At 40.3% G+C, this 72089-nt stretch overlaps 1 pseudogene; it reads right to left on the reverse strand.

Annotated features, from left to right (window-relative positions):
* Window positions 1–16551: 16551 nt before the first annotated feature.
* Window positions 16552–50968, reverse strand: LOC131422902 (cytochrome P450 3A12-like; annotated as a pseudogene).
* Between the last annotated feature and the right edge of the window lie 21121 nt (window positions 50969–72089).

The following is a 72089-nucleotide window of genomic DNA, read 5'->3' on the forward strand; positions in this document are numbered from 1 at the left end:
CTGAGACATGGCTAAACTTTTAAATATCTCTATATGTGTCTATCTGTATGTATATGTTTATGTCAGCCTCTCTCTACATATATATACCTATATTTCTCTGCCTACGGATGGTAAAATTTCTAAAGGAGCTCTATTTAATTGGCTTGAAGTAAGTGCTTATATAAATTATTTCTAAATGTAATAGAAACTAGCCAAGATGTCTTTCAAATTCACGTGATATAAAAATGATCTTTGGTAAATAAAAGCTTATTTAAGTTTGCTGGTTTAATTTTAAAAAGCATGTCTTCAGAGTTATCAATATTGAATATAATGCAACATACAACTTTTTCTACCTGAGTTTATTGGTCAGATGGGCTCCTGCTGTTTCTATTGTGAAATCTGTCAGCAGGGAAAATAACTTGGGATGATGGTTAACTATTTAATGTCTAATCCAAACATAATTGTTAACAACAAGTGTTTAAATAAATCCAAATAAGATAAAAGCTTATACTAAGTTGAACTAAATAATGGATATTCATTAAATATCTAAATCATTTCTGGATAGGATGGTATACTGAGACTGATTGCTAAACATAATTTTGCCTAGTTTTGGCTTTCTAATATTGTTTTACAAACCATATTTCAGTCTATCAATATACATGTTTTGTGCCACATTGAAGTTTTCTGTGAAGAGAAATATGCTTCTAGAAATTATGAAATGTGTTTGTGGCTTTGCTAACCTACTACATGATGCTAATATATGATAGAGAGGTCATAATTGCCTGCTTCCTAGTTTTCACTGGAAAGCAAAGATTACAAATAATTTTTTTTAAAGTTGGAACAAGAGCTGAAAATGCAAAAGGGATCAAAGAGAAAATGTCAGAACACTTAGAGTAATAAATGTAAATTAACTCTATGCAAACTGGATGCATTGATGCTGAGAGAGTGTAGACAAAGCGGCACCAGCCCCTTTGAAAGATAAGAAACAGTGAAACTCTCATGAGAGCTTTCTCCTACTATGGAAGGATTTACTGTAACTTCTCAGTTTTTAAACTATGGTCGCACACCATTGATAAGGTATGAGTTACATTTATGTCAATAGAAAATGTACTTGGCAGCTACATTTATCAATATAGATAAATGGATAATATATATCTTCTATTTTATCTACAATACTTAGATAAATTTATTATAAAATTTATGTTTAAATAAAAGAAAATAATTTCATGAAATGCAAAATAAAACACATGTATGACATATACTGAAAATAGGAAATATATGTCAGTTTATTAAATTTTTATTTCAATTACTTACATGATTTTACATAGATAGGTATATGCTGGACCATAATTTACACTATATTTCTTGCTATGGAGTAATCCATCATGTTGGAAAGCCACTGCTCTGATACCACAGTAAACTGAACAACAGAGGGGTCTCTGTGGCCAGATGGGAAGACTAACAAAGGACGACCACCGTTTCTGTCCTGCACACGCAATGACGGCTCGTCAAGGCCAGGCTGTAATCACTCTCTCACAGGCTCAAACTCTGTTGCCTTGTCTTTTCAGATTTACAGCCAAGAAACAATCTTTGTTTAAGAGAACTTCCCCCATTTCTTATATCTACTTGCAGAGCTAAACTTGCTGGTGGTGGCTTCCCAGATATTTATAGCTCTGCCTTCAGTTTAGAAGTTGTTGTTCCATCTTTCAAATCTTTATTCTGCTTACTCAACTCAGAGCAACCTTCTTTAACAATAATGTGGGGATGTAGTTGCCTCTGCATGTTCTAGCATTCCTGGTTTCACAGAGAAATGTTAGGATGAACCTACAGACACAAGTGAATCTCACACTGTAATTTCCAAAAAGCATATAATTTATTTTAACTATGTCAGGTAGAAGGAGTTTATATTCATTTAATGTAATGCAAAGGCACTTATGCTATCCTCCGAGTAAAATCTGTAGTTATTCTGTAACTGTCTTACATCCTTTCTTTTCTAGACAAACTTTGTACGTGTTAAAATTGAGAAAGTGTCTGTATATGAAAAGTAGACAATAGTATATGTGTTTTCAGTAAGAAGGTATGAAGAATAAAAATATTTTTCTTTGTTTTATTAAGAAAGATAAATTTGTCCTCGAGCATTAGAAAAAGAAAAGAAAAGAAGGCTGGGACAAATTCAGAGTGTGAAAAACAGGTGAAAAAAAAGGGTTGTGGAAATAAAACCCTGAGGAAAGAGTTTTGTGCATGGTCAAGCTGGCTAAGATTAAAATGAATTTATTTAAAAATAAATTTTAATAGCAAAAGAACACGGGTACAAAATTAAAATTTGGTTTTTCTCTCCATTAAAGGACAAAGTCTTCTCAGATTATTGGTCTGCTCTTAGTAAGAAATTGTAAAGAAAGTTTCTTTACCTTTAATGTAATCTGCCTAGGAAACAAAGATTCTGTGTTTTGTCTTTATCAAGTCTTGGATGACTTAAAAAAGCTAACTTTTGCTCTGAACTATGTAACTTACTGTGTTTCCCTTTAAAATTTCCTTGTCACTTTGGTTAAGTGCATAATTAAGTATTGTTTCATAAAACCCTGTAATGCTTTTTGATCAAATGAATTAAAACCATTTTGATAATTTAACAAACTACTCCCTGTGTTTAAATCCTGGGTAAAATCTTTCTTTTGACTTAAAAACAAATTTTGAGAGTTTCTAATGGGCCCTGGGACTTCTCAAAGAATTTGTTCTCTCTATAAAGAGAGAGAGATTAAACTAATTAAACTTATTTGGTATGTTAAATTACGTTATGTTATGTCTTTATATGTTATAAAGGTTCTAGAAATTATGTAAAATTCCTAAAAATCTAATATGTTCCAGTATAAAATGTTGTCCGTCATCAAAATTGAGGCTCACACTGAATGTCAGGAAATTGCCCTTAGCTCACTTTCATGCAAAGGCAACAACAAAAAAATCTATAAAGGAAATGACACATGTGGATGAGGTCCATTCTACTTTACTTGCAAAAAAAAAAATAAATAAACTGACCCCTCATTGCCAGACTTTGCCATCCTGATGTCCTTGTAACACAGCAACAGTCTGCTCCTGAATCAGAGAAATTAATATGGGTGAACAGTGGCTGTAAATTAAACAAACAGTTGGGGCTGTGGGAACTTAATCAAACAGTCAGGGCTATGGAAAACCCAAGACAGCTGCTTGGTTATTCCCGGCTCCCTGGTAAACCCCATTTTTTGTTTTTACATTGTTTCAGCCACCATGGTACTTTAAGAAAAACTCTTTCTGTCCCCAGAGGCCTCAGAACTCCTCCCTCTGGGTCCTTTGAACACCTAAAGCTGGATGTTATGCAAATGCTACTTAGTATGGGTTTTCATTATGTTCCTGTAATTGTATGTATGTTTTCCAGATGGGTTAAAGCCCTCCCTTGTCACAAAGCCGATATAATCTCACAATGTCAAACAAATTATTAGAAAACATATTTCCCACTTGAAGTATACCTTCCACAGTCTCCAGTGATTGAGGCACCCACACCACTGGGCAAATCATATGAACCTTAATGAAAACCTTTTAAACTTCTGCTACTTCTAAACTTCTTGGTTCCTATCATCCACAATCATCAGGCAAAGTTAAGAAAACTAATGGAAAAAATGGATTCAAGCAAAAAAATATTAAATTACATGGGATTACATGAACTGAGGAGGATGCTCTAATGTTTTGTTTTTCCAGATTTACAGAAATCTTTTCTCTTCAGCCAACTATGACTTATAGCAATTTGTAAGCAAAACTGTGGCATTTATCTTTTTCTCCCTACCTGATCTCTCCAAAATTTGGAAACTCTTGATAAGTGAGTAGTCTTATTTTCATGGCCATATAGGTGTTTGCATAAGTTCAATAAAAATCTGTTCTCTTTTAGCAGGACACAGTTGGAAACACTGATTACATTACCAAGGCTTTGACTAGAATGTCATATGTGAGAAAAACATACACAGACTCACATATGACCCAACAGCTTTCAGGAACAAGTATTGACTTTATGAAGTAAATAAAACCATTTAAAAATATTGGCCTGGTATCTTTCTTACAGGGTTCCCCCAACAAGCCTACCAGATGAGTAAAGAAGATTACCTCCCCAGCGGTTGCAAGAACCTCAGGATATTGTTGGAACCTCAAAAAGAGAGGAATTCACCCAAATCTGTAGGTATTGCAGGCAGAGTCTGATGACAAGTCCTTGGCTTGGCTTTCCTGGCCTTGAGAGGCTCTTGAAGGCCAATCTAAGATTTCTTACAAAAAGTTCCAGCAAGCATATTTAAAAGAGCCCATATAATCAATTGCTATTCTTGTACAGCTATCAATTGCTGATAAGTACAGCTATCAATTGCTGTACTTATGTAAATAAGTGGACCAAGTTTATTAAAACTAGACTTATTTTACAAACCAATGAGTCTTAATTTGACTATCTTTGGTAAAAATGAGGGTGATTTTAGAGAAAAAAATTATGTTTCACTAAAAACTATAATATACATTTGTGGATATAAGATTCTAGTTCTGTTAATTGTCTTTGAGGTTTTATTTCCCATCTGTAAACTGGACTTGATCCTGAATTCTTCTAGTCTCCTCAAATATCTGGTACAGATATCTGATATCTGGTGTCTCTAAACTAATGTTTCCAATTTTTTCCAACCTTTTCATTTCATTTCATTCATTCAGGCAATCTTCATGCCTGTTGCTGTATAAGCCATTCAAAAAGTTTACCTGAATACCCAATGACATTATCAAAGACATTTTGAACTACAAAAGATGCTTCAATCTTGACATCTAGAAATCTTCTTGATTGTCCATTACCTGGGCTCAAAAATTAATTTATAATTTGCTTCAAACCATTAACATTGCTTTTCTTTTTATTTCATCAGATTTCACTTGAGGCTCCTACCCCTAACATTGATTGTTTTACAGGTCTCTTCTCCTGGAATCCCCAGGGATAGAGGTCCGTTATGGCAGGGATTCTAAAATTTGGGCTGTCTATTTTGCTAACATATGTGGTCATCTATGTAATTATGAAATATGGACTTAAGTGTTGTTCCAAAGTCACTGATCAGGGTACCAAAATATTAGTCATACAAAGCATTCCTCACTCTCCCCACCTGGTACCCAAAACATTTTAAAATAAAGGTAGAACAATTTCATTCCTCTCACCCTGATCTTCACCCTTTCACAGCAGGAAGTAGCTAGAGCAGTCTTCGTCCCCATTCTCCAAGATTGAGAAATGATCATAAGACAACAGGATTTAAACCAATAATGAAGCAATTAAAATTTTCCCTGGATTAGGGTAAAACTGTGCCTCATACTCAGAAGGTTGACATGCGAAACAAAGTAACCAAAGTTTCTGAACTTGTTTTGCAAAACAATGAGAAGACCGCTGATAAGAGAGCAGCTTGCTGACAGTGCCTGCCGCCCTGACTAAACAGTGCGCAGCATTGTCTCAACGCCACCCCAACCCACGTGAAGCTGGGTCAAGCCTCCACGTATGTTCAGCCCAAGCTGTCCTCTGATGCCTCCTGTGTGGGGCTGGATGGAATCCCAACAGCCGAGGAGGCACTTGGGCATCGAGAGACCTAAATACTCCCCAAACTAATCAAAGGTTTCAACCTGCTGAACCTACAATCAAGAGGGGGAAACAATAAAAGAAAGAGATAAGAATGAGGCCAGAGTCGACGTCACGGTTACTATGACCACCTCAAGGGAGAACTATGGGCAGAAATAGAAAATTACATTTAACCTTGGCTATCACGCAATGGCCAGAGAACAATGCAGTAGTTTCTCCCTGCAGTTAGGACATTTAGAAAGCCCCAGAGACAAGAAATAGTGTAGCTGAGAAGGGGAACCAATCAGAACTGGACTCAGCCTGATCCTTGAAAACCCTCCACTTTTTACCGTTGAAAACTAGCCACCCAAAGACTGAGGGGGGTTCACCTACCTAATTGTGGGTTGAGGTGTACTGCGCCTGCTTGCAAAAATTTTAATAAAGCTTCTCCTTTCTTTTAAATTTATCTTTGCCCTGTAAAGCTGCTCCTCTTAGTTAACAGGCCATATCACAATTTCTATACCCATTCGTCCAATGATTTGCGTTGTTTCCACCTTTTGACTATTGCAATCTGTGTTGCCATGAACATGAAGATACATGTATTTGTTTGTGAAACTGTTTTCACTTCTCTTAGGTATATTCTCAGGAGTGGAACTGCTGGGTCATATGGTAATTCTGTGATTAACTTTTTGGGGAACTGCCAATGATTTTCCACCGTGGATGTCCCATTTTACATTGCTACAAGCAATCTCTAAGCGTTCCAATTTCTCCACATTCTCACCAACACTTGCTATTTTCTTCTTCTTCTCCTTTTTAATAACCATCTTAGTGGTTGTGGATTAGTATAATGTCTGAGATTTTGACTTTGTGCAACCACAATGGGTAAGAATCTGTAAGAACATGCCAGAGATAGAGAGAGACAAGGAAAGGGTGTGGCTGGGAACCTGGCCCAGGGGACCCCTGAGCTCTCTATGGACTCCAGGGACATCTGTGCTCTCTGTTGTATAGACAGCAGGCAGGTACAGATCCATAGAATGTGACTAATACGCAGGCCCTGTGTGAGTTTTATAAACAGTCTCAGCCTCAGTTGCTTAATCCATAAAATGAACATTATAAATTACGTCTTTCCTTGTCAAAGGAGCCTAGGTCAGACCAGACCCTGCAACATGATCTTCAGAGGCTTGGGGCCTAGAGCTCCAAGTCTGGCTCCTGGTGGCTTTGACTGAAGAGAACATGTGATGTTGCGCAGCCAGATAACTGACCCTCAGTAGGCCCTCCAAAAATGTTCGCCCAATATGAACTCATGAACTGTTCAACTAGTGGCTGAGAGAGGACAAGAGTCATAGAGTAACCACAAATTGTGTAATGTTTTTTTAGCAAGAAGAGGAGATGTGAGTTTAAGATTTAGTTGACTAAATAACTAAAAGGCTGGGACTTTGCTGTGTGGACTGTTTACCTTTCTCTTTCTTACTGATTGTGTTTAAATGGCTCTTTTTACCACCTACTTTGTAGGAGCCACTGAGGTCACAAATATTTAGAGACTTAATTTCCTGGATTCTAATTGGGGCTGGTGGCACATGTTCACCTGCGTGAGCACGAGGCCCAGAGTAAGACCACCATGCCCTCCTTTACCCACCCCTGTAGGATCTCAAAAGACCCCCTTGGTTGAAATCCCTCTTACTCTCCTCCTCTTAGACAGGGGCAGAATCTGTTTCTACACAGTTCCCAAAGTCGAGTGAGTGCAGGCAGAGAAAAGGCAGATGTCAAAGAAACCATAAAAAGGAATAGAGAGAACTCAGTCCCACCTTACACAACAGTGTGTTTATAAAATTTGGCCAGAACTTCCAGACAGGGCCAGGACTAGAGCAATGAGAGTGAGACTTTCCACTTGAGTGTGAAATTGCCAAAAATCTCAGTAATCATGATAAATTATACTGTAACCAATAGTTTTAAAAATCAATATTAATGCAAAACAATCAGGAGGAACAACATATCAAAATTTTAAATAAACACAGGATCAGTAGGTTATTTTCACTTACACACTAGGATTCACCCAGCTAATGACACACATGCTGCAATGTTTAGGAGCAAAGTGTTATCATTCTGCAACATACACCAAACTCCGTCAAAAGTAAAATGGGTCAATGGATGGATAGATGGGTGCATAGATAGGTGATAAAGCATAAAGCAAAATACTAATTGTCCAATGTAGGTGGTGGGTACACGGTTGTAACTAAACAATTTCTTCCACCATTTTGTTCAAATTTTCAGTATTCAAAAAATTGTCATTATAAAAAATTTTGGAAGCAATAACTAGCAATATCTTTTAAGAGCTTAAACATCTTTCAAACTTTCCCCTTCTCTTCACTCTCCCTTCACCCTGCCCTAGTCAGACCCTCATCATCTCTGACCTCGACAATAACCACAGCCTCCTGGCTGATCTCCTTTCCGAGGGCCACCTTTGCACATCTGATCAGGGTGCTCCATAATTTGAACCCTCCCTCAGTCCCATACTGTCTGTGACTCCTACAGGAGAGAGGCGACCACACCCAGCAGGGTTCCCAGCGTCCCTCTTCAACCTCATACTGCATCAGACTGGAGTCCATGCAGGGCCCTGCACACCCTGTGCTCTGCACCTTTGCTCAGACTGCTCTGCTTGTCTTAATCTCCCCTGAACCCCTACTCAACTTTAAGATCCCTTCAGAAACCTAAACATGGTGGATTCAACACATGCATTTACCTCTGAAGCCACCAGAAGACACAGTAAAATACACTAAAAGGCTTTCTTTAAACTCCTAAATCCACCGGGACAAAACCAACCAGAGAGGAGACAAGAGCAACCAAATGCTTAAACCTAGGAAGTAGATGGAGCCAAGAGTCATCACAAGGTCTTCATGACAGACTTCTGTCTAGGCATTTTCCTTAGTCCTCAGAATAACTGTATGCAGTAGGTGCTCTTATTATCACCCCATTTTACAAATGAGCAAACTGAGGCAGAGAGAGGTTAAGTCACTTAGACAAGTCCACATGGTCACAGAGCCAGGATGTCAATGCAGACTTTGGCACAAAGTCTATGCCACCGATCACTTTATCTCTGCCATGAAAGCTCACTCACTTGGCAGAGCAGAGAGAACTGAAGCTGAAGCCTGCAGCACTGCAGAGACCAGAAGCCAGCAGAACCAGGTGGCAAAGGCCCAGAAAGACTCAGGAACTTAACCAACCACATACGTCTGAAATCAGAAGGTGTAAGTGAGGCTGAAAAGAGAGGATTGTTCAAAGCCTGGATAAGAAAGAGTTAGACTTGCAGATTCTCTCCTGCACTGCATTGAATAGTGTTCCCTCCAAAATTCAAGTCCACCAGCAATCTCAGAATGTGGTCCTATTTGGAAATAGGGACTTTGCAGATGTAATTTGTTAAGACGTGGTCACACTGGAGTGTGGGCCCTAATTCAATAACTGGTGTCCTTATAAGAAGAGACACAGAGACACACAGAGGGAAGGCAGCTGTGTAAAGATAGAGGCAGAGACTGGACTGATGCTGCCATAAGCCAAGGAACACCAAGGATTGCTGGTAACCACCAGAAGCTTGGAAGAGGCATGGAGCAGATTCTCCCCAGAAACTCCAATAGGAACCAACTCTGCCAACACCTTCATCTCTGTCTTCTGGCCTCCAGAACAGTGAGGCAATAAATTTCTGTGGTTTTAAGACACTCGGTCTGTGGTACTTTATTATGTTATGGCCACATCAGCTACCCAGCAGAAGGCTGGGGGACAATTCTCTGCACTTGTGGAACTGGACATACTCTGGACTTGAGGACCCCTGGGAGAGAGGAGGACTGGATGTTGGACTGAAAGCAGAAGAAACCATGAGATGTCCATCAACCTCTACCTTCTGGGCAGAAAACCAGAGAATTCCTCCTTGGGAAGCTGAGTAGTCCAAATGATTTGCAGATCATGATATTTAGGGGGACTCCAGCCAGGTGGTTCTATGCTGAAGCCCACCATTGACAAATCCAACACACTCTCAAGTATAAGCAGAATGCAAGGACTAGCCTGCATTCAAGGGAAAGATCAAAACAAACAGAGATAGGAGGTCAAAGGAACAGTAGCAATGTGGGAGGAGGAAGGGAGCTTCAAAAACAGTCACAGCAGCCTGAGAGCTGTGCTCACGTGAAAGCAAAGCAGAGAGCAGAAAGGAACTCTCAGAAATAAAATATATATATATATATATCACAGAAGATGTAATATCCTGTAAAAAGGTAGGAAGATGATGTTAAGTAATTCATGCCAAAAGAAAAATTAAGAAACCGAAAATGGGAAAGGAAAAATAAGAAAATTAGACAATCATTCCAGGAGTTCCACCATCTGACCAATAGGGATTTCAGAACAGAGAACAGAAGACAATGACAGAAGTAATTCAAGAAAATTTCCGACAACCAAACGTCAATACACTGCATCGTCCAATATGGCAGTACCCTAGCTACATGGTACTAGTTAAATTTAAATATAAATTAATTAAAATTAGATAACATCAGAAATGCAATTCTTTAGCCAAATCAGCCACATTTCTGAAAGCTACAAGAAGATGCCCTCTCCCAAAACCAGGAGAAAACCAAAAAGGAAAAACCCACAGGATTCAGAAAATGTAATTCAGTGATGCAGGGAAGCAAGAGGAATGCCAGGGAGGAAAGACCTGCAGATGCCACCAGAGCGAGCGGCCTGGACTGAAGCAAAGAGAGAGCCGGGGAGGGCTTGAACTTCCAGAGAGCAGTCACCCTTCTGGTGGAAAATGGATGATGGGGAATAGAAAACTCATTAAATTACAAAGTGGATTACAGACTCCAAAAGAAATGAGAAGTTGTCAACAACAAAAGCAGAAGTGTACAAGCGTGCCTGGCTCAACTGTGAATAATAAGTACTTAAGTCATGTTGATGCAGACGTTGACTAGGAATCTAATTCCTATCCCTGTTTTGTGAAGGCGGGAAGTGGTTGTGAGGCAAGGAGGAGAATCAGAAACATAAACTGTCCTCTCCCAGAGCAATCAAGAAACAATAGTATAAGCATGTCATTAATGACACATCAATGAACACCAGAAGAAACTACTAAGCAGGTTGAAAGTGGACTCTGGAGGAAAAAATCAGAGTGGGAATCAGGTCAGGCAAGGCGCTCCTAATTTTGTTATTAACCTTCTAAGACTACTCGATGTTATAAAGCACATACATCTATAAATTTCATTTTTTTTAAATAAGTTTTTTAAAACCCCAGACAGGTTCAGCTCCTCCCAACCCAATTTGGGGACAAGTGCTCCGTCTCTGTGCTCCCACAGCACTGGGGCTGACCTCCTGCCATACTGAATCGGTCTATTCATGGGTCTGACTTTTCCCCAGAAAACTGGATGTCTCATGCCTGACCCAGACTGGGGTCCAGGAAATGTCTTTGGATTAAAATGGAATACCAGACAAGAACCTTCATGCTGACCTCCCAGGGGTACTTCGGGTTTGGAGGAACCTCGTGATAGCAGGTATAGGGAAATCCCCACATGACAGAAAGACGAGTGGTTCCAGTGGGAGTCCACATGGTGTTTCCAATACAGGTTTCACAAACCTCCATGAGATATTTGTACTGAAGGCCTACTATGTGCTCAGCAGCATGTCCCTTTGGGCCTTAACCACCTATCACTTCCTGTCTGTCCCTCAGTGAGCCAAGCACATGCCAGTGGGCACAGAGCATCCCCAGTCCCTGAAGCACAGGAAGCCTTCGGCATGGAAACTCTGCAGGCATATGTGAGGGCACCAAAGTATCTACTCCAATACATGCAAAACTGAATGTTAGTTTTCCTTCCCCTTTCTCCTTTCGGCCTGAAACATATATCCCCAAAGCTCTCAGAAGAATGAAATTCATAGATAAGAGGCTGAAAAACTTGATACAAGTAAAATTGTTTTCATTTCTCCACCAGCACATGCCTGCCAAGAGAGCTTAGGAAGACTTGCTTGTCCAACTGAATGACAGTGTGGGTCTTCTTATTCTCAGCCTTCCCACTTGGCCTGCCAACTTCTGATGCTGTTCTCACCTCCTGTTCCAGAGCCTTCTACAAGCCACTGCCGAGGGCCTGCAGCTCTCTCCACTAAGCCCAGCACAGTCCTGTAAGGCAAAGTCCATGCAGGGAGATGACACACAGAATTGCTGGGTTGGAACAGAGGACATGTCTAGAGGGATGAAAGATGGAACAAGTAGGAACGGTGCAGCAGCTGGAGTGAGCAGTTCAAGGTCAGCCAGAAGGTCAAGTCAGACCTTCTGGATCAGCTCTTTTCAAGCAGGAACCACCTCTGGAGGTGGAAATAGATGTCAGAAGATGATGCTACCAAGTGGACGAGCCCAGGACTCCCACCAGCTTCACCCAGAACAGCTTTGTAAATTAAGGCTAAGCATTGCTTCTATGAATATGGTCAAGGGGCACAGAGGGTCTCTGAGTCACAGAGTGACCTATGGACGGGGGCATTGGAGAAGGCAGGGAGTGGAAAGCAGGAAACAGCCAGATCAGACCAGACATGCGATTATGGAGGAAATGAAGGAACAACTGGAACAGTCTTGTTGGGAGGATGTCATCCTGGGAGTTTTAACCCCAGTGTCCTGCTCCAATCTGTCATTCACTCACTTGACCATGGGCAAGACCCTTCCACTCTCAACTCTCCGTCTGTCACAGGGGAGGTTGTACTCTAGTGCCCAGATACTAGGATTCCATGAGCTAAGTTCAAAACGTCCAAAGTTGCAGAAATAGAGAGAGGAGAAGGCAGAGGTGGTGTCTGAGATCAGCAGCCAGATGGAATATGTTGCAACTCAAATCAAGTCACCAACAATGACACATATCTCATGTTTTCCTGCAGTGCTGCCTCGCTGGCATAATCCTTGTTGAATATTAAACAATGGCCTCAACTAGGCACATGAACTTTAGGAAGTTCACCTATAATCAGACTAGTTCAGGCAGGTTGAGAATATGAACTCAGCTCACCCCAGGAACACACTAGTATGGAACAACTCTAGTGCCTGCCACTAAAAGTCAAGATTTCTTTGACAGTTTCAATACTCACAGAATGTAGCCATTGAAGTAGAACTGAAAAGGCAGTTACTTGCCTGCCCAGACATTATGACCACCAAAGAAAAGGCTGTAGGTAAGCTGACTGAAACATAACAGGTTCATACCCATTAAATTATCTGAGGCAATTTGTCAATAAAATCCAATGCTGGGAAAATTACTTTAGCAATGACAGAAGCCAGAATATTTCAAATACCTCTCAGAAAGGAGGCAAGGACTGTGTACCATTCCCTTGGGGCTCTGATAGGCTCGTTGAAATGGATTATCCTTTTATTCTTTTTTTGTTTATGCTACTGAATAACTCAAAACCACATAAAAATATTTAGTTCTCTGGAAAGGTAAATATATAGACAAATATAAAAACCTGTATTATCATAATTTTAGTTTGTAACTCCACTTTTTATTCTGTTATAGGTTTTAAAAGAGAAAAGCATAGGGGCCAGCCGGGTGGTGCAAGAGGTTAAGTGCGCATGCTCCTCCGCTGCGGCAGCCCGGGGTTCGCCGGTTCGAATCCCGGCACGCACCAACGCACCACTTGTCAAGCCATGCTGTGGCGACGTCCCATATAAAGTGGGGGAAGATGGGCATGGATGTTAGCCCTGGGCCAGTCTTCCTCAGCAAAAAGAGGAGGATTGGCAGATGTTAGCTCAGGGCTGATCTTCCTCACCAAAAAAATAAAATAAAATAAAATACAAAAGCATAAAAACAACTATAAATCTCTATTAGTGGGTACACACTATATGAAGATGTTATTTATGACATCAATAACATAAAGTGGGGGGTGTGGAGCTGTAAAAAACTAGAGTTCTTTTATGCAACAAAAGTTAGCTTGAACTAGATTGTTATAACTTTAGGACGTTTGATGCAATTGCCATGGTAACCACAAAGAGAATCTCTATAGAGTATGGACAATGGTAAGTGGGAAGGGAATCAAAACATGTCACTACAAAACACCCACAAAAGACAAAGGTAGGCAATAAGGGAGGAACTGAGGGGCAAACCACTGTAAGACATAGAGAAGACATAAAAATGGTAATAGCAAGTCCTTCTTTACCTCTAACTACTTTAAATATAAACATAAATGGATTAAATGACCCAATCAAAAGACATAGATTGTGAGATTGGGTAAAACAAATAGAATGCAACTATGTTGTGTCTACGGGAGATTTGTTTCAGATCTAATGACACGCTGGTTGAAAGTGAAAGGATGGAAAAAGTTACCCATGCAAATGAAAACCAATAGGGAGCAGGGGTAGCAAAACTAATATCAGACAAAATAGACTTTAGTTCACTCCCCACTGCCACTGCCCTAGTCAGACCCTCACCATCTCTGACCTAGGCAGTAACCACAGCCTTTTTGCTAATCACCTATCAGAAGGCCACCTTTGCACATCTAATCAGCAGCCTCCTAGGTGAGACCCCTCCCATGGTCAGGCTCTGCCTGTGCCTTATCCTGGGAGAGGTGACCACCCCAGCTGAGTTCCCAGCCTCCATCCTCAACCTCATGCTGCCTCAGACTGGACTCTTTACGGGTCCCTGCACACACTGTTCTAGCTCACACCTCCACACCTTTGCCCAGGGTGCTCTGCCTGCCTTATTCTCTCCTGGATGCCCCCTCCACTTTAACATTCCTTCAGAGACTTAAACAAGGTGAGTGAACATGCGCATTTGCTTTGAAAGCCTCCTGAACTCCCAGTAAGAATGCACTAAAGGGCTTTCTTAAAAGGCCTTTTAAAAAATCCCCAAGGACAAAGACAACCAGAGAAGGGACAAGAGCCACCAAACGTTTGAACCCAGCAAGTAGATGTAGCCAAGAGTCACCACAAGCTCTTCATGCCAGACACCTTTCTAAGCACTGTCCTTAGTCCTCGGAATAACTGTATGCAGGAAGTTCTCTTATCATCACCCTCTTTTTACAGGAACAGGGAGGTTAAGTCACATGGACAAGGTCACACGGCCACAGAGCCGGGAGGTAAACCCAGACTCTGGCCCCAGAGTCTATACCTGTGACCACTGCATTTCTGCCATGAAAGGGCACTCACCTGGAAAAACAGAGCAAACTGAAGCTGAAGCCTGAGCACTGAGGAGACCAGAAACAACCAGAACCAGGCTGCTAAAGGCCAATGAGACTCAGGAACTGAACTGACCATGTTCATTTGAAATCGGAAGTTGTAAGTGAGGCTGAAAACAGAATATTGTTTAAAGTCTGTATAAGAAAGAGTTAGACTTCCAGATTCCCTCCTGTGCTGGGTTTAATAGTGTTTCTTCCAAAATTTATCTGCACCAGTGACCTCCAAACTCTATTTGGAAATAGAGTTTTTGAAGATGTAATTTGTTAAGATGAAGTCATACTGGAGTCGAGGACCCCTAAATCAATGGCTGGTGTCCTTATAGGAAGAGACACAGAGACACACAGAGGGAAGGGAGCTGGCTGAAGATGGAGGCAGAGATTGAAGTGACACTGCCACAAGCCAAGGGACACCAAGGATTGCTGGTAACCACCAGAAGCTTGGGAGAGGCATGGAGAACATTCTCCTCAGAAACCCTAGTAGGAGACCACCCTGCTGACAACAATCATCTTCGACTTCTGGCCTCCAGAACAATGAGAGAATAAATTTCTGTTGTTTTAAGCCACCCAGTTTGTGGTACCGTGTTATAAATACTTCTCCAACCCTGCAGAAAACTGGGGGACTATTTTATGCACGTGTTGAACTGGACAGACTTGTGCTTGGGGAGCCCTGGCAGAGAGGAGGACAAGATGCTGGACTGAAAGCAGGAAAAATGATGAGATTTCCACCACCCTCTGCCACCTGGTCAGCAGGCCAGACTTTCACTTCCTGGGCAGAAAACCAGAGAATTCCTCCTTGGGAAGCTGCTCAGTCCAAAGGATCTACAATCCTACTATTTAAGAGATCTGTGGCCTGAAGATGGTTCTGCACTGAAGCCCACCATTGACAAATGCCACACACTCTCAGATACAAGCAGATGGGCAAGGACCAGCTGGCACTCAAAGGAAAGACCAAACAGACTAAGGAGCTCAGAGAAAGAGAAGGAATGTGGGAGGAGAAAGGGAGCTTTGAAAACATCATAACAGCCTGAGAGCTGTGTTCACGTGAATTCAGAGCAGAGAGCAACAACGAACTCTTGGGAGTAAAATAATATAACAGAAGGTATAACATTCTGTAGAAAGGTAGGAAGGTGATGTTAAGTAATTCACTCCAAAAGAAAAATAAGAGATGGAAAATGGGAAAGAAATAATAACAGAATTAGAGAATCATTCCAGGAGTTCCATCATCTGACCAAGAGGGGTTTCAGAACAGAGAACAGAAAAATGACAGAAATAATTCAGGATAATTTCCCAGAACCAAAGGCCAATGCACTGCATTGTCCAATATGGTAGCCCCTAGACAAAAGTTGCTAGTTAAATTTGTGTATAAATTTATTAAATCAGATAAAATAAGAACTGCAATGTCCCGGTCACACCAGCCATGATTCAAGTGCTCAACAGCCTCATGTGGTGGTGGCCACCATACTGGACAACGCAGACATAGAGCATTTGCATCCTCGAAGAAAGGTTGATTGGACAACTCTGACCTAGAATAATGGATGAACGCAGATCAACCAAGACACATGGTCATGAAATTTCAGAACACAAGGGACAAAAGAAGACCCCAAAAGCTTCCAGAAAGGTTGGGGGGAGCAAGAAACAGATCACATACAAAGGATTAAAATCAGAAGGGCATTAAACTTCTGAAGAATACTAAAATCAAGAGTCTATGTCTTCAAATTCAGAAAAAAAACTCTATCCCACCTAGAATTCTACGTCCAAACTATCAATCAAGTCTAGGATAGAACAGAGAATTATTCAGACATGTAAGTTGTTAAAAAAAAAAAAATTTACTCCTGCACATCAATCCTCAGAAAGGTACCACAAGATTCCCTCTACGAAAATGAGAGAGAAAACTAAGAGACAGCTACAGGATTGGGGAACAGGCAATTCAGTGCAGCAGAGAGGCAAGGGGAATGCCAGAATCTATGGCTCTGCAGAAGCCACAGGAGCAAGCAGCTTGGCCTGAAGCAAGGAGAGAGCCTCACAAGGGCTTCAACTTGGAGAGTAGAGTTACCTTTCTTCCAGAAAATGGATGCTAGGGACAGAGAAAACTCATCAAATCATAAAAAGGAACTATTGATTCCAATAAAAATGAAAACTGTCAAGAACAGAAATGAAAACATAAAAGTGGGTGTGGCTCACCTGTGAATAATAGGCACTTAAGTCATAATGAAGCAGACACCAAATAGGAGTCCCATTCTCATCCCTGTTTTGGGAAGGCAGGAAATGAGTGTAAGCCAAGGGGCATATCAGGAACCTAAACTCTCAACTTCCAGAGTAATCAAGAAACAGTAGTGAATAACGCTGCAATGAACACAGGGGTGCGTGTATCTTTACGCATTGGTGTTTTCAAGTTCTTTGGATAAATACCCAGCAGTGGAATAGCTGAATCATATGGTAGTTCTATCATTAATTTTTTTAAGAATCTTCATACTGTTTTCCATAGTGGCTGCACCAGTTTGCACTCCCCCCAGCAGTGTGTGAGAGTTCCCTTCTCTCCACATCCTCTCCAACACAATAGCCAAGACTTGGAAGCAACCTAAGTGCCCATCAAGGGACGAATGGATAAAGAAGATGTGGTATATATACACGATGGAATACTACTAAGCCATAAGAAACGATGAAATCCAGCCATTTGTGACAACATGGATGGACATTGAGGGTATCATGCAAAGTGAAATAAGTCAGAGGGAGAAGGTCAAATACCGTATGATTTCCCTCATTAAGTAGTAGATAATAACAACAATAAACAAACACATAGAGACAGAGATTGGATTGGTGGTTACCAGAGGGGAAGGGGGGAGGGAGGAGGGCGAAAGGGATAATTCGGCACAAGTGTGTGGTGATGGGTTGTAGTTAGTATTTGGGTGGTGAACATGATGTAATCTATGCAGAAATAGAAGTATAATGATGTACACCTGAAATTTTTACCATGTTATAAACTAATGTTACTGCAATAAACAAAAAATTTAAAAAATAAATAAATAAACAACAACAAAAAAAGAAACAGTAGTATAGAGGCCGGCCCAGTGGCGCAAGTGGTTAAGTGCGCGCCCTCCGCTGCAGCGGCCCGGGGTTTGCAGGTTCGGATCCCAGGTGCGGATCCCAGGTGCGCACCGACACACCACTTGTCAAGCTATGCTGTGGCGGCGTCCCGTATAAAGTAGAGGAAGATGGGCATGGATGTTAGCTCAGGGCCAGTGTTCCTCAGAAAACATTTACAACTTTGCTTAAGTTCAAAGGACTCTTTATATTCATGTCATCCTGATTCAGTTGACTCTAGATGATCTTTATAATTGGGTCTATATAAGGCCACAGACTTAACAGTACAGAGCTGAAGGGCCCTAAGGTCAACAGATGGCTCCAAATAGGTTCTTTGTAAATTATTATTTGTAAATTATTCTTTGAATAGAACACATTCTTTCATATATAGAGAGAGAGACCCCCCCAGTTAAAAAAGCTCCCAATAAGACATTATTTATGCAGAACATTAACTGTCTGACCTGTGTTTCTTTACAAGGTTTGAAGGAGAAGTTCTGCACCATTCTGATGACAGCAAGTTTCATGTTCACGATAGTGAACCTCATGCCAATGCAGTTGCGAGGTCCAGTTCCAAAGGGCAGGTATAGATAAGGATTTATGCTGTCCTTGTTCTTCTCACTGAACCTGGTTCCACAATAGTAAATGAAAATGAGTTAATGAAACATAAAAACCACAAGAGCTAGGAGAGTGACGTCAGCATCATGGTGGAGTGAGCTGTTCCCTTTATCTCTCCCCTCAAAGTTACAACCAATCAGACATCCATTGATGAACAGAGGACTCCCTACAAAGCACAACAGGGTGCATAAGAGGTCCACACATTTGTACATCTGAAGGTGGCAGACTGGAACCCCCAGAGGCATTGGAACTAGGGGAGCAGCCCCCTGCACCTCCCCCGGCAGCAGCAATCCAGGATGTGGATTCACACACAGGTGCACACAACTGCAGTCACTGCGAGTGGAGAAGAAACAGCAAGTGTCGTGGTTGCATGACTGCGAGCAGAGCAGAAACAGCAGGCATAGTGGGAGCAGAGGAAGTGAGCACCGTGCCTGATACCACTGCAAGCAGATGTGACAGGAGCAAAACTAATAAGCATCCCTTCCTCTCTCCCAGGGGATCCAGCATGCATGTCCCCATAACTCTTCTGGCAGTGGCCAGGTCTTTCCAACATTAGGCATAGTATACAAAACTCAGATTTTCCTGGCTGGAGTGGGGTACCTTGACCTGAGTTTTCAAAACACACCAGCTAGCACCAGAGAACAGAGGCTGCATGAATGAACAGCCAAAACAACCTCTCCTGGCTTAGCCCCTGATCCCCACACATGGTGGCAGGGCGGATCTGTGACCAGAAGTATCAGGAACCACAGCAGAACCAGTGAAACAGCCCCCACTGGTGGCACCCCCAACACCAGCTCCACCAGCTGCAGGAGCTGCATACAAGTCCCCTGGACACCAGACCCGCAGCAGCAACAGCAATACCTGTGAACCCGACACCCCTGGCACCGATGCCACCAGCACCACCAGACAACCCAGGAGCAGCAATGCAAGTGGCACACAGGACAGCAGCATCCGAGCATATAGAGAACCCATGGAGAGCCAGTGAAGGAACACAGGATCCAGGTGACCCTGGAAGCAACAGAAGTGCTTGGAGCCTGGTGACATGGGTGGTGACACCTAAGACAGCAGTGACATCCTAAGCAGCAAGGCACCAGCAACCTCAGAGGCAGAAGCGGCACAAGCAGGGCACTGACAACACCTCTAGCAGAGGCAGTGGAAGGAGGAAAGTGCAGGTTTTCAAATACAACCAGAAGCAGCTCAGAACCATAGTAACGAAAGCTGTATCCAAATAAGAAATGATATTACTACCACAAATGCACTGGCAGATGATCAATTCATCAAACACCATGAAGAACTACAGTAATATGGCACATCAGAAAGAGAATGACAACTCTCCAGAAACCAATCTTGAAGTCACAGAAGATTACCATATAGCTGACAGAGAATTCAAAAGAGCTGTCCTAAAGAAACTGAGTTACAAGAAAACTCAGAAAAACAGGTCAACAAGTTCAGAAATAAAATTAACCAACAGAAGGAGTACTTCACCAAAGAGATGGAAACTAAAAAAACAAACAGAACTTCCGGAGATAAAACACACAACTAATGAAATGCAAAGTAAAGCAGAAATCACTAAAAATAGAGAAGACGATATGGAGGAGTGAATTAGTGAGCTCAAACATAGAAATCAGGAAATGATTTGGGTGGAAAAGGAGAGAGAACAAAGATTAATTTTTGGTGAGGAAGATCAGCCCTGAGCTAACATTTGTCGCCAATCCTCTTCTTGCTTGCAGGAAGACTGGCCCTGGGCTAACATCTGTGCCCATCTTCCTCCACTTAAATGGGATGCCAGCACAGTGTGGCTTGACAAGCAGTGCATCAATGTATGCTCGGGATCCAATCCCCGGGCCACCACAGCAGAGCGCACACACTTAACTGCTATGCCACCAGGCCAGCACCCTGAAGATTTTTTTAAAAAATGAATAAATTCTTCAAGAAATATCTGACTCACTTAGGAACAGTAACATAAGGATAATAGGCACCACAAAGGAGAGGGAGAAAGGAGAAGAGAGCTTATTCAAAGAAATAATAACAGAAATTCCCAAACCTGGGAAAGGAATTGGACATGCAAGTACATAAACTAATAGAATTCTTAATTACATCAATCCAAAAAGACCTTCTCCAAGGCATATAATACTAAAACTGTCAAAAGACAATGACAAAAAAAATATATTAAGAACAGCAAGAGAGAAGAAAATAACCCACAAAGGAACTCCCATTAGATTTTCAGTGCATTTCTCAGCAGAAACCCTACAAGCTAAGAGAGAGTGGAATGATATATTCAACATACTGACAGACAAAATCTATCATCCAAGAATACTATATGCAGTGAAATTATCCTTCAGATATGATGAAGAAATAAAAGTTTTCACAGACAAACAAAAGCTGAGGGAGTATATCTCCACTAGACCTGTCTTACAAGAAATGTTGAAAAGAGCCCTCCTACCTGAAACAAAAAAGCAAAAGGTTACAAAGCTTTGAGCAAGGTGATAAATAGACAGAATCAGAAAATTGCAACTCTACATCAGAATACATTAGATAAACACTTAATTATAACATAAGGATAAAGGGAAAGAAAGCATCAAAAATAATTATAACCACTTCAATTTGGTCACAAACTCACAACACAAAAGAGAATAATTTGTGACAACAATAACCTAGACGGGAAAGAGGAAAAGGACAGAACCGGCATGGGCTAATGGAGATAAGATGCTATCAGAAAAAAGACTACCCGATCTATGAGATCTTTTATACAAACCTCATGATAAACACAAAACAAAAAATCAGAGCACAGTGACAAATCATATGAAGAAAAAACTGAGAAAAACATCACAGAAAACCACCAAACTGAAATGGCAGACAGAAATAAAAAGAAACAATGGAAATATAGAACAAGCAGAAAACAAAAGATAAAATGGCAATATGAAGCCCTCATACATCAATAATCACTCTAAATGTAAATGGATTGAATTCACCAATCAAAAGACACAGAGTGGCTGGATAGATTAACAACCAAGACCCAACAATATGCTTCTTCCAGGAAACACATCTCAGCTCTAAAGACAAACATAGGCTCAGAGTGAAGGGATGGAATATGATACTCCAAGAAAATGACCATCAAAAAAAGTGGGTGTAGCCATACTTACATCAGACAAAATAGACTTTAAGCCAAAAAAGATAACAAGAGACAAAGATGGGCATTATATAATGATAAATGGAACAAACCATCAAAAAGATATAACATTTCTTAAAATATATACACCTAAGATAGGAACACCGAAGTATATAAAGCAATTTTTAACAGACCTAATGGGAGAAATTGACAGCAACACAATATTAGTAGGGAAATTTGATACCCCACTTACATCAATGGATAGTTCATCCAAAGTCAAGAAGCAAATAGTGGCCTAAAATGAAACACTAGACCAGATGGACTTAATAGATATATAAAGAACATTCCATCCAAAAACAGTGGAAGACATGTTCTTCTCATGCACACATGGAACATTCTCAAATTTAGACCATATGTGGGAAACAAAGCAAGCCTTAATAATTTAAGAAGACTAAAATCATATCCTGCATCTTTACCAACCACACTGCTATGAAACTGGAAATCAACTGTAAGAAAAAAGCTGAGGGGCTGGCCTGGTTGCGTAGCAGTTAACTGCATGCGCTCCGCTACAGCGGCCCGGGGTTCGGATCCCGAGCCCGCACCAATGCACCACTTGTCAAGCCATGCTGTGGTGGCATCCCATATAAAGTGCAGGAAGATGGGCATGGATGTTAGCCCAGGGCCAGTCTTCCTCAGTAAAAAGAGGAGGATTGGTGACAGATGTTAGCTCAGGGCTGATCTTCCTCACAAAAAAAGAAAAAGAAAAAAGCTGGGAAAGCCACAAGCATATGGAGAATAAACAACATGCTACTGAACAACTATTGGATCTATGAAGAAATCAAAGGAGAAATCAAGAAATCCCTAGAGACAAATGAAAATGAAAACACAACATACCAAAAATTATAGGATGCAGTAAAAGCAGTACAAAGAGGAAAGTTCATAGCAATACAGTCCTACCGGAAGAAACAAGAAAATTCTCAAATAAACAAGATTACACTATACCTAAAAGAACTAGAAAAAGAACAAACAAAACCAAAAGTCAGTAGAAGGAAGGACATAATAAAAATCAGAGCAGAAATAAATTAAATAGAGATTAAAAGCAACAGGAAAGTTCAATGAAACTAAGAACTGGTTCTTTGAAAAGATAAACAAAATTGACAAAACCTTAGCCAGACTCACTAAGAAAAAAAGAGAGAAGAGGCAAATAAATAAAATCAGAAGTGAAAAAGAAGAAATTACAACAAGGTCGGCCCCTTGGCATAGCGGTTAAGTGCACACACTCCACTGCTGGCGGCCCTGGTTCAGATCCTGGGCGCACACCGACATACCACTTGTCAGGCCATGCTGTGGCAGCATCCCACATAAATTGGAGGAAGATAGGCACAGATGTTAGCTCAGGGCCAGTCATCCTCAGCAAAAAGAGAAGGATTGGCATAGATGTTAGCTCAGGGCTGATCTTCTTCACAAAAAAAAAAAAATTCACCAAAAAAAAAAAAGAAATTACAATGGACACCACAGAAATACAAAGGATTATAGAGGACACTATGAAAAGCTATACGCCTGTAAATCGGATAACCTAGAAGAAATGGATAAATTCTTAGCATCACACAACCTTCCAAAACTGAATCAAGAATAAATAGAGAATCTGAATAGACCAATCACAAGTAAAGAGCTTGACACAGTAATCAAAAACCTCCCAAAAAACAAAACTCCAGGACAAGACGGCTTCTCTGGAGAATTCTACCAACATTCAAGGAACATTTAATACCTATCCTCTCAAACTCTTCCAAAAAAATTGAAGAGGACAGGATGCTTCCTAACTCATTTCACAAGGCCCCTGATATCAAAACCAGAAAAGGACAACACAAAAAACAAAAATTACAGGCCAATATCACTGATGAACATAGATGCAAGGATCCTCAACAAAATATTAGCAAATTGAATACAATACATTAAAAGGATCATGAACCATGATCAAATGGGATTTGTCCAAGGATGCAGGGATAGTTCAACATCCACAAATCAATCGATGTGATACACCACATTAACAAAATGGAGAATAAAAGTCACATGATCATCTCAATAGATGCAGAGAAAGCATTTGACAAGGTCCAACATCCATTTATGGTTAAAAAAAAAAACTCTCAATAAAATGGGTATAGAAGGAAAATACCTCAACATAATAAAGACCATACATGACAAACCTACAGCCAACTTCGTACTCAATGGTGAAAACCTGAAGGCTATTCCTCAGAGAATAGGAACAAGACAAGGATACCTGCTCTCATCACACTTATTCAACATAGTACTGGATGTTTTAGCCAGACCAATTAGGCAAGAAAAATAAATAAAAGGGATCCAAATAAGAAAGGAAGAAGTAAAACTCTCACTATTTGCAGATCACATGATTCTACATATAGAAAACCCTAAAGAATCCACCCAAAGCTAATAGGAATAATCAATGAATACAGAAAAGTTGCAGAGTACAAAATCAACATACAAAAATCAGTTGTGTTTCTACACATTAATAACAAACTAGCAGAAAGAGAAATCAAGAACACATTCCCATATATAATTGCACAAAAAGAATAAAATGTCTAGGAATAAAATTAACCAAGGAGGTGAAATACTTATACACTGAAAACTATAAGACATTATTGAGAAAGGCCTCCCATTATTTAAATTGTTATTTTCCCTTCTCTTCCCTTCCTCTCCCCACCCTTCTCTCTCCCTCTCTGCCTCCTTCCCTCTCTCCCTCTCCCAATCCTTCTCCCTCTCCCTCTCCCTCTCTTCCTACCCTCCCCGACACACATAAAATAGCTTACATCAGATGATTCACAAGAGCATATGATGCTACTCTACTATAGTATAATCACTGATTTCCTTCTCTTTATGTTCCATCAGCTATAAATCCTTGAAGGTTAGAGCTATGCTTTATTTCATTTTATTCCTCAATATGTGATTACATGAAGAAAAATTGTGGATTTGGGGAAAGCGATAATGGCATTGTGGCTATGTACTTTTAAAGAGTCCTTATATTTTGGAGAATATTCTGGAATAATTTATACATGATATGCCATAAAATAATATGGGAATCAGGAGAAGGGTAGCAGAGGTGTGAGGATGATGCAGCTGACATGGGCTGATGGTTATTGGACAGGTGGTGGACCCATATAGATACATTAAAACTATTCCATAGACTTGTGTCTACAGGATATGCTTGTATATATGTCAAAACACATATACTTGTGAATATATCAAAAATTCTTCATAAGAGGCATTTTTTTAACATTTGGATTTCTAATTGCCTGGCCCAGTCCCTGACACACAGTAGGCACTTACTCTCTGTTTGATAACTGAATAAATCAAAGAAAAGTACAGTGAGCGCTCTCTGGTTTTATGCTTGTGAAACTACAGGAGGGGAACTGCTGAGCTTGGAGGAACCACAGAGGTCCTCTGGTCCAGAAAACAGAGCACTCGGTCCATCTAACTTATTCTTTCAACAAGTACTATGTGTAGACACTATGCCAGCATTAATGATGCTATGCCAACAAGACAAGTTCCTTGCCATCAGGGAGCTTACAGTCAGGAGCTAATAAAAGTCTAGATCTCAGCTAGTGCCCTAGAAAGTTCATTCCAAATTGTGCTCACCAATACAATAAATGCAAAAGCATCAACTCTTTACAGAGTTCAAGCTGTGCCCAAAGTCAGACCTTGGCTCTGAGTTCCCAGAAGAGCATGCTCAAGATCCCTCCCAGGAGGATGTCTCAGAGTCTAGACAGCAGAGGAATTCCCTTTGGAAGGGTCACCCAATACTGAGAGTGGAAGGGAGCTGGCACAGGACTGCAGCCACAGACAGCACTGGGGACCTGTACTCAGGTCTGTCCTCAATGAGGCTGCTCAAACCATCAGGATGAGAACCTCTCAGGTCATCACCTCACTCTCACAGTAACGCTAGAGGAAACAGCAGAAATGTTTTAAAACATGGAATTTGGGAATGTTGGTGGTAATTTAAAGATCTGAAGAGAATAGCATAGAAAAACATAAAGGAAAAATGAGCCTATATTCCCAAAATCAGATAGTGGTTCAGTAAATTATGACAAATACATGCAATTACACGCAAATATATATATTATTTACATATACATATAACACACACATGTATATATATAACATACATATATACATAGTAACATAGGATGTTGTTTATAGTTTACTGGTGAGAAAAGTAAGCACTTCAAAACCAAATAAAATATAATACCATTCTAATTATTTTTGTTGTTTGTTTGCTGAGGAAGATTAGCCCTGAGCTATCATCTGTGCCAGTCTTCCTCCACTGTATACGTGGGTCGCCACCACAGCATGGCTGGTGAGCAGTGTAGGTTCACACCCAGGATGTGAACCTGCAAACCCAGGCCACTGAAGCACAGCACACTGAATTTAACCACTACACCATGGGGCCGGCCCACCATTCTAACTTTTTAAAATCTAAATATGCATAGAAAAATCTGCATAAAGATATGTATCACATTGTTAATGAGGCCTATCTTAAGGTATTCGCAATGTGGACAGCTATAATTTTCTTTTTTCTAGTCTACAGTTTGTAAAATTTTGACAACAACAATGACCACTCCTGTAATAAGAAAAAAAACTGCTGAAAATCAAAAGATGTATAAATAAATGATTGTATAATCACACATTTGTCATCTATACTGAGACGTCAAAATCTGCTCTAACCTGCCCTTATCAGGTTGGGTCTCCTTTCCCAGGGGCCCTGTACCTTTCAGGATGGAACTCCTCAGGCTCTGGCCAGAACTCTGAGGCTCGGTGAAGAGTAAATGTTGGCACGATCACCGCTGTTCCTTTGGGAATAAACACCCCATTGATTTCCACATCTTTCTTACAGACTCTCCAAAGTCTAGTAGCAATAGGGAATAATCTGAGAGATTCATTCAACACCATGTCAAGATACTCCATCTGTACCAGAGCGTCGTAGGTGGGAAGTGCCTGGGAAGAAAGAAACAGGTTTTGATAAACTACGATTTGGGATCAACTTTTCACTCAGTCTCTGCAGTACTATTGAAATGTTAGCAGTATGAAAGAATAATTCATATTAATAAAGGACCTTAGCATTTATAGACATTTTAATATCTACCATGTTCTTTGACCTGCTCAATGGCCCATTGAGATGCACGGAGTAGCATGGACTCCCAGGACTATAGGAGACTGTTCGGACAATCCCCTAAATAGGGTCTGAAATCCCTCACACTACCATGTAGTGGATTTTCTTTCTCATGTGAACAAATATGACTAATTGACTATGACTCTTATTCTTAAGTGAAATATGCCAAAGTCACTGCTTCCTCTCAAAAGAGAGGCCACACACCAGTAAAAAGGAAAGAGAATGTAGAAAAGAACAAATCCCCTACTCAAAATAAAGTTTTTTAGTTGAAAAATCCTACTTGATAACTCTTTAGTTTATATATGTGTAATTTGGAGGGTAACCGAGTATTATAAAAAAAAATCTCTATAGATAACTTGGGGATAAACTGGATATTTTCTAAACCAAATATGACAAAAGAAAGGTAAGATTAGATGCTGCCTCAGCACTGTCAATTTCATTTCTAGGGAGAGTTATAAAGAGGATACAAACCCCACTCTCAGCCCCACTCTCTTTTGCTGGAGGTCTCCTAGTTGCTGCTGCAGCATTTGACTGTAATCTCTAAAGATCTAAACAAGCCACTCCAGCCATAGAGGCCTGGTCACTTCTCATCACAAAGAAATCCTGTTTTGCGAGAGATCCGAAAACTGTGTGGACAATACGTGGCTATCACCTGGCATTATATTAAAGAGGCAATACTGTAGAGGTTAAGAGTTTGGCTCTGGAGCCAGACACCCTGGATCATAGCTTGGCTTCTTCACCACTAGTTACATGACTAGTGTATGAAAGTATTTTCTCTCTCTGTAGCTCAGTTTTCTGATATGTTCCATGGACATAATTAGAGTTGACACTTCGTAAGTCTGTTTGACAGAGACAGTCACTGCTTACCCAACACCCGTGAAGTCTCACACATTTCCCAGCCCAATGAACTTAGGGGAAATCAGCTTTGGCAATGATCTGTGAGCTGAAGTGATGTATGTCACTTCAAGGACAAAACATTTGAAAAGCCAGTGAGCAACACTCTAGTTCTTTACTCCCCAGCCCACAGGAAGGCCCTTGTTCCAGATAATAAGCTACAAAAAGGTGGAGCCTCATAGCCTGTATCCCTAGTAACTATGTGGAGCAGAGACTCCCACTCTCATCCTCCACTACCTCTACTTGGACATGTAAATGTCAGTTAGAAGTAAACTTTTGCTAGGAAAGCCACTGAAATTTGAGGGATAATTTGTTACTGAAGGTAAACCTAGTCTATCCTGACTAATATACAATTTTATGAAGATTAATTCATTTATAAATAGAAAGCATTTAGAAGAGACACATTTAGTAATAAGCAAATGTTAGCTACTCATGTTGCTATTGTCCTTGTAATTATTATTATAAAAAAGGGAGAACACAATGTTTAGCTAGTCTCTGTCTCTAAGTGACCTTTCATTACATTGCAAACAAAAGAATCCCAATAGGAGCTTTACCAGAGAAAAAAGATAATCTCTAATGTGTGTAGGCCTTAAAATGTTTTCTTGCCTTATATCTGAAGGACCTAAGACTCAGAAAGGTCATAAGACTTGCCCAAATCACAGTCAAGACTCAGAGTCATGTCTTCCATTTCCTGTCCTATGCTCTTCCCTGTACACCAGCCTCTCCCAGTCTGCCAAGTTTACCGTGGGTAATAGACTGCACTAGTGGTCCCAATTCCTCACCCCTTCCAATGTCCTTTCCCTTTGCCATCTAACTTTGTAGGGTCCTTCCATTCTACTCTGGGTTTGGCCATGTGGCTTGCTTTGGCCCAATGGAATGTTGGGTAAGTGTGATGTAAGTACAGTTTTGAAAGGCACCAGTATAACCGGGCTTCTCGCTCTTGCCCTCTGCCGTTGCCCTGAGAAGGGCACACCTAGGATGGTTTTCTGGAGCATGAGAGACGTGTGGAGCTGAGTCAGCGCAGCCAGCTTAGCCAAGGCCAGCCTAGATCAGTGAATAGCCAGACCAAAGCAAGTCCAGGCAATATCAACAGGGATAACTACCCGGACACTTGAGCAATGAAGGCTTATTGCTAGATGCCACTGAGGTTTTGTGATTTTTACCAGGCAATACTTGATAAAAAATAACAAATACGTCAGGGCCAGCACTTTTTTCCAAGATCTCATATTTACGGGAATAGCATACATTGCCTAGGTTTCTCCCTTTGTTTTTGTCTCCTTCCATTCATCTTAAATACAGTAGGCAAAAGAATTGATGTTTATGCATTTTGAAAAATCCTGCTAGGAAGTGATTAGGAGACATTCTTGCTCAGACTTCACGTGCTCCCTCTCACTCCAGGTATCATCCACTCACCTTATTTGGGAAAGTCGCATCAATCTCCTCCTGCAGCTTCTGCTGCACATCAGGGTGAGTGGCCAAAAGATACATAAGGAAGGAAAGAGAAGTGCTTGTGGTATCATAGCCAGCAAAAATAAAGATAGTAGATTGGGCCACAAGCTCCAGATCAGACAAAGCTAAGAGAAAAGGAAAGACATTTTAGGTAAAGCATGTCAATATAAAACATCACAGTTTAGATGATGAGAAACCTAAATAATGAAACTCCAAAATCCCTAGGGAAAAAATAGAGAAGCAGTTCACAGTCAAACTGAGAGTGGTTTGCCCTCTGATGTCTATTTGAGAGAAGAGAAAAAGGCAAAAATTGTCTTAATTCAGTTTTTCCCGAGGTCTATACTATTCTTGGACATCTCCTCCTGGTTATGCCACCGACCTCACCAAGAGAGCTGGGTAATTTAAGAGATAGAATTTCTGTCTAACATGTACAGTGTTCAATATGTCCCATGGAGAATCGCAAAATTACTTTAGCTACAAGTAATGTGGAATAGCATACTGCCAGGAAAATCTTAAATTACTCTAGCTAAAATATAGATTGAAAATTTTTGAAAGTGTACAATACTAAGGCTTAATTGTAGAGAAACTTAAAGGATCTTTCCCCTAATATCTTTAAGAGAATTTAAGAGAATAATATTCGGCTACAGATAAACTCTCGCTACTCAAAATGTGGTCCATGGACCAGCAGCATCAGCAGCATCTAGGACTTCATTTGAAACGCAAATCTCAACCCCCACCCTAGAACTATCAAATCAGAATATGAACTTGCACAAGATGTAGTGGTTGGTGTACATGACCAAGCTTCAGAAGCCTGGATTGTGCCTTGAGTGGCATTAGATAATGGAAGACCTGAGGCACAAGTCTTCAAATGGAAGATCCCAGATATGTAAGGAAACTACAGAGACAGACAAAATGCTTACAAGAGTGGTGATTGACCCTAGTCTAATCAGTGGCATTAAATAGCAGAAGAAAGAAAGGCACTGGCCAGCATCAAATGTAGAAAAATAGGGTCCAGTGAGAGTAACAGCAATGCTTATTCAATCGTGGCCTGAATGTCATCTTCCTTAGCATATGTGACCTTTCTTTGTCCTGCTTTAAGGCCAGCAAATAGCCGTTGTGTTTCTAAGTTGGCCTCCATTTTTAATTTCTCCTGGAAGAAACTAAGCATAGTCACACTCTAATCTATTTGCTTGGGACTAGATGGGGACCTTTAGATATTTACAGCACTGAAATAACCGTGGTTGGTACCTGCCCCAACCATGTAATTCACAACTAAAACACTACAAAACGAGTGTAAGAAAGGTCTACAGAGTTCCCACTTCCCAATGATGACATCTGTGATGCTGTTGTGGGTGAATTCAACTATCAAATGCTCCCCCCCAGTTAGCATGAATCTCATGATACTCAAAGTTTAGAGCTGCGATGTACAATATGGTAGACACATGAGGCTATTTAAGTTTAAATTTATATTACTTAAATTTAAATCCAATATAAGATTCAGGTTTTCAGTGGCACTGCCCACATGTCAAGTATTCAATAGCCACATGTGTCTAGTGCTTACTGTATTGAACAGGGCAGATAGAGAATATTTCCTTCATCACAGAGAGTTGTACTGGACCATACAGTTAGATAGATTAGATAGATAGACAGACAGATAGATAGATAGATAGATAGATAGATAGATAGATAGATAGATACATAGATACATAGATACATAGATAGATACATAGATAGATACATAGATAGATAATAGATACATAGATGATAGTTGGATAGATAGAAGTAGCCATAGATATAGATATAATTACAGTGGTGTGCTACATTCAGATCATCTCTACTCTCTAGGACCAATTGTCAAATATTTGGGAATTCTGTGAGATGGTTGTCAAACTATTGGTAGCTTGAAATTAACCATATGGAAGTATTCATGTCATGGAATTAAACTATGTATCAGAGCCTTTTTTAGAGAGAGATACAGAGCATGTTTACAACACTGGCTATGGGTATATATAGAAATATTTATGTTTATCAGTTCTGTGTAAATATGTTTGATGTTCTTAGCTTTGTCCTCTGAGAGGATCTAGAAGCAAAGAAACGCTACTAGCAATGAGCACTCCTACATCCCAGTGTTGGGTTTCTAAATACCATTTCTCACTAAAAGGAACCAGAGCTCCTTGGAGAAATGGTGGACTCCAGGGCTCGTGGAGGGAAATAGAATAGAAACCTGGAATGTCTTCCATCAGAAAGCAAGGAAGTGCTCAGAAAATAATATGTGAACAGATACAGTGCAATCTGCATACTACAATGGTGGATATATATCATTATACATTTGTCAAAACCCATGGAAAATAGAACAGCAGGATTGAACACTAAAGTAAACTATGGACTTTGGGTGATAATGTGTCAAGGTAGGCTCACTGTTTGTGACAAATGTACCACTCTGGTAGGGATTTCTATAGTGGGAGAGTCTGTGTATAGTTGGGGGAAATGAGTATACAGGAAATCTCTGCACCTTGCACTCAATATTGCTGTGAATCTAAAACTGCTCTAAATAAGTGTCAGGACAAAATAAAATTTAAAAAGGAAGAAGAGGGCTGGCCCCGTGGCTTCTCGGTTAAGTGTGTGCGCTCTGCTACTGGCGGCCCGGGTTCGGATCCCAGGCACGCACCAACGCACCGCTTCTCCGGCCATGCTGAGGCCACATCCCACATACAGCAACTAGAAGGATGTGCAGCTATGACACACAACTATCTACTGGGGCTTTGGGGGAAAAAAATAAATAAATAAAGTTATTAAAAAAAAAAAGGAAGAAGAAAAATCAAAGGAGACAGGAGTCCATTTGAAAGGGCTTCCAGTGGACAAGCGTGAGAGAATTTGAGCATCAAAATAAAGAATGATATAAGAGAGGAAATTAGTAATATATGAGATCATACTGATATAAATATGTAAACAAATAGATAAATGAAAGAGAATGGAAAGCTCTCCTTACAATGGAACATCAACTCATAAATGTAGAAGAAATGACAGAATTGGAAAGTCATCATTTTGCAACTATCATAGGAATAATGGCTTCAATCTAAAATCACCAACGGATGATAAAACTAGTAGATGAAATTTGAAGAGGTACAGAATGTTTACCCAGTCTCGAAGGCTTTCCTCAGAAGTTACATATTAACACAAATGGAAAAAGAAAACTTGACACTAGATTAAGCTAGTAAACACAACTTTAAACAATTCTACAAGTTAAGGTCACAACACTGGGGCAATGTGCCTTCTGTGATGAAGCCTTGATGCAAATATCCAGGTGAAGGTTCTAATTCACTGGGTCTGGATGAGGCCTGAGAATTGACATGGAAACAAGCTCCCCAGAGGTTCTGATGTAGGTGACCCACAGACCACTGACTGACTTTGGGGCATGAAATACTCATTCGTGGTTGTTCTTCAAGATTTGGGAAAAAAAAAAATGTGCCTGTACCTTTCTAGAAAGTGCCTCTGGCTACCATTTACATGTATCTTTCTTCAATTTGGCTTCAATTCCCATCTATCTGGAAAAACTTTTTGCAGGTTTTCAGAAGCATCCTCTTCCTCTGAGCGTCCCCACACTGGCCCTCTGACACACTCTTGGGTTACTTTTATGGGTGTCCAGTTCTTTGGAATTCTGGGAGTTAATCATCAGCTGAAGAAAATCCACTCGGTGCTGGAAGGAGATAGACACATTTCAATTAGACACTTACTTGTGAAGTCAGAAATAAACCAGGAGCACAGTACTTAACCTCTTTCCTGAGAATATGGCCCCTTTAAGTCCAGAAGTCTGACTACTGTTGCCTGAGTCATCAGTGAACAGAAACATCCAGCTACAAATCTTGAAGAGCAAACTATTTCTCTAAGAGAAATCTAGCCATCATGTCCAACTGTTTTTTGGTCCACATTCTCTCTGATCTTTGGCTTCTCTAGCTTTTGAACACAGTTTCTAGATCAAAGAGCTGCCTGTTCCCTCTCCTGTCATGCCTGCTTGCTCAGGAAGAAGTCCCTGACTTCAATCTCTTTTTTTCTTCAGCCTTAATTGTTAATGAATGGTCACATAAATTAATCCTCTGATGTTTGCAGAGTTCATCAGCAGCTTTTCTCTGAACATCTTCAAATGCCCCACACTCCCAGAACTCTACACAATCTTCAGTAACCTACTGGTAGTACCCAGGCCTGTCTCCCTGACTGCAGACATCCTTGTGCTGGTGTCCAGACCTCATGAAGGCAAATCTTGGTTAGCTAGCTGCAGCCTCAATGCCAGAGAGGACTCCTGTCAACTACAGACTATGAGAGGGCACCAATTTAACACAAACTATACTCTACAGGTAGCCTAATGGGGGCTTCCATTGGGGAATGTGTAAAATAAGAGGCTTGGAATTGAAATGTTTCTTTGCCAATCTAAGATCTGGGGAAATTATAATGCCAGTAAAATAATTTTTAAATAGAACTGTTTATCCTTTGACAATTGATTGAATGGAAGTAGTAAAGTTTTGGCTCAACAATATTCATGCAGTGACATAGTAATTGTCACCCCTATTATTAAAATTTAAATATGGCCCTCTGACTCATTCTTATCTCCCTCCCCAACTTCTACCTTCTTCATTTCCCCAAAATGATAGAAGTCTCCTGCTCTAAATCCTAGTGATCTCTGTCACTCGAAAAAAATTACAATGAAGTGCACATATCATATGTATACAGCTCCATAAATTATGAAAGGTGAACACCCACATGTAACCACCACCAGATTTTACCTTTTCCTTATCTTTGAGGCGATTTTCTTTCATCCTTTTTACAGATTTTGTAAAAAAAATCAGTAACACTTTTTGGAAATAGAGAGATATTTAATAGTTCAAAAACTGGGTGAAGAAATGGAAAGAGTGCTGTAGGGGAAGAAAAAAAAAAGAAAGCACAACAAAAATGTATAATTTACCTGGAGCAATTATAATTTCCTTTACCAATCAGAAGAATAAAAGACAACAGCCTTCTCAGCCAGGAGCCATTCCCTCTATCACCTTTGCTCAGACTTCCAAGCCAATGGTTAAGCAACAGTAAGTCCCCACATAGGGGCCATCACTACAGCCGTGAGGTCAATGGCCCTCTGCATCTTTGGAGTGACCAAAAGAAAGGATTGCATTTCTTGACCTCTTAGCCTTTTACCCATTGGACCTGAGTCCCTTTGGATAAACCAGACCATAGTCTGCTGCTTAAATTAATTGTGCAGTTCAAGAAATACAACTCCAGATAGAAATAATACATGATGTCTTTTAACCCCAAGGAAATGAAATCAGAAATCAATAACAGAAAGAAAATTGGGAAATTCACAAATATGTGGCAATGAAACAACACACTCCTAAACAACCAATAGGTCAAAGAAGACATTAAAGGTGCAATAGATATTACTTGGACATAAATGAAAATGAAGACACGATATACCAAATCTTATGGGATGTAGCAAAAGCAGTGCTGAGAGAAATTTATGGCTACAAATTTCCACATTTAAAAAGAACAAAGATCTCAAACCAATAACCTAACTTTCCACCTTAACATACTGAAAAAAGAAGAGCAAATAAAACCTAGAGCAAGCAGAAGGAAATAATAAAGACAAGAGCAGAAACTAATGAAATAGAGAATAAAAAACAATAGAGAAAATCAATGAAACCAAAAGCTGATTCTTTGAAAAGACCTTTAGCTAAACTGACCAACAAAAAAAGAGAGAAGATTCAACTTACGAGCATCAGAAATAAAATAGAGGACATAACTACTGACATTAAAAAAATAAAAAGACGGGGCTCTCCCCATGGCATGGTGGTTAAGTCCAACATGATCTGCTTCAGTGGCCTGGGTTCGTGGGTTCAGATCCCGGGGGGAAAACCTGCACCACTCATCAGCCACACTGTGTTGTCAAATAACATATAAAGTCGAGGAAGATTAGCACAGATGTTAGCTCAGGACTAATCTTCCTCAGCAAAAATGGACTTTTGGTGGTGAGAACAATGCAGTCTATACAGAAGTTGAAATATAAGGATTTACACCTGAAATTTAAATAATGTTATAAACCAATGTGACCTCAAGTAAAGAAAAGACAATCTGAATAAACCTATAACAAGTAAAAAGGTTGAGTTAGTAATCAAGATCCTACCCACAAAGAAAAGCTCAGATCCAAATGGTTAATGGGAAATTCTACCAAATCTTTAAAAAAGAATTAACACCAATTTTTCACAAACTCTTCCATAAAATAGAAGGGAGGGAACACTTCCAAACTCATTCTACAAGGACAGTATCTCCCTGATACTAAACCCAGACAAAGACATCACAGGAAAAAAAAAATTACAGACCAACATGTTTTATGAACATGATTACATAAATGCTCAAAAAATACTAGCAAACTGAATCCAGCAACATATAAAAAGAAGTAAACACCATAAACAATGGAGTTTATTCCAGGAATGCAAGGTTACATAATACACCATATCAATAGAATAAACAACAAAAACCACATGATCATCTCAATAGAGGGAGAAAAATCATTTCACAAAACCCAACATCCTTTTGTGTTAAAAACTTTCAGCCAACTAAGAGTAGAAGGGAATTTCCTCAACCTGATATAGGGCATCTAAAATAAACCATAGCTAACATCACACTTAATAGTGAAAGACTGGATGCTCTCCTCTACTATTAAGAGCGAGACAAGGATGCCTCTCTCACCACTTCTATTCAGTACTAGAAGTTCTAGCCAGGGGAATTAGGCAAGAAAAAGAAATAAAAGGCATCCATATAGGAAATGAAGAAGTAAAACTATCTCTATTACCAGATAACATGATCTTGTATATAGAAAATCCTGAAGAACTATTCAACCATAAAAAGAAATGAAGCACTGATACACGCTACAACATGGATGAACCTTGAAAATATTACACCAAATAAAGAAAGCCAGCCACAAAAGACCACATATTGTATGATTCCATCTCTATGAAGTGTCCAAGCTAGGTAAATCTATAGAGACAAAAAGTAAATTAGTGGTTCCTTAGGACTAAGGGGAGGGGCAGGGTTGGTTAAAAGGTACAGGGTATCTGTGTTGACAAAAATGTTCTAACAATTGACTGTAGTGATCATTGAACATATATTTGAATGTAATAAAAATCTTTTTTTTTTCAGTTTAAGTGAATTATAATTGACATACAGTACTGTACAAGTTTAAGAAGTACAGGATAATGACTTGATGTGCAGCACAAGTTTCATTAACATCCATCACCTCTTATAGTCACAAAAAAAAAAAATTCCCTTGTGATGGAACTATTAGGATCCACTCTCTAGTGACTTACAAATATACCGTACAGCAGTGTTAGCTACAGACAATATGTTGTACATTACATTCTCAGTACTTATTTATCTTATAATCAAAAATTTCTACCTTTTAACCACCTTCCTCCAATTCCCCCACTCCAACCCATGCCTCTGGTAACTATAAATCTGATTTATTTTCTCTAAGAGTATGGTTCTTTGAATTTTTTTTTTAGTCCACATATAAGTGAGATCATCCAGTATTTGTCTTTCTCCGTCTAACTTATTTCACTTAGCATAATGCCCTCAAGGTCCATGCATATTGAGGCAATGGCAGGATTTCCATCATTTTTATGGGTGAATAGTATTCCATTGTACACTTATAACACATTTTCTTTCTCCATTCATCTGTAGATGGATACTTAGGATGTAAAAACCATTGACTTGTACATTGTAAATGGGTTAAATGTATGGTATTGGAATTATAAATCAATAAAGTTGTTACAGAAAGAAAGAAGGAAGGAAGAAAAAAAGAGGAAAGGAGGGTGGGAGAAGGAAAGAAGGAAGGAAGGAAGGAAAAGAAAAACAGTAGTCCACGTACTTATTGAGAGAATGAATGGATTGAGGAAATCAAATCTAAAGAGCTTCTTGGCATTTTCCACAAAGGGATCTTGTGGGTTGTTGAGGGAATCGATGTTCACTCCAAATGATGTGCTGGTAATCACATCCATGCTGTAGGCCCCAAAGATGCTGAGTAGGAAAAAAAAAGACATAGAAAATTAAAATCAGCACCTCTTTACTCTCCTTATCCAACACATGCAACAAGAAGTGCATGTAATTCATATGCCCAGGCAACACATGTAAAGAGCCAACACCATCAGAACCTTCTGCTGGATCATCTGAAGAGTCTATGCTACCATCACACTCACTCATGAGGTGTTCATCAGGTTCCAATGATGCACTTGGCCTTGCATTAGAGGTGATGGGGACACTAAGGCATGTTAGACCCTCTTCTGACCTGAAGGAGCTGAGTCATAGAGGGATAGAGACCCATAATCAGAAAAATGACAATAGTGTGCTTTGAGTATGGGCAAAAGTACCTATACGAGCACTGTGTTTCAGCAGGACAGAGGGTGGAATAACTAAATCACTCTAGTGGAGTCAATAAAGGTGACATTGATCTGGGTCTTGCCTCACCACAGTATCTATGCTCAGAGCTGATTCCTCTTTAGCACATTACAGAACAGCAGCACCCCGTTCTGAGTTGCCAGGAATGTCATCCCTCCTTCTCTATACCCCTGCTAAGGCTCCTGAAAGACCCACTCTTCCTCAACTTCAGTGATCTCAGGTTGCCCTGAGGGCTGACTCATTTCTGTAAATATAAAAACTAAGAATGTTCCTAGTTAGAAAATAATAATAGAGCACTCCAACACTGATTTAGGTGATCCCATAGCTAAGTGATCATATGTACCCAGCGTTCCCAGGACAATCCAAGTTTACACTTGTTGTTCCTGCATAATTAAAAATATCCCACTTTAGACAACAGATGATATAGTTACCCTACCCATAGCCTGTACAGGGCCTTCTCTCTTAGAGACTGAAAGAAGGAGAAGTGGTGGTAAGATTTAATATTTAGCATTTTGTTGATACCCTCAGCAAAATCATGAAGGGGTTTAAGTTGTTCCAAGTTCCACAGTGTAACTTTCCTGCCCCACCCGCTGCCTACCAATACGTACCAATGCCTTCCCCTCTACACGGAAAACTTTAGTACGATCATGTTTCTTCTTTCTAAACTATGTATTCTTGAGTTCCACAATATCCAAGGGGAAAATTATGCAGATAAATGAATCTTGGCTCATGTACACAGGTGAAAAGACCCTTTCTCTCCTGACTGCCCTGCCTTTTTGGGTAAGCCACCTCTTCTTGGGTGGGCCATTGGAGTTGTAACACCACATGCCTACTTCTGTTTGGTCACTGGAGTAACTCAATAGTGGAAATTTTGGCTCCATGTCAGGCAGCTGGTGGGTCTCGTGGCAGAGCTCAGAATCCCAGCAGGCGCAGCCCTACATACTCTTTCAAGGTGATGGGCTTGCCTTTCTCTGCTGCCTTCCTCAGGTTACTCACCAACACGTCTGCATACTGGCCAATAATGGGGAACATCTAGACCCAAAACACACCACCACCCACAGTGAAATGTAGAGACCCGAGTCTTAGAAGGACCTGGCTTTAGCAAGCACGGAACAGTACGTGACATTTTATAATGAATCTTATAATGTCTCTTCTAGGACATAAAGAGAAAACATCATTTTCAAGAAGCTCAAATTCAGCAAACTACTCCTTGAAAAGAGACTAGGATCTTATTTTCTACCTGGCCCCAGGTGCTATCCTTACATTTCTAATTAAAAGTCCTGTTAATTTCTTACCTCCTTGAGCTTTCCACTCGTGAAGGTTGGAGACAGCAACGTTCGTATTCTCTTCCATTTTTCATCCTCAGACAGAGAGACAGCAGTTTTCATAAATGCCAGTGGACCAAAAAGCTAGACCCAAAGAAAAAGACATTCTGCCCTACATGAATTCTGGGAGTTTCAACAATTGTGGAAAATTCGTTAAATTGGCATCAAATATTCAACAAATATTTAAGGACTGTCTACTTAGTAGCAGACCTTATGATAGATGCTCAATAAACATTTAATCCAAATGCCTGGGTTCCTTTGAGGATGGAGGAGACATCCAGCCAACTGATGTGGTTTCCAGCCTTTATATTCCAATCACAGTTTAAATGCAAATGACCCATGTGTTAGAGAAACTGTTCTTCCAGGGGAATAGACAGGAATAAGACCTAGTACATCCTCCAGGGCTGTGCAGAGTAGAAAGGGATTGGTGACAGACAGCCAGATAGCCTTGGAAAATTGTATGTTGCCTCAGGCCAACTCTGTCTACGTGTATCTACGGCAAAAGCAACTTGAAAAAGGGATGTCCTGATATGGTGACTTTTAAATAAATAGTAGTTAATACTTAAAAGACTAGTAATCTATTTGTTATTCTGAAGAAATTATACAATCACATGGGAATCCTTTTGCATTACATTTTTCCTCCAGGGATAGAAAGGAAAGAAAGAGATAATTCTATTTCTCAGCTTGAGACTGGCCTACCAATCCAACCTCCTTGAGACTTTCTTTCATCTTTAAAAACTATATTTTGTTTTAAAATGGATATCTCCAACACCATTTCATGATAAAAACTCAAAAACTAGGAAGAGAGGGAAACTTCCTCAACTTTGTAGGGAGCATCTACAAGAAAACCTACAGCCAACATCCCAGTAATGATGAAAGACGGGAGTGACTTCACTAAGCTGGCTGAGTAGGACTCCAGCCTCCATCACTCCTCAAGGAACATCAATTAGACAGCTATCCACAAGTGAAAAGAGGTATAGGAGAGCTCAGGAGTCTACTTAAGATGCTTCAGCAACACAGTGGAGGAAAAAATCTGAGAATAACTGCAAAATGGGTAGGGAGAATAGTTTCATTTTGCCTGCATCATCCCATCCTCCACGCCAGCACTGCTCAACAGCTAGAGGGAACTCTCAACCTGAGAGACTGGGCTGGGACTAGGACAGCAGGGCAAGTGACCAGTTTCCCCAGCCTTTCAGGGCACTGCACTAATGAACTGCTTTGGTTTCACCCCATCCAGAGACTGGCATAGGTGACATATCTTAAGACAACTAGGAACAAAGAAGGGCAGGGACTGCCAGTAACAGCTGTGTGGTGGGAGTGTCCATGGTTCTCTGTGGCCTGCTCTGCAGAAGATTCCAGAAACTTCCACTGCTGAGGAAACCAACAGCCAGCATAGATGTTGCAGACACTCTGCAGATTTTGCAGCTGATAGCCCCACAGGTTTTTATAATCACAGACCCAACTTCCTCAGTCCTGCCCTGTCCCACTCCTCCCCTGCCACAGCTGCCCTAGCCAGTGCTATCAACAACTCCAGGAGTCCGTGGATCCGTGTCAGCAGCCAGCCCGGACTCTGTGCCTGGTTAGGTGCATAACAACAGCCCAGAGCCCTGCAGCTGCTCAGGTGCTTGGAGCCAGCCCTGACTCCTGTCACTGGACTTCACTGCATGTGCCCAGAGCTAACCCCTGCAGCCGCCCACCTGCACACTGCCAGCCTCAACTCCAGTCACCAGCCCCCACTGCAGTGCATGTGCCTGCACTCAGCCCCCAGGGATGAGCATGTGCAAACCACCAACTGTGGCCACCACTGACGCCTGCCTCAGTACCTTGCTACTAGACCTGGAGGTGGAGCTAAAGACCTGAACAGCCGTTGCAGCCAATGTGGACACTCCACAGCTCTTGTTGCCAAGGATCGTGCAGTTGGTGATGTCGTGAACCCCGGCTGCATGAGCCAACCATGCCCCCCCGAATATAGAGCCACCACACACCCCCACACTTGGCACTCAGCACCACTAGACTGAGGGCCACAGCACACTACAATGTGACCCAGCACATAAGCAAAGGTCTTTCCTTACTGAAGTTAGTTCATAAGTCTGGAAGAGGTGACTGCTTCTTCAATTGCACAGACACCATTGCAAGACCACAGCGATCACGAATAATCAGGGAGACATGACAGCAACAAAAGAACACAGCAAACTTCCAGTAACTGACTCCAAAGAGATGGAGATCCACAAATTGCCTGACAAAACATTTGAAATAATTGTTCTAAAGGAGCACAGAGAACTACAAGAGAACACAGATAAACAATTTAACAAAATCAGCAAAAAATTATAAAAACAAAATGACAAGTTCAACAAAGAGATATAAAAAAAAAAGAAAGAAAGAAATTTTAAAGCTGAGGAATGCAAAGACTGAACTAAAATGTGACTGAGAGCTACAAGGGAACCCCCATAAGGCTATCAGTGGATTTCTCAACAGAAACCTTGAAGCCCAGGAGAGGCTGATTCAATATATTCAGGTGCTGAAAGAAAAAAACTACCAAACAAAAATACTTTGCCTGGAAAAGTGATCCTTCAGAAATGAGGGAAAGGTAAAGACATTTCCAGACAAACAAAAGCAGAAAGAGTTCATCACCACTAGACCTGCCTTACAAGAAAGGCTAAAGGGAGTTCTTCAAGCTGAAAAGAAAGGACACTAACTAGTAACAGGAAATGATATGAAAGTATAAAACTCACTGGTAAATGTAAATATATAGTCAAATTCAGAATACAGTAATATTGTAAAGGTGGTGTGCAAATCACTTACAACTCTAGTGTAAGGGTTAAAAGACAAAAGAATTAAAGATAACTATACTAAAATAATTTGTTAATGGATACACAATATAAAAAGATGTAAATTGTGACATCAAAAACATAAAATGCCAGTGGGGAGTAAAAGCATTGAGTTTTTGAGTGAGAATAAAGTTAAATTGTTATCAGTTTAAAATAAACTGTGATATCTACAAGATGTTTTATAGAAGCCTCAGGGTAACCACAAAGCAAAAACCTATAGTAGATACAGAAAAGATAAAGAAAGAGAATCAAAGCACACCACTGTAGAAAATCATCAAATCACAAAGAAAGCAGGAAGAAGAGAGGAAGGAGGAACAAACGATCTATGAAACACCAGAATAACAAAATGGCAATAATAGGTCCTTTCAATCAATAATTACTTTAAATATAAATGGATAGATGAATGCATAAAGAAAATGTGTGTGTACATACGTATTATATACACACACACACACACACACACAAACATACGATGGAGTATTATTCAGTCTTGAAAAAAGAAAGAAATCCTTCCATTTGTGACAACGTAGATGAACCTGGAGGACAACATGCTAAGAAAATTAAGTCATATGCAGAAGGACAAATAGCACATGATCTCACTCGTATGTGGAATCTACAAGAGAAAAGTCAAACTGATAGTAGCAGAGAGTAGAATGTTGGTTATCAGATGCTAGGGAAGGGGAAATGGGAGGTGTTGTTCAAAGGATACAAACTTTCAGTTATGAGATAAATAAGTTCTGGAGACCTAATGTACAGCTTGGTGATTATGGTTAATAATACTGTATTGTATACTTGAAATTTGAAAAGAGTAGATCTTAAGTGTTCTTACCACACACACAAGGAAAGGTAACTATGGGAGGTGATGGATATGTTAATTCATTTGTGGTAATCATTTCACAATGTATTCATATATCAAAATATCACATTTTACAGCTTAAATATATACATGTTTTATTTTTCCAAAATCAATTTAAAAAATTTTTAAATGGTGAAAGAATAAATTCTTCTTCCAAAGATAAGAAGCAAGGGGAAAATATCTACTGTCACCATTTTATTCAACATCATACTGGAAGTCCTAGCTAGTGCAGTAAGACAAGTAAAATAAATAAAAGGCATACAGATTGAAAGTGAAAACATAGAAGTGTCCCAATTTTCAGGTGATATAATTGTCAATGTAGAAAATCTCAAGGAATATAAAAAGAAAAACCTCTAGAACTAATGAGCTGAGCAAGGTTGTAGGATACAAGATCAACATACAAAAATCAACTACATTTCTATATAATAACAATGGATATGTGAAAACACATTAAAAACACAAATGCGTTTACAATCACGCCAAAGAATATGAAACACTTTACGTGCAAATCTAACAAAACATGTACAGGATCTCTATGCTGAGAACTGCAAAATGTTGATGAAAGGAATCAAAGAAAACCTAAATAACTAGAGACATTCTGTGTTCATGGATTGGAAGTCTTGACCTAGTAAAGACATAGATTTTCCCCAAATTGATCTGTAGATTATGACAATCTCAGCAATTTCTTTGTAAACGTGGATAAGCTTATTCTAAATTTGTATGGAAATGCAAAGGACCTAGAATAGCTAAAACAATTCTGAAAAAAAAATAAAGTGGGAGAAATCATTCTACGTAATGTTAAGATTTACTCTGTAGCTATAGCAATGAAGATTGTGTGGTACTGGTGGAGGGATAGACCCACAGATCAATGAACAGAGAATGAGAAATAGATCCACGTGAATAGGTCCAACTGTTTTTTGACAATAGTGCAAAAGCTATTCAATAGAGGAAAGACAGCCTTTCTACAAACAGTGCCAGAGCAATTAGACAACCATAGGCAAAAAAAAAAAAAAAAATGAAACTTGATCTAAACTTCACACCTTATACAAAAATTAACACAGAATGGATCATGGACTTAAATGTAAAACATAAAACTATATAATGTTTACGAAAGAAATAGGAGAAAATCTTTGGGACCTAGGGCTAGATGAAGAGTTTTCAGACTTGACAGCAGAAGTACAACCCATAATAGGAAAAATGGATAAATGGGCCTCATTAGAAGAAAAAATATTTGCTCTGCTAAAGACCCTGATAAGAGGAAAAGAAAAGCTACACCCCGTGACGATAAAAGAATAGTAAGAGGGAGCCTTGTGGTGATGGAACAGTTCTGTATCTTGATTGTGGTGGTCGTTACACAAATCTACATACATGATAAATTTTCATAGAGCAACCCACACACACACACATACATAAACACACAAATGAGTGCACATAAAACTGATGAAATCTGAATCAGCTCACTGGACAATACCAATGTCAAGGTCCTGCTTTGATACTGTACTATAGCTACGCAAGTTATTACCACTGGGGGAAGCAGGATGAAGGGCACCTGACATGGCACCTCCCTGTACTTTTCTGTTTTTTTTGGAAACTTCCTGTGAACCTATAATTATTTATAAATACAAACTTAATAAATAAAATTTTACATTAAAAGAAATGGATGCCTACCGGCCGGTTTGTAAAAACAAAATAACATTCTTTCACTAGTACTGTTTTGATCATGTCTGGATCTGTGATAGCCAACACAGGCCATCTACCATCATAAACCCTGTTGGGAAAACAGCGCTGATTACATTGAACAAGCTGGATTCTACAGCTGGAGCCACACTTGAAAGTCCAGACTTTCATCCTGATGTTACAGAATCCATACATCATTTTTTCTATGTTTAAAATATTTCATTATAAAAAGAAATTTAGGTTAGTAAATAATTGAAGGTAAGTAAATTGTCTAAGAACAAAACAATAATTAATTAGGAAAGTCCACCCACTCGGTCATGAAAAATTATAATTTTGAAGATCTATCAAAAACATGACAGATGCATATGACCTAATATTAGATGAAAACTGTAGACATACTGATCACAAATATGGAAAAATATGTCTACAGGCATAAAAAGATTTGGAATGCTCAAAAAGTGATAGTAGGTTTATGAATGATTTCACTGTCCTATTTCTAAAAGAGGCTCTGGACTGAGATTACCTTGCATACGGTGAGGGCATCATCCTAACAACAAGTCTATCCAATGAAAGTTTCCAGAATACTCACCCCCACATTTTTCCATACTTTTTAAAACATTTATTGTCAAAACCCCAAAAACCCTGCAAGGAGAAACAAAATTAGATTACTAATCGAAATGTATTGAAACCTACCTAAAATTGGCACAGAAATTACTGGAATCCCATGAAATCAGTCTTATTGTCTTTCACTGGCAATGAGAGGGAGCTCTTATTCAGAGATGTCTTAGGGAAAAGAAGAGAAAATAGAGGAGATATCTGAAATGGAGCATTTAATTTTTAACATTTTACAAGTATAGTAGATACTAAATGACTTACCCATGTCTATGGATAGTAAGTAACTCCTTCTCTTCCTAAAGTATTTTCACTTGTGCCCAGGTTGTCTCTGAAATTAAATAACTCTCTGAATTATTAGCTCCAGGGACACGACAAAACTGAAGCCGAGGGAAAGTGAGCGTGCCCTGCACACTCTTTCATCTCCTTGTTAAGCATCCTTTTCATTTATCTCATGAGCCCTCTCTAGAATTCTAGCAGAGTTAGGAGGTTTAAGACACCAGTGACCTCTTTTAGTCTAGCAGATTTAAATAAGTCTAAGGCATGTTTGTTGAGTGAGAAAGTGAGTGAGTGAGTGAATGATTGAATGACAACGTGGACCTGCCTTCCAGTTTTCCAGCTCAACATGGAAAAGGTGGGGAGAAGCCACCACTCCACACAGGACAGAAAAAATTAAAACACTTGTTCTGAGTTTTCATTTCTATAACTTAAAAAAAATCTCCCCATCACTAAGTTTCAGTTGTGATGATCTGACTATGCAAAACAAGGCCCCATAAACTTGGATCTTGGGGTGCATCTACTAAGGAGCTGATCTGAGAAAATTAGAAAGGAAATTATTGCTTTTTAGGATGGAAAAATATATGAAAGTTCTTAGGCAATAGTTAGGCACTGAAGGCCTCAGTTGGGAGAACTGGGATCTAAGAAACAATCCTCAGGTCTGTGGGAATCTAGGCAAAGACCAGACTACATACAAGCCTCTGCCTGCTTGCAGTCTGGACGTGAACTTGAAACCTTCCACACAGGGACCAGACCCTGGGAGAGGCATCAGAGCTGAGTTAACCACAATGGCCCCACTGAAACGCACAGTCCATGTGTCACCTAGTACATTCCACTCAGTTATACTAATTTTTAGTAACATTATGCCATCACCTCCCTTCTAGTGTTGTTGTAGAAGTGAGTCTGCATTTGTTTAAAAAGAGTAGACAACTCAATTAGTGTTTAAATATCTGAAGTCCATTGACAGCCACCATCTGGTCTCAGCATACGCACTCACTGCTCAGACTCACCCATAGGGCGCCTCCTCTGAAGGAAGAGAAGTAAAGCAGAAAGCTCTTGTTCCATCTCTCAAATCCCAAAAGATGTCACGGGTAGCAAAACGGGGAATAAAGCAATGGATATAACTGCAGGGGTTTAGCAGTTCCTGAGAGAATTCAAGTTTGTGCAAAATACCCAACGGTGAATCCTGGGGCTGCCTAATAAACTGAAGATTAAAAACTACCCAGAAGGGGGCCCCAGAGGCCTAGTGGTTAAATTCAGCATGCTCCACTTCAGCAGCCCGGAATCAGTACCCAGGTGCGGACATACACCACTTGTCTGTCAGTGACCATGCTGTGGTGGTGACTCACACACAAAAGGAGGAAGATTGGTAATAGATATTAGCTCAGGGAGAATATTCCTCAGCAAAAAAAAAACAAAAACTACCCAGGAGGAAGGAGGGGAAAAAAAGCTACCTTATGCTACAAACAGGAAAGTCTGCCTCTTGTGTACACACTTAATGAGCTACTACTGGGAACTCCCTTCTTTATTTTCTCCTAATACTAAATGCGATTGTGCTTTCCTGGGAATCTGCACCTGGCAGAAAGAAAATCCTCTTCTCAATGCTCACAAGTTGGAATATCAAGTCCTATGCTGAATTGGCCAGAGAGCTGGGCTGTCCAACAGAGGCAAAACCTGAGACTCCTAACAGCTGACAATAGACCCCTGGGGTAAACCTGGCCATGTGCTGGGTGGGGCCTATAACACCATTTCTGGAAAGAGGAAAAGCTCAACAATTCCTCCTGAGCATGGGCATTGTTACTATGGAAATAAGCTGGGGTTTGCATTCATAAGAAGCAAAATAGGGGGCCTTCCTGGTTGCTTAGTAGTTAAACTCATATGCTCCACTTTGGTGGCCTGGGCTACATGGTTTTGGATACCAGGTGTGGACCTACACATTGCTCATCAAGCCATGCTGTGGCAGCGTCCCACATACAAAATGGAGGAGGACTGCCACAGATGTTAGCACAGTCACTGTTCCTCAAGCAAAAAGAGGAAGATTGGCAACAGATGTTAGCTCAGGGCCAGTCTTCATCACCAACAACAAAAAGAAAGAAGCAAACCGGGAAGCTCAGACAACACTTACCTTATGGTAGCTCAGAATATGTCCCAAAAAAGGCAGAGGTGTCGGCCCAGGAATTCCCAGCTTCTTAAAAAGGCCATGAGTATAGGTCCCATACCTATAAAGTGAAAGAGAGATCCAGGTCACAGGGATTGTGGAATAGGTGCTGGGGCTGGCCAGTCCCTGACTCAGAACTGGAACACTGAAGAGAAGGAGGTAACGTGGAGGCGATACATAACAGCAACTCCAACAGCAATAATTACATTCACTCACGATCTCCTTTCGCACCTCCACTGCGAGACCCACAGAAAGTAACCATGAGTGGCTAAAAGCAGCTGAAGTCTCCATGGTCCCAATCCTAGAGTGAATACTTGACAACTGTTTCCAAACTTGAGGGCCCCTGAGAGGGTCAGGCTGGAATTCTCCCAGGGAATTCACTCATGTCCATTTAGCAGCTTGACTCTCCCATGATTTAGAGATTCTCATTCTAGGTAGAAAGGGGAAAATTTTTTCTGCTCGAATGAGATTTTGCATAACTACATCCACTCAACAACATAGAGTTACTGAGAGCCTACTGTAGCATTGTTCTTACACTGTGCTCGAAGACTTTTGTGATTTTCCTTCCTCTATGCCCTGGCCCGATTTTAGGATTTGGTCCTTCTTAAATCTGTCTTCATACAGGCCTCGGAGCAGCCAGGGTTCTTATTTCAATAGAGTGAAGACTGTGTTCAAGCTTCCATTGGCCTCGTAGAAATGTGAGCATCTTTCAGTCTCGCCCAAGTCCGTGTTGTCAGGCAGTTTGGTTGACTTGAGCTAAAGATAAGGGTGATTGACTCATATGTTCCCCAATGACTAAAGAATCCATTTCCAGACGGTTCTTCCTCTCATGGCATCTGGTTCTCCAACCTGCGATACTCATCTGCTAAGCACGGTGCCAGGGAACACTCATTGTTCAAGATGGTCAGTCACAAAGCAGTTAGTTTACTGTTTCTGTGCATTAACTATCTCAGAAACCCATTAAGCTGGCGCTCCCTATGGCAGGCCTGCCTGCAACTAATCTCTCACGTGTCATGTGTGGAATCCCACAACTGGAGGTTCTGGATCCTTGCAAGTCTTCCAACTCTAATGTTACTGAGAGATGGCAGAATGGAGGAAGAAGACGGGGTGAGGGAAGAAGCTGCTGGCAACTATTTTAACCATGAAGTTTCTAGGCTTACAAGACTTGCTCTGGAGAGGCAAATTAGGAAAGTATTGCTGAGAAGTATGCAATGTATAAATGGTACAACATGCTCTACACGGGCTTTCAGCAAAAGGGTAGGGGGCCTTCCAAAGTTCAGGTATCCTCCTGTTGATAGCAAAAGATGCATAATGCAACATAAAATGAGTAATCATAAAATGTTCCAGCGAGTGAAATTAAGACTTTGTCTCTTCTTTGGAGATTAGCCTTTAAGGCTGTACAGGTTCCAAATATTCTGTATAAATCCAGCAAATCTTATAATATGTGATAAAATAAACCCCAAAACATGGCATGAAAGGACCTGTGTTTGAAGCATCCAACAGAGGCACCTTGAGCAGACCCAGCTGGGCACTGGGATCCTTCCTCCAGAACAGCTGATGGAAGCATGAGCACTAACTGACAGAAACAGGGGTGGTCTCGGTTAGTCCCACCCAGTTCCTTCCTTTGCCATCACAACCACGGCAAATCAATTAAACCAATTTCTACTTCTGAACTTTCAATGTGTGACATGAACTCGCAGGTGAGGCCAAGCAATTGAGTGAATGTGTCAGCAACCCTGGCCCCCAAGGAAAGATCTAGTCTAGTGTCTAAACTCACATGGTTCCAGGTCAAGGCAGACGGTGGGCTGGGTGAATTCCTCAGTTTCTTTCCAGCTTCCCTCTTTTGGGTAGAGTAATGAGGCTTTTGGTACAAGTGAAGGTGAAAACAATAAAGCCAATCTTTTTTATTATGTTTACATTGTATTGGCATAAGGAGGCCATTGTCTACTCTACAGCTACTGACTCCTGCCTGCACCAGTGTCTCCAAGGCTATAGTGTTGTTCGTCCAGTGCTGACGCTATCTAGTGACAGTCCTGCTGCCAGACAGACCACACAAAGAGTGACTTAGATGGATGGTGTCCTTGTCTCTAGGCTTCAAGCAGGTGAGATGCTAACCCTGCTGCCCATGTGGGACCAGGACTGAGGATTATCTCTGCTCTGAGGGAAAAAGAATATTCTTCCTCTTCATCCTGACTCCTACCTGGATGCCTCTCATATCGTCACTGGCTCACAGTCTCGCTTACTCACCTGCACTGAGAGATTAAAAGAACCTGCTGGGCAGGGATATTTTTTAAAAATGTATACAATCTACATCATAGAAGTATATATTTGTGCCCTAGATTCATATTCCTCACTTTATTCCACAACGATGAGGTTATTTATGCACTTTTCTAGCCACAAATACTGAACCTACATCCCTCTTTTATCCTTCAGAAAGTAAATGCTGGAAATACTCTTATTTCAGTAAAAAATCTAGTGAAATAGAATGAAATTAAACCACATCAATTAACTTTAAAATGTTATCATTCAGAAAATATGTTGTGAAAATACTCGCAATTACTAACATTTCTTTCAAAGAATTAAAACCAGATTTATATTTTCTATGTTTGTATCTGTGTTCATGATTTCCTATTCTCAGAAAGTGAGATGGAGACAGAGGTCAAATGTGACATGGAGGGGCCTTCCCTACCCACAGGTTGAAAATAAATCCTCTCTGAACCTGCACTATGATACCAGGATCCCACCATTGAAAGGAATTCCTCTGCTGGATGGTTTGATTCACCCTCCTGCACTGTAACTTACAGGGAAAAATATTTAAAATCCAAATTGGTTTTTGGGGCTCATACCTTTGCAGTCTGCTAGCAGATTTCATATCAAGGGGAGAAGAAATCTCTGTACTGATGCTAACCCTCCCAGAGACTGGAAGGAAAAGGTGAAAGGAAAGAATACAATTTCAATATTTCAGCCAGGTTTCCTCTGCTCTAAAGATTCCTCATTTAGGGGTAAGTATTTCTGCATATTACAGGGTGAGGGAATTGAGTCTTAGGAGGGGCTACAAAGGGGAGGGGAACAGCAAAGAAGGAGGAGCTGACTCTGAGAAGAGGGGCAGAGCAGTTTCCAGCCTTAGCAAATTCTAGGTGCTCCAAGAGAATTGTGTACATGGTGCCCGGTGGTAGGAGGGAGGGAAGCAGGAACCACCTGACTGACACAGGGGTCAGTCCTTTACATGTCCTTTGTAGTAAACACAGAGCCTGGAAGGTGAAGATAATGAGACAAAAACCCAAGCCACTTCCTTCTGCCTCCAGGATCCCCAGAGCTTGGGAAGGGGGTGAGGACTCCACTGCCCGGGGGCCTGTTGGTTTTAAACAGCCTCTGCTGAATTCTGGTTGAAGAGTCTAGGTCCACACTGGTAGTCAATCAGAAGATCAGCCCCAGGAGCAAATAATGTCAATAAACCCTTCCAACTACAGAAATTTTGGGGGAGGGGGAGGGATGCTCCTTCAACGGATCTGGGTCAGATCAAAGATAACCTCTCATGTGTTGCTAGCACCCAACGATTAAGCAACTTCCTTTTTGTTAACTCTTTAAATCTTCAAAACAAATAAGGGAAAGGGGGGCTGATTAGCACCCCAAGTCCACGGTTACAGAGGACACAAGCCTGGACAGTTACTCACAGATAGAGGAGCACCAGGCTGGTAGCCAGGAGAACCCAGGTTTCTGTGGAAAAGCTTGGGGTCAGGTCCATGACTTTCCTTCTGAGATTCTCTCCTCTGAGTTTTCCTTTCAGAAGTCAGTGCTACTGTTTGCAGACCTGTGGATACAGAGCTTCCCTTCCAGCCCAGTGGAGATTCAGTGAGGCTGGAAGGTTTATGTGCTGGGAAAGGGAGTGGTGCTGCAGCTGCAGCCAGTAGAAGGGCCACCTGTGCTCCACCTCCAGGTGCCCTCTCCCCCCTGATACTTGGCACAGCATCATGGACACTCCAGTTTGACCTCCTTTGAGTTCATATTCTGTGGGAAATCAATAAACAACTCGATCAGTGTTATCAGTAAGCCCAAAGGTTACAAAAACTCAGTAAAGCTACTGGTCTTCAATCTCTAACCTGTCCTTGACTCCATGGCTGCATGCACTCCAAAATATTTGAAATCCTTCAAACTGGCTAGGCCTACAGATCTTTACCCATGCACTTTCCTCTGCCCATAAATACACCTGTGCCCTGTGGAAGGCTCCTACTCATCCTTCAAAACCGAGCTCAGACAGAACCCCATCTGTTAGAGTCTTTCCTCACCAACCTCCTTGAATAGATATAACCACTTCTTCCTCTGGACTTCTTCTATCTCCCCCCAATTCTATTATTGTCCTCTCTGACCTCTAGCACCATTGTTGGTTTCCACACTTAGTTCCCTTATCAGATTGAGACCTTCTCAAGGGCACAATCAGGGTATTAGTCACTATGATGTCCCCAGTCCCTAGCAGAGTGCCTTATGCAGAGGTGGCATCCAGAAAGGTTACTGGAGTTGAGTTGGTAGAGGTGGAAATGCTGGGCCCCATGCGTGTCGTTTCCCTATGTCTCATTGGTGACCACACCATCTTCCTGTATATTTAATACAACAGGAGGGCCCGGCTGTGCCTGGACCACCATCGCTTCACATTCAAGCTGATCCATCATATTCTGTTGACAAGAGGGCACCTGAGAGAGAGGCAGGATATGGCCAAGGTGGTGATAGCTGAACCAAGTGGTATCAACTCATGCTGCTTCCAGTCCGGTCCCCCAGAGGGTCCTGCAGTAGACAGTCAGTAAGACAGATCCTTGACCAAAGACTGGCCCCCAATCTCTGGAAAGATCAATGTGCAAGAACAATGGGTGTGAACGGAGTGAAGAGGAGAAAGCAGCCTGGATGGCCGAGTGGACTCCAGCCGCTTTAGCCACCAAAGATCTCACCACAGGCAGCACACAAGCAACCAGGACTCCAAAAAGATGACACGAGCCTTTACTCCAGGGAAAGGGGTCAGAGCAGATGGCTTCCTGCTTTTTGACCAGTGGGGGAATTTCTAACTGGTGGCTAGGAGATGGTAAGAAGAAAGCCTATAGTAGCAGTCATTGTCACCTGTGAGCTCCCCACCACATACCTGATAAGAAAGATCTGAGGGCTGAGCATCCGGAAATTACACCAGCTCATTATCATGATTCTGACCCATGCTCTGTGTTTGCAGGCCTGAGAAACTGTGGGTTGTGTGGAAATCAAAACTCTAAACTCGACAGAAACAGAGACATTTAAGCTGTGTTTGTGCATTTCCTTCTCTCTTTACCCTTTCTCACCTTCAGCCCTTCTGCAGAAAGTGATAGTCTCCCCTCACCAACTCTTTCCAACTCTCTGACCTGAAAGTCCCCAGCACTGTCTGTCACTGGCCTGAGTAGGTCTCATTGGTAAACTAGCTCATGGCCTCCTTTAATTTACTTTATACCTTGTCATGCAACCTTAAATTCATACCGTCAGGGTTTGTCATCTATGGGTTAAGATTTTCTTAAGGAGGCACCTGGTAAAATCCATAGCTGCCACTGGTAAGTGTAATGCATGAATGCATCTACTCATTCGTGCATTGATCCCAGGACAAGTGGGTGAACGTTATGTGTAGGTATCCTGAAGGCTGTGGGCTAGAAGCCATACAGTTCCCTTCTTCAGGAGCAACATCCCACTAGAGGGAGAGAGACACATAACTGTGCTCAGAACACGGATTACCACTGGAATCTCTGGCATAATAGAGCCCTACAGATAGGTAATTAAGGAAAGCAGTGGCTGCAAGCTGCAATACTAACAAAGGACAGATATGGGAAGCTGGAAGATGATCCCCAGGAAAAGTAAGGTAGAAAGTCCCAGGAATTCCAATATGTTTCTGTCCCATTTTTGTGCCTTCCCTTGGCGCTGATAAAAAGGGTCATGCTACCACCCCAGTTTACAGATGTAGAAACTGAGGCTCAGTGACAGCAAATGGCTTCCCAACAGCAATTGATCACAACATAGTATAAATAAGATAATAGGAAGGGACACTGAAAAGGCTGCTGCTGCCCTGAAACACCAATATCCAGAGTTTGCCATTTCCTGGTAAGGACCACTATGGGAACTAGTCAGACCCAAGGCTGGAAGAGCAAACTGGTTAAAATTCTGGTTCCTATATCCATGGAGACTCTCACAACAGCTATCCCATGGATCTTCCAGAACAGGGATTCCAGCTCGTCTCAGCAGGAACAAAGACAGATGCAAGTCAGGAAGATACTAAGGGCATTGTTGGGTAGGATCTCCCCTCTATGCTCCGAACCAGAGAATTACACAGAGTACATCCAAATAAGGAAAGACTAGAGTGTCATCTGATAACTATTGACAACTTACCACTCTCACCTAAGCACAAAGCCTTTCTTATTCTTCTTGGAAACAAAACCTCAAAGGAAACTAATATGCGTTCATCTTCCTCCAAAATGCATATTCAGCTACAACGATTTTGTAACTAAGCCGAATATGACCATCTACCTGTCGTAGTCACCCCAGGGCCTGGTCCAGCTGGTTGAGATCTATCCCAAGGGCGATAGGCTAGTCATTGCTTAGCACTAAAATGTAGCCAGTACCACGTGCTACCCAAAACAAATGGCCTTGTTCTGCAAGGGGAAATAACAGAAAGCGTGATCTCTGTGCCCCTTCATTCCACAGAAGGGAACACCTAACATGAAGAGACTCCCATACTAACAGCTGTGCTGCATGTGTGAAGGAAGACACTGTACGTTGGAAGAATACCCCACACACCCTGTCTCTCGTCTACTTGTTTGTGTACTAATGGGCTCATAATGTACTTTCAAAACTCTGTTCTAAATGCTTAGGGTACAAATATAAATAAGACCCAGACATTATTCAGGTTGAAGATAGAGACAAATTAACAGATAATTATAGTAGCATCAAGTTAAAATACTCACACATGTATAAGAAACACAATGTCCTCATCAACAGAGAGTGGCTCATCTGCTTTCTCACTCTCCTTAGTAATCGGTCAACATTGAATCTCAAATAACATTCAGGGAAGCATTAGGCTCAGATATCAAGACAGGTGAAGGTTGTCAGGGACTCAGTGATACAAGGAGAACCATCAGTCTGATATTCCTGTTCTTTTATATTCTTAGCCCAAGTGACTCCTCTTCGGGGAAGCCTGTCTTGACTTCCACTGGCCAAGAGAATTGCTCCTGGCATGGGGAGGCAGTGTTGCTCTGGAAGTATTTGTGCATTAGATTCCAATTTCTCAGGTCACAATCTAGAGTGTGCAAAACATGAAAGCAAGATTGAGTGTCTATAACTCAGCTCTCAAGCCCCCATTCTTCTCAGTGGGACACACCTTGATCTTGCCAACTCAGAGTAACCAAGTGGAATCTATGTTTTGACGACTGGGCCTCGATCTTGTTGGGAGAGTGGTGAGGAAAGTGGCAGGTCCATGGACATTCTCTCTCGGCATTGGTGGAGGGGGCACCTCTCCCCAGTGTCATTGTATGTTGGTTGGGCTCTACTCCTGCTGTGCTCAGGCTATGAGCCAAGCCTGAATATAAAAGAGTCAGGATCCTTGCCCTCATGAAGGCACAAGGGAAAGAGATACTAAACAAATAACCACACAAATAAATATTGAGTTATAAACCTGGACACATGCTATAATGTAGCAGTATTGGACACAGTGGACCCTTATTCTTTCCTTAAACTCTCTCCTCCGTGGAAAGATATGAAGATAACAGAATCAACAGAACTTGATGCATTGGAAGTTTGGGAACTTGGGCATGCCAGGACTTGTTTCCTCCTCTGTCTGTGAAAGAAATGGACCAGAATCAACCCGAGAGGACCTTATCCCAACCACAGGACTCCTTCATTGCCTGACTCTCTCAGCCTCTGTATCTCTTGAGCATTTTGTAAAGCCTCCTTCCTCCTTCTTTATTCTCCTTATTGTCATATACCGTCCCCCAGGTCCCCCAGCACAGTCTGGAACCAAGTGCCCTAAGGGCAAGATGAAGAGCAAAGATGAAATAGCACAGACCTGGGAGAAGACAACCACCCATTTAGGCTCTGAGCTCTAAATCCTAGAGTGGCTTCTCAACTGGGACTCCAGAGAAAGAGGCACAGCACACCACACACACACACACACACACACACACACACACACACACAGAGTAAGACCTAACCTCAGGCAATGAGAGCTAATATTTACTGTTCTGAGTACTTGGCCTACATGAGCTGATTCAGTCTACCCAACAATCCGACGTGATATGTGTTGTTATGATCCCTACTTTACAGATGACCAAATGGAGGCACAGAAAGGTGAAGTGACCATCCAAGATCTCATCGCTAATTCCTAGCCAAGCTGAATTCAAATTTAAATTGTCTAGCTTTAGAGCCCAAGGTCTTAACTTTAACCAGACTCAACCTTGCCCGAGACCACACAGAATCACTATGGGGACTAGCACTAGAGCCCAGGGTGTCTGAGAGGGTAATGACCAGTGCTCTGCCCTAACACAGAGACAAGCTGAGACCCCCTAGCAAGCCTATCGATGAGGGCTGGGGTGACACAAGAGGATGTCCTTTCTGAACCACACACATTGCACCAGGTAGAAAGCCCCATTGCCTTGAAGTAGAAGCACTTCCATAGACTTTACAGTAAAGAAAAGAGGATGAGGACTTCCTCATGGGTGCTCACTTGCTACTCCATCTAAAGTGTCTCAATCCTGATAAACTAACCACTAATATGTCTACCACACTATGCAGTTTACAAAGTTCTTTCGTGTCTCTCTTAGCTGATTCTCAAGACAATTCTGTGAGATGAGCAGGTTTGGGATTATCCTAATTCCCACTTTACAAATGTGGAACAGAAATTCAGGGTGAGGAAGAGTCTTACCTAAGCAATTAAATAAGTCCAAGGCATGAAGTAGATCTTGTGATTCGCAATTGTGCCAGTGGCATGCTTGCTTCAAGATTCCTTCTGAAATAACTAGGCAGGTTGTGTCAGCCTCAGACCACATAAATGTTTCCTTCCACACTTCCCAGCACACTTCCACTGTAGTTGTAAAAATACTAGAGATGGTTACCACCACAAAAACGACATGCACATCCTTCCACCCGTTACTAAATTACGTATTCACTGAACTCGAGGTAATAGCAGATAGGGGATATTGCAAACAGTTCTGACATGTCGCAGGCAGAATCATTTGGGTTTCCAGGAAAGCAGAGAGTAAAAGATAATGAACCAAGTGATGAGTAGAAGGGGAATCAGAGAATGGAAGGCAAATTTCAGAAGACCATGTGGAAAGGAATTAATGAAACAGGAAACGTAAGATGAAGGAAAATATGAGTGTCACAGGATATGTTGCAAAAGCCTTGGCAGTCTCTCCTAATTGTTGCAGTAACCTCCTAACATGTTTGGCCTGACCCTCCACTGGCCTCATCCAGGGAATCTCCTACTCAGCCACTAGACACAGTCTGGTAAATATGGATCTTGTAACTTTCCTCCATTGTTCAAATCCCTCTAGCTACTCCCATCATCCCCAGGATAAAATCCAAACACCTCAGGGTAGGAATGCATGATCATTGCTCATCTGGCCACAGCTGGCTCTTCAGTCTTATCTGGGTTCACTTCCCCCTGTGTACATGATGTTTTGAGCAAATGGTGTGAGTCACCACTTTCTAAGCTCTCCAAATGAGACATGTCTATATCTCCTTGTGTTTGCAAAGGATGTTCTCGTGCCTGGAATGGGCCCAAACCATTTTCCAACTGGAGAATTCCTAGGCATTCTCCAGGAGTCAGCCAGAGCATCAATCGTCTCCAAAAAGCCTTGCCCACTCTCCAGCAGGTAGGTGATTGGAAACATGCCACTTCTGCACATTCACAGTTTTTATGGAGGAACACATAGTGACTCTCAGCCCAGGATACTCCTTACAATCCATGTCCATGGCGAGCTTTAAAAAATATTGACACTGGGCTCACCCAAACATTTGAAGTAGGAGGAAAGAATCAGCACTAAAAAACAAAACAACAACAAAATTACAGACTTTCTCCTCCAGGCCATGCTAACATGCAGATGATAATCGCTGATGGAGATGAGGTACACATTCTGTGGATTTTCTCCTTAAGAGCTGGAAGTAGGAAGTTTGTCTTATTGATTTTGAATCTCCAGCCCAACACACTGCCTGGCACATCAGGGATACTTACTAAACGTTTGTTAAATATGTAAACGACTTATTGAATGAATATATATCGAAGGTTAATAAGAGACAAGAATATAGCAAGGAACAGCCTGGAAATCCCAAATAAGAAACAGTAGCAAGCCAGACAGCGAACATCTCCAAAGTTGGTAACTAGCTAGTAAGCTACTAACCAAGGGAGATAAATTTGAGAAACAGTCAAGGAATGAGAACGATGACCAAGAAGGTTCTGACTGATCGTATGTAGCAGAACCCTCATAAATAAGTCACAGTAAAATTAATGCAAACACCACCTAGGGAAGCCAGTTTATTTACGGGGTTGTGTGCTCTAGAGGTGGGAAGAACAAAACAGTTTCCATGTGAAATAAACTTATCATCCCTGTGATTTGAGGGTCTCTGGAGATGTCTGTTGTCACTGCTCCCCAGTGGGCCAGACTCAAAGCAGGGGCTTGTAGAGAAGATGGAGGGCATGGCTGGTTCCAATCCTGGCCACACATCAGAGAGAAGCCAGCAGTGCTCAATCCTTCTTAGGACACAACTGCTTCTAGAGGCCATGAGTCTATTTTCATGAACTATTGATATATATACATGTACATATTTATATATATATATATATATTTTTTTTTTTTTTTGCTGAGGAAGATTCACCTTGAGGTAATGGCTATAGCCAATCTTCCTCTTTCGGGGAGGAAGATTCGCCCTGAGCTAACATCTGTTACCAATCTTCCTCTTTTTTCTACGTGAGCCGCTGTCACTGTATGGCCGCTGACAGACAAGTGGTGTAGGCCCAAGCCCTGGAACCAAACTCAGGCCACCACAGTGGAGATTGCCAAACTGAATGACTAGGCCAATGCAGCTGGCCCAAAATATTGATATTTTTAAATTTATCTTACCAAATATGAGATATACTACTAAACAAAATATATCACTGTGACATATGACTTGGAATACAAAGTCACATCCACGAGTACACACGTCTGTGAGGAAAAAGGCATAATCAGTCACTTCTCAGTTGTTCAGTTAATATTTACTTGCTGCTTGTACATTCACTTTGTCAAATGCAAGCACTTATTATCAGTTAACTAGTAGCACATATTGGTAATCTTTTTAAATTTGTGGGATGAAGACCTAAACACAACAAAACTCATATCTATTAATTTGATTGTTGCTAAGAATTGTGAAAAACATTAGTTGAAATATTAGATCAAGAGGCTAGTCCCTAGGAAAACATAATTGGCCAAAACTAACCCAAGAATAAATTGAAAGCTATATAGTCCAAAAACTTCTTTAAAAAATTAAGCAGAAGTCAAAATATTCCCACAAAGAAAAGATCATATCCAGAGAGTTTTACGGTAAATGTCAGGGACAAATATGTCTTAGCCCGGTTTCCAAAAAGAGAGCCTAAGAGACAGGCATTAGTGCCACTAATTTATTTGTGAACATGATCCCAAGTGAGCAAGAGTGAAGGAAAATGGGAATGAAGCATGGAAGGAAGGAGAACCTATACGAGGGTTCCTTATCAACCTGGCCAACGTTTGATATCAAAAGCAAGCAATCCTTTCCAGGACAGTGCAACCAAGGAAAGGAAGGGGAAGAAGGTGTCCACTGGCTTCCTTTTCCCATTGGTCAGATGTTCTTTCCCTGGAGCGTTAACTTTCCAAAACTTTTGTATTACAAATCATGTAGTAAGTTGGGAGGCACTGTCAGGCTACACATACAAGAATTAAAGTGGAATCCATGCAAAGTTGGTCCCTGCTGTGGTGGCTGAAACTGAACAAGTGGACAAAGAGCAGGACAGGTAAATTAGTTATTAATGCTAGATAGCAAATTATCCCAAAATGTAGCAACTTAGAACAACAAACATTTATTATGTCACAGTTTCTTGGGCTAGGAACCCAGGTGTGGCTTAGCTGGTTACCTCTGGCTCAAGCACTCTCATGAGGTTACAGTCCTGGTGTCCAGCTGGGCTGCAGTCCCATCCAAAGTCTTGACTGGGGAAGGATCTATTTTCAATTCCACTTAGGTGGTCACTGGCAGGACTAAATTCTTCGCTGGCCATTGGCCATGTGCCTCCCTCAATTCTCCCTCCACCTGGGCCTCTCCATGGGGCAGCTCACAACATCATGGGGCAGCTGGCTTCCATCAGAGTGAGTGAGAGAGGACGCCCAAAAAGAAGCCACAGTCTTTTGTCTATGTGTGTGAGGGAGATTGGCCCTGAGCTAACATCTGTTGCCAATCTTCCTCTTTTTGCCTGAGGAAGATTGTCCCCTAGCCAACATCTGTGCCAATCCTCCTCCACTTTCTACGTGGGATGCCACCACAGCAAGGCCTGATGAGTGGTGTGTAGGTCTGTGACCAGGATCCACAACCATGAACCCCAGGCCAATGAAGTGGAGTGGGCAAACTTAACCACTATGCCACCAGCCGGGCCTCAAATCCATGGTCTTTTATAACCTAATCTCAGACGTGGCATCCCATCTCTTCTGCCATATTCTATTCATTCAAAGCACGTGATCCAGCCTACACCAAGGAGAGGGGATTACACAGGGACACAGCTACCAGGAGGCAGGGACTATTGACAGCAGTCTTAGAGGCTGTGACCACAGAGGTGAAGGCAAGAGAACCTGAAGTGTCACATAAAATCAATCCAGAGAATTGCAAAAGAACACATCATGCCTGGCTCATTCTATGAGGGCATATCAACTTCATCCAAATCAGATGAAAACAAGACAAGAAAGGACTCAGGAACTGCAGCACAAAAAGCCTGAACAAATTAGTAGCAAACCAAATGCAGCAGTGATGATGTACCACAGCCAAGGTGGATTTGAGCCTGGAACTCAAGGGTTTTTAACAGAGAAAATATATAAATATCAGTTATCATTTTAACTGATAAAAAGAAAAAAAGTGATATCATCTCAACAGTTTCAGAAAAAGCATTTGATAATATTTAACTCCCAATTATGATATAAAAAAGTCTTATACTACTAGTAGTGGGTAATTTCCTCAATCTGATCAAAGTATCTACCAGAAAACTTAAGAAAACATCAATCTCCATAGTATAAAAGCATTATCCTCTTATACCTCCATTTTAATGTTTTACTATGTGCACATATACCCTTTTCAAAAACAATAACTTATTGTAAATAAAGAAATCCCATCAGTTAACTTAACTTTTGTATAAATGGAAAGAACGTTATTACTAGTTTTTATCAAGAATGCAGCTTGTGGATCTCAGGGTGCACAGTTTGAAAATCACTGAAAACATTAAATATTTTTCTCCCTTGTGAGGCTGCTTGCACTGACCAGCAAGAGGCAGGGGTTAAAGGAGAGGACAGCCATTCATTCAGCCGAGATCACCGAGGTTCACAGGCTGGAGTTCTTGACTTTTAGTTAGAACACCAGCTCCTGTGATAGTCAGATGGGAGTAATGAACCATCTCCCCAGAAAATAAACCCTCATCATTTCTGCACGAAAACCCAAGGGGTTCCCAAAGACACATGTCACCATGGTGCTTGCTAAGCCCAGTGACCTTCCCAGGGATCCAGGGCAGCCAAGTTCAGCCCACTGTGAACTCCAGCACAAGAGGCCCTGTTCTGACCCATCACACGGCGATCCCCAGAGCCATGGGGGTCTCTCTATCAGTGTGAATTTTGTCTTCCCTGTGCCCAGTGCTATGATGCCCCAAGGGGTAAAGTGTGAACAAGACAGTTACAAAGGGCGCTTATGCAGAGGACCCAGGTGGGGTGCTCCACTGTGAACAGACACCTCCAACGGCATCAGGAGCTTGGGGAAGGCAAGATGGTAAAATGGTAAAATTTCTAATGGAGCTCTATTTAAGTGGCTTGAAGTAAGCACTTACATAAATTATTTCTAAATGTAATAGAAACTAGCCAAGATGTCTTTCAAATTCACATGATATAAAAATGATATTTGGAAATAAAAGCTTATTTAAGTTTGCTGGTTTAATAGAAATAGGCATGTCTTCAGAGTTATCAGTATTGAATATAATGCAAACATGAGTTTTTCTACCTGGGTTTACTGGTCAGATGGGCTCCTGCTGTTTCTATTGTGGAATCTGTCAGCAGGGAAAATGACTTGGGATGATGGTTAGCTATTTAATGTCTAATCCAAACATAATTGTTTAAAACAAATGTTTAAATAAATCTAAATAAGATAAAAGTTTATACTAAGTTGAACAAAATCATGGATGTTCATTAAATATCTAAATCATTTCTGGATAGCATGGTATACTGAGACATTGATTGCTAAACATAATTTTGCCTAGTTGGGCTTTCTAATTTTTTTTACAAACAATATTTCAGTCTATCAATAGACATGTTTTGTGCCACATTGAATAGTTTTCTGTAAAGAGCAATTGCTTCTAGAAATTATGAAATGTTTTTATGGGTTTGCTAATCTACTACAGGATGCTAATATATGGTAGACAGTTCACAATTGCCTGCTTCCTAGTTTTCACTGGAAAGCAAAGATTACAAATAATTTTTTTAAAAGTTGGAAAAGGAGCTGAAAATGCAAAAGGAATCAAAGAGAAAATATCAGAACATTTAGAGTAATAAACGTAAATTAACTCTATGCAAACTGGATGCATTGATGCTGAGAATGCAGACAAAGCAGCATGAGCCCCTTTGACAGTTAAGAAACAGTGAAACTCTCATGAGAGCTTTCTCCTACTATGGAAGGATTTACTGTAACTTCTCAGTTTTTAAACTATGGTCACAGACCATCGATAAGGTATGAGTTACATTTATGTCAATAGAAAATGTACTTGGCAGCTACATTTATCAATATAGATAAATGGATAATATATATCTTCTATTTTATCTACAATACTTAGATAAATTTATTATAAAATTTATGTTTAAATAAAAGAAAATAATTTCATGAAATGCAAAATAAAACACATGTATGACATATACTGAAAATAGGAAATATATGTCAGTTTATTAAATTTTTATTTCAATTACATGATTTTACATAGATAGGTATATGCTGGACCATAATTTACACTATATTTCTTGCTATGGAGTAATCCATCATGTTGGAAAGCCACTGCTCTGATACCACAGTAAACTGAACAACAGAGGGGTCTCTGTGGCCAGATGGGAAGACTAACAAAGGACGACCACCGTTTCTGTCCTGCACACGCAATGACGGCTCGTCAAGGCCAGGCTGTAATCACTCTCTCACAGGCTCAAACTCTGTTGCCTTGTCTTTTCAGATTTACAGCCAAGAAACAATCTTTGTTTAAGAGAACTTCCCCCATTTCTTATATCTATTTGCAGAGCTAAACTTGCTGGTGGTGGCTTCCCAGATATTTATAGCTCTGCCTTCAGTTTAGAAGTTGTTGTTCCATCTTTCAAATCTTTATTCTGCTTACTCAACTCAGAGCAACCTTCTTTAACAATAATGTGGGGATGTAGTTGCCTCTGCATGTTCTAGCATTCCTGGTTTCACAGAGCAATGTTAGGATGAACCTACAGACACAAGTGAATCTCACACTGTAATTTCCAAAAAGCATATAATTTATTTTAACTATGTCAGGTAGAAGGAGTTTATATTCATTTAATGTAATGCAAAGGCACTTATGCTATCCTCTAAGAGTAAAATCTGTAGTTATTCTCTAAAAACTGCATTACATCCTTTCTTTTCTAGACAAACCTTGTAAGTTTTAAAATTCAGAAAATCTCTGTATATGAAAAGTAGACAATAGTATATGTGTTTTCAGTAAGAAGGTATAAAGAATAAAAATATTTTTCTTGTTTCATTAAGAAAGATAAATTTGTCCTCAAGCACTAGGAAAAAAAAAAGAAAAGAAGGCATGGGACAAATTCTGAATGTAAGAAACAAGTGAAAAAAGATTTGTGGAAATAAAACCCTGAGGAAAGAGTCTTGTGCATGGTTAAGCTGGCTAAGATTAAAATGAATTTATTTAAAAATAAATTTTAATAGCAAAAGTACATGAGTACAAAATTAAAATTCGTTTTTCTCTCTACTAAAGGACAAAGTTGTCTCAGATTATTGGTCTGCTCTTAGTAAGAAATTGTAAAGAAAGTTTCTTTACCTTTAATGTAATCTGCCTAGGAAACAAAGATTCTGTGTTTTGATATTATCAAGTCTTGGATGACTTAGAAAGGCTAGGTTTTCCTCAGAACTACATAGCTTTCTGTGTTTCCCTTTAAAATCTCCTTGTCACTTTGGTTAAATGGATAATTAACTATTGTTTCATAAAAACCTGTGATCCTTTTTGATCAAATGATTTAAAACCTTTTTGATATTTTTGACCAACTTCCCCCAGGGTTCAAATCCTGGGTAAATCTTTCTTTTGACTTAAATTTTGAGAGTTTCTAATGGGCCCTGGGGCTTCTCAAAGAATTTGTTCTCTCTATAGAGAGAGATTAAACTAATTAGACTTATTTGGTATGTTAAATTATAGTATGTTATGTCTTCATAAGTATATGTTATTAAGGTTCCAGAAATTATGTAAAATTCCTAAAAATCTAATATGTTCCAGTATAAAATGTTGTCTGCCATCAAAATTGAGGCTTACACTAAATCTCAGGAGGTGCCCAGCTGACTTTCATGCAAAGGTAACAGCAAAAAAACCCGTAAAGGTCGTGACACATGTGGATGAAGTCCATTCTGCTTCTCTTGCAAAAAAATAAAAAATAAATTGACCCCTCATTGCCAGATTTTGCCACCCTGATGTGCTTGTAACATAGCAACAGTCTGCTCCTGAATAAGAGAAATTAATATGGGTGAACAGTGGCTGTAAATTAAACAAACAGTTGGGGCTGTGGGAACTTAATCAAACAGTCAGGGCTATGGAAAACCCAACATGGCTGCTTGGTTATTCCCGGCTCCCTGGCTAACCCCATTTTTTGTCTTTACATTCTTTCAGCCACCATGGTACTTTAAGAAAAACTCTTTCTATCCCCAGAGACCTCAGAACTCCTCCCTGTGGGTCCTTTGAACACCTGAAGCTGGATGTCATTCAAATGCTACTTAGTATGGATTATCATCATGTTCCTGTAATTGTATGTATGTTTTCCAGATGGGTTAAAGCCCTCCCTTGCCACAAAGCTGATAATCTCACAATGGCAAAGAAATTATTAGAAAATATATTTCCCACTTGGGGTATACCCTCCACAGTCTCCAGTGATCGAGGCACCCACACCACTGGGTGAATCATATGAACCTTAATGAAAACCTTTTAAACTTGTTGGACTTTTAAACTTCTTGGTTCCTATCATCTGCAATCATCTGGCAAAGTTAAGAAAACTAATGGAAAAACTGGATTCAAGCAAAAAAATATTAAATTACATGGGACTACATGAACTGAGGAAGATACTCTAATGTTTTGTTTTTCCAGATTTAAAGAAATCTTTTCTCTTCAGCCAACTATGACTTTTAGCAATTTGTAAGCAAAACCGGGGCATTTATGTTTTTTGACCTACCTGATTCCTCCAAAATTATGGAAACTCTTGATAAGTGAGTAGTCTTATTTTCATGGCCATATAGGTATTTGCATAAGTTCAGTAAATCTAATATTTATTGATTTGATTTATTTATTGATTAAATAAATGTAAATCTGTTCGCCTTTTAGCAGGACACAGTTGGAAACACTGGTTACATTACCAAGGCTTTGACTGGAATGTCATATATGAGAAAAACATACATACAGTCAGATACGACCAAACAGCTTTGAGGAACAAGTTCGTTTACTTTATGAAGTAAATAAAGCCATTTAAAGATACCATTGGCCGGGTATCTTTCTTACAGGGTTCCCAACGACACTGCAAGTGAATAAAGAAGGTCCCTTCCGTGGCAGGTGCAAGAACCACAGGATATTTTGGGGACCTTGAAAAGAGAGGAATTCACCCAAATCTGTAGGTATTGCAGGCAGAGTCTGATGACAAGTCCTTGGCTTGGCTTCCCTGGCCTCGAGTGGCTTTTAAAGTTCAATCCAAGATTCCTTATAAAAAGTTCCAGCAAGCAGATTTAAAAGAGCCTATGCGATCAATTGCTATTCTTGCTGTACTCATGTAAATAATTGGGCCAAGTTTATTAAAACTAGACTTATTTTACAAACCAATGAGTCTTAATTTGGCTATCTTTGGTAATATGAGTTTGATTTTAGAGAAAAAAAAATTATGTTTCAGGAAAAACTATAATATACATTTGTGGATATAAGATTCTAGTTTGTTAATTGTCTTTGAGGTTTTATTTACCATCTGTAAACGGGACTGGATTCTGAATTCTTCTAGTTTCCTCAAATATCTGGTACAGATCTCTAAACTAATGTTTTCAATTTTTTCCTTCCTTTTCATTTGGGATCATTGAGAACTGAGACCACCTTTTTTTCCTGAGGGCCTGCAAACTGAAACTGGGTGGCTTAGTACAAACTTAAGAGAGATCACCATGATGGCCCATGTTTAGACACTCTTCATGCCTGTTGCTGTATAAACCATTCAAAAAGTTTACCTTAACACTCCATGACATCATCAGAGACATTTCAAACTGCAAAAGATGCTTCAATCCTGACATCCAGAAATCTTCTGGATTTCTGGCCATTCCCTGGGCTCAAAAATTAATTTATAATTTTCTCCAGCCATTAACCTTGCCTTTATTTTTGTTTCATCAGATTTCAGTAGAGTCTCTAGGCCCTAACATTGACTGCTTTTCAGGTCTCTTCTCCTGGATTTCCCAAGGACTGAGGTCAATTATGGATGGGATTCTAAAATTTGGGCTAACTATTTTGCTAATGTATGTGGTCATCTATGTAATTATAAAATATGGACTTAAATGTTAAGTGATCAGAGTACTAAAATATTAGTCATACAAAGCATTCCTCACTCTCCCCAACTGGTACTAAAAATATTTTAAAATAAAGGTAGAACAATTTCATTCCTTTCACCCTGATCTTCACACTTTCACAGCAGGAAGTAGCTAGAACAGTCTTCATCCCCATTCTCCAAAACTGAGGAATGATCATGAGACAATGGGATTGAAACAGATAATGAAGCAATTAAAATTTTCCCTGGATTAGGGTAAAACTGTGCCTCATACTCAGAAGGTTGATGTGGGAAAAAAAGTAACCAAAGTTTCTGACCTTGTTTTGGAGAACAATAGGAGGACTGCTGACAAGACGGTGTGGGAGACCAAAAATTGGCCACCCTGAAATATGCCTCTTTTCCTTAATTATTTTCTCTGATGGACATTTAAACTCTCCCACTAACTGCCTAAAGGAATTTAACTCTGGGTATGGACAGACTGGCAGGGTCCTTGCTAAGCCCATTCTTTTCAAAGTTCTGTGTACCAAATATTTACATTTGTAAAGGTATCTCCCTCTCTGTATTGGGAAGAGGGGGGATGGCCTTATCTGTGAAAACTCTTATCAGTACGGAAGGAGAGGACTTAAATCTACATACTCTTGACTACTGTGATTTCTATCTCTCTGGCCACATTCTCTATAGATGGCTCTGTAAAGAATTGTCTGACAAACATTTACATTTCCCTCTCCATGTGTATTGTCTTATTCCCCTCTGAAATCCCAAACCCTCCCACCCACAACGTCCTCCTTTGTCTTTAGCTGAAGATAGTATTTAAGATGAGAATCTCTGCCATTTTGTTGAGAAATTCAGTTTCCCATGTTTCTCCCATGTATACACGTTATTAAACCTGGTATTATTTTCTCCTGCTAACCTGTCTTTTAATTATTTGGCCAGCCATAAGAACATTAAGGGAAAGAGCAGACGAGGATTCTCCCTCTTCCCCAACAATAGCAACTTGCTGACAGCGCCTGCCCCCCTGACTAAATATCATGCGGTGATGTCTGGATGCCACCCCACCACTGGCAACCCACATGATGTTGGGTCAAGCCACCACCTATGTTCAGCCCATGCTGCCCTCTGAAGCCTCCTATGTGGAACTGGATGGAACTATGGGAGATCAAAATTGGCCACCCTGAAATATATCTCTTTATCTTGATTATTTTCTCTGATGGACACTTGACTTCCCCCAAACTGCCTAAAGGAATTTAACTCCTGACGTAGACAGACTGGCAGAGTCCTAGCTAAGCCCATTCTTAACCAAGTTCTGTTTACCAAATATTTACATTTGTAAAGATATCTCCCTCTGTGTAGTGGGAAGAGGGGGGGATGACCTTATCTGTGAAAACTCTTATCAGGACACAAGAAGAAGATTTAAATCTGCATACCCTTGATTACTGTAATTTCTGTCTCCCTTCTCTCTCCCTCCCCACCCCCAACATCCTCCTTTGTCTTTAGATGAAGATAGTATTTAAGACGAGAATCTCTGCTATTGGGTTGAGAAACTCAGTTTCCCTGGTTTCTCCCATGTATACATGTTATTAAACTTGGTATTGTTTCCTCCTGCTAACCTGTCTTTTTAATTATTTGGCCAGCCATAAGAACCTTAAGGGAAAAGGCAGAAGGGAATTCTCCCTCTTCACCAACAGTTTTGGTGCCCAACATGGGGCAAAAATTTCACTGGCTGGACACTGCTCACTCCTGGACTACTACAGCAGAGATATCTTGGACCCTGAGTAGAGCCGGCAGCAGGTGAAAGTTCTTACTATGTCAGTCTCCCGGATCTCTGCCTGCGGGGTCCAATGGAAGTGAGAGTGGTGAGTTTTCTCTTTCCAAATTTAGCTTAACAGGAGAAAATATTGGTGAAGCTAGCTTCTTGGACTCAGCGACTCTAGGATCTGGTTGAGTACCCATTGGATAATTGATCCTTTTCCTCCAAAGAAATAGTCTTTGTCTCTGTCTCTCTTTTTGTCATTTAAGCAGGCATCTCTATAAGGCTGTCATCTGGGCTTTTGTCTTGTTCTATGTCCTGAGAACTTGGCTTTGTGACCGGTGAGAATATCGTCCTTGGTCTCCACCATGCGGAAAGTGCATTTACTGGGGTGCACCTTGGTGGCCAGTCGAATAGACTGGGGTTCCAAACTGTCTCTTTGTCCGGCTGTGCCAAGCTCTCAGGGGAGTTTGTCATAAAGGGCCCAGTCCATAAGGGCTTTTGTCATCTTAACCTTTATTGCTTGTTAGTGCTGGAAAAATCCCATTCCAGTAGTGCCTGCCTGAAGTCACAGATTAGCAGGTCTGTGACTGGAGGTGTCCCACACTCTTGTGGGAGACCGGAGACACCGTTTTTAGTACACCATCCTTACCACCTGTGCAACAAAGGTCATTACTTTCTCTGAATATCTTTGGGAGTGAATTCTGTGGATCATGGGGGCTACATCATCTGTGCCCTCACCAGGGATGCCTCTTGCGTCCATAGTTAAAGCTTGGGATGAGTCACTGTTAAGATTAAGATCCTACTCGTCTATATGGCCATACAATGGATCGTTTAAATTGGGAAAACTTTTAAATTGGGGGAAAAAATTTTTTTGAGAGCTCTTACATAATTGTGTTATTGGTACCTAAGAAAAGGCCAGAAAAAAAGAAGTGAAAAATTTGACTAGCCTTAAGACCCTGACTCAGGTTGCAATTGAATTGAGAAAATATAAAAGTATAAGTGTTGATAAGATTATAAAAGTTGAAATGTTTGAGCTAATTTTATATAAAGAAGTTATATCAACTTTGCCTGAGTATGTTTTAAAATGTCTGACTGTGAATGTTTCCCTTGTCCAAAATTATAAGACCAAGACCTATTGATAAAAGTCCTAATGAAAACTATGTTTAGAGGTATAAGAGGTGATGAAATTCACATGAAATTTTGTAGAAAAACTGATGTTATTTCTATTACAAAACTGGTTAACAAAAATAATAACTTAAAAAGGATGGCTATCATACGGTATTTGACCTTCTCCCTCTGACTTATTTCACTTTGCATTATACCCTCAATGTCCATCCATGTTGTCACAAATGCCTGGATTTCATCATTTCTTATGGCTGAGTAGTATTCCATTGTGTATATATACCACATCTTCTTCATCCATTCATCCCTTGATGGGCACTTAGGTTGCTTCCAAGTCTTGGCTATTGTGAATAACGCTGCAATGAACACAGGGGTGCATGTACCTTTACAAATTGGTGTTTTCAAGTTCTTTGGATAAATACCCAGCAGTGGAATAGCTGGATCATATGGTAGTTCTATCCTTCCTTCATTAAGTAGTAGATAATAACAACAATAAACAAACACATAGGGACACAGATTGGATTGGTGGTTACCAGAGAGGAAGGGGGGAAGGAGGAGGGTGAAAGGGAGAATTCGGTACATGTGTGTGGTGATGGGTTGTAATTAGTATTTTGGGGGTGAACATGATGTAATCTATGCAGAAATAGAAGTATAATGATGTAGACCTGAAATTTTTACAATGTTATAAACCAATGTTACTGCAATAAACAAAAAATTAAAAAAAAAAAAAAGGATGGCTAATTTTATCTAATATCTTATGAAGTCTTGTAGGCAATCTAAATAATTATTGGGAACAAGTAACTAAATAGATGTGAAAAAGATGAATGTTGGGTGAACTTTTAACAATAATTATGTGTTCTGGTGGTTACAGCTTCCAAACTCTTTTTGGTGACTTAAAATTTTAGAGTTTTGCTAAATTTTATGATAAAAATTCATTGAATATTTAGATCATTTCCAAATAAGATGTTAAACACTAATTGCTAAATATAGGTTTGTCTACTTTTGGCTTCTTATTATAGGGAACTAAAAGGTGTTTTGGGTCTATTGGTAAACATGTCTTGTGTTTTATTAAAAGATTATACTATAAAATAATGTTTCCAAAAATTATAAAGTGTTTTGTCAAGCCACAGAATACTAATGTAAAAGAAAGTTTATAATTGCTTACTTAGTTTTTACTCACAAATTAAGGTTTCTAAGGGTTAAAATTTCTAATATGTGACTAAAGCTACTAGAAATTAATCAGGAAAATATGTTTGTATTCAAGAAAAGTAAGATATGTTTTTTAGAAAAGAAGGCATGAAAATTGGAAATATTTTGTTTGGTTGGTTAAGAAAGATAAATTTGTCCCAAAGCACTAGAAGGGAAAAAATGAGGGCATGGGACAAATTCTTAAGGTCAAAAGAAAGTTATAGAACGTTTGTGGAAGAAAAATTCTGGAAAAAGACTTTTATGCATGGTCAAGTTGGCTAAGATTAAAATAAATCCAATTAAATAAATGAGTTTTAATGTCAGAGTAAGCTAATGCAAAACTAAAATTTGGTCTTTCTCTTAAAAGGATAGTTTTCCTAAGTTTACCTAAAAGACAGAAAATCTTTGTTTTGTTAAAATAATTTCCTATGTTCAAAAGGACTGAGATCTCTCTATTAAGTTTTTTTTTTTTACTAGTTTAACTCTCTGTCTGCCCTTGACTGTTTCATTTTTTTTTCCAGATTTTGTTTTTAATAATCTCGTAGAAAGATAGTTCTTTCTAAGCAAGACACAAAAGTCAGCAGCCGTAAATGAAAAGACCACTACATTTGACTATTTCATTAAAAATATAAAATTTGTGTGTGGAAAACTCCATCACAAACAACAAGAAAAAGATAAATTCCAGAGTGGGGAAAATATTTGCAACTCATATGACAGGTAGTGGGCTTAATTCCTTAATATATAAAAGCATCTACAAATCAAAAAGAAAAAGACCAACAACCAATAGAAAAGATGAGAAAAGTACATGAGCTCACAATTTACAAAAAAAAAGGAAACACAATTGCTTCAACATATGAAAAACTGCCCAACTCTACACCTAATACGAGAAATATAAACGAAAACTACACTGAGAGGTCATTTTTCTCTTAGCATATTGACACGACCCAAAAAGTCTGAAGAAGTCAGTCTTGGCAAGCTGAGGGCAGAAGGCCCTTGCATACATTGTGGTGCAGTGTAAATTTATAAAACTTCTATGGAAGGAAAGTTGGCACATCAACCAAAAATTTTAAATGCACAAATTATTTGTTCCATTAATTCTATTTTTAAGAATTTATGCAACATTATATTTGCTTATCTGTTCACAGCTGTACATCCAAGGGATATTTGCTGCATTTCTGTAACAGCAAAATATTAGAAACAACCCCAATGTACAACAGGATACTATGCAACTGTTAAAAAGATTGAGGCAGCTCTACTTGTACTGATTTGGAGTGGTTTAGAAGATGTATTGTTTAGTTAAAAAAAAAAAAACAGGTCCAGAATAGTGTGTGCAATGGCTAATTTTATGTGTCAACTTGACTGGGCCATGGTGCCCCGATATTGGTCAAACATTAGTCTGGATGTTTCTGTGATGGTGTTTTTGGATGAGATTGACATTTATTTTTTTTTTCAGAGGAATGTTTATTTTTATTTTTTTTTAATTTTTTGTTCATTGCAGTAACATTGGTTTATAACATTGTATAAATTACAGGTGTACATCATTATACTTCTATTTCTGCATAGATTACATCATGTTCACCACCCAAATACTAATTACAACCCATCACCACACACATGTGCCGAATTATCCATTTTGCCCTCCTCCCTCCCCCCTTCCCCTCTGGTAACGACCAATCCAATCTGTGTCCCTATGTGTTTGTTTATTGTTGTTATTATCTACTACTTAATGAAGGAAATCATACGGTGTTTGACCTTCTCCCTCTGACTTATTTCAC

The sequence above is a fragment of the Diceros bicornis genome, chromosome 26 (assembly GCF_020826845.1).
Source record: "Diceros bicornis minor isolate mBicDic1 chromosome 26, mDicBic1.mat.cur, whole genome shotgun sequence".
Classification (NCBI taxonomy): Eukaryota; Metazoa; Chordata; class Mammalia; order Perissodactyla; family Rhinocerotidae; genus Diceros; species Diceros bicornis.